The 72,089-nt window shown below is 48.7% G+C and overlaps 1 protein-coding gene across 1 annotated transcript; it reads left to right on the top strand.

Annotated features, from left to right (window-relative positions):
- Positions 1-50,832: 50,832 nt before the first annotated feature.
- On the top strand, positions 50,833-51,795 carry LOC123120782 (ribulose bisphosphate carboxylase small subunit, chloroplastic 3-like). Its single transcript, XM_044540769.1, has 2 exons — positions 50,833-51,074; positions 51,168-51,795. Exons 1-2 carry the CDS (start codon positions 50,928-50,930, stop codon positions 51,546-51,548), a joined length of 528 nt encoding a protein of 175 aa, XP_044396704.1. The 5' UTR covers positions 50,833-50,927; the 3' UTR covers positions 51,549-51,795.
- The last annotated feature ends 20,294 nt before the right edge of the window (positions 51,796-72,089 follow it).

Here is a 72,089-nt window from a genome sequence, read left to right as displayed (position 1 = left end):
TACCTGCTACGAGCCTCAATATTCATCGGACCACATACATCTGTATGTATGATTTCCAACAAATCTGTTGCTCTCTCCATAGTTCCGGAGAACGGCGTTTTAGTCATCTTGCCCATGAGGCACGGTTCGCAAGCATCAAGTGATTCCAAAATCCCATCAGTATGGAGTTTCTTCATGCGCTTTACACCAATATGACCTAAACGGCAGTGCCACAAATAAGTTGCACTATCATTATTAACTTTGCATCTTTTGGCTTCATTATTATGAATATGTGTATCACTACGATCGAGATCCAACAAACCATTTTATTGGGTGTATGACCATAGAAGGTTTTATTCATGTAAACAGAACAACAATTATTCTCTAATTTAAATGAATAACCGTATTGCAACAAACATGATCAAATCATATTCATGCTCAACGCAAACACCAAATAACACTTATTTAGTTTCAACACTAATCCCGAAAGTATAGGGAGTGTGCGATGATGATCATATCAATCTTGGAACTACTTCCAACACACATCGTCACCTCGCCTTTTACTAGTCTCTGTTTATTCTGCAACTCCCGTTTCGAGTTACTACTCTTAGCAACTGAACCAGTATCAAATGCCGAGGGGTTGCTATAAACACTAGTAAAGTACACATCAATAACATGTATATCCAATATACCTTTGTTCACTTTGCCATCCTTCTTATCCACCAAATACTTGGGTAGTTCCGCTTCCAGTGACCAGTCCCTTTGCAGTAGAAGCACTTAGTCTCAGGCTTAGGACCAGACTTAGGCTTCTTCACTTGAGCAGCAACTTGCTTGCCGTTCTTCTTGAAGTTCCCCTTCTTCCCTTTGCCCTTTTCTTGAAACTAGTGGTCTCGTCAACCATCAACACTTGATGTTTTTCTTGATTTCTACCTTCGTCGATTTCAGCATCACGAAGAGCTTGGGAATTACTTTCGTCATCCCTTGCATACTATAGTTCATCACGAAGTTCTACTAACTTGGTGATGGCGACTAGAGAATTCTGTCAATCACTATTTATCTAGAAGATTAACTCCACTTTCAAGCGATTGTACCCAGACATCACTATTTTATCTGGAAGATTAACTCCCACTTGATTCAAGCGATTGTAGTACCCAGACAATCTGAGCACATGCTCACTGCTTGAGCTATTCTCCTCCATCTTTTAGCTATAGAACTTGTTGGAGACTTCATATCTCTCAACTCGGGTATTTGCTTGAAATATTAACTTCAACTCCTGGAACATCTCATATGGTCCATGACGTTCAAAACGTCTTTGAAGTCCCGATTCTAAGTCATTAAACATGGTGCACTAAACTATCAAGTAGTCATCATATTGAGCTAGCCAAACGTTCATAACGTCTGCATCTGCTCCTGCAATAGGTCTGTCACCTAGCGGTGCATCAAGGACATAATTCTTCTGTGCAGCAATGAGGATAATCCTCAGATCACGGATCCAATCCGCATCTTTGCTACTAACATCTTTCAACATAATTTTTCTCTAGGAACATATCAAAATAAACACAGGGAAGCAACAACGCGAGCTATTGATCTACAACATAATTTGCAAAATACTATCAGGACTAAGTTCATGATAAATTTAAGTTCAATTAATCATATTACTTAAGAACTCCCACTTAGATAGACATCCCTCTAATCCTCTAAGTGATCACGTGATCCATATCAACTAAACCATGTCCGATCATCACGTGAGATGGAGTAGTTTCAATGGTGAACATCACTATGTTGATCATATCTACTATATGATTCACGCTCGACCTTTCGGTCTCAGTGTTCCGAGGCCATATCTGCATATGCTAGGCTCGTCAAGTTTAACCTGAGTATTCTGCGTGTGCAAACTGGCTTGCACCCGTTGTAGATGGACGTAGAGCTTATCACACCCGATCATCACATGGTGTCTGGGCACGACGAACTTTGGCAACGGTGCATACTCAGGGAGAACACTTTTATCTTGAAATTTAGTGAGAGATCATCTTATAATGCTACCGTCAATCAAAGCAAGATAAGATGCATAAAAGATAAACATCACATGCAATCAATATAAGTGATATGATATGGCCATCATCATCTTGTGCTTGTGATCTCCATCTCCGAAGCACCGTCATGATCCCCATCGTCACCGGCGCGACACCTTGATCTCCATCGTAGTATTGTTGTCGTCTCGCCAACTATTGCTTCTACGGCTATCGCTACCGCTTAGTGATAAAATAAAGCAATTACATGGTGATTGCATTGCATACAATAAAGCGACAACCATATGGCTCCTGCCAGTTGCCGATAACTCGGTTACAAAACATGATCATCTCATACAATAAAATTTAGCATCATGTCTTGACCATATCACATCACAACATGCCCTGTAAAAACAAGTTAGACGTCCTCTACTTTGTTGTTGCAAGTTTTACTTGGCTGCTACTAGGCTTAGCAAGAACCGTTCTTACTTACGCATCAAAACCACAACGATAGTTTGTCAAGTTGGTGCTGTTTTAACCTTCGCAAGGACCGAGCGTAGCCACACTCGGTTCAACTAAAGTTGGAGAAACTGACACCCGCCAGCCACCTCTGTGCAAAGCACGTCGGAAGAACCAGTCTCGCGTAAGCGTACGCGTAATGTCAGTCCGGGCCGCTTCATCCAACAATGCCGCCGAACCAACGTATGACATGCTGGTAAGCAGTATGACTTATATCACCCACAACTCACTTGTGTTCTACTCGTGCATATGACATCTATGCATAAAACCAGGCTCGGATGCCACTGTTGGGGAACGTCGTAATTTCAAAAAAATTCCTACGCACATGCAAGATCATGGTGATGCATAGCAACGAGAGGGGAGAGTGTTGTCCACGTACCCTCGTAGACCGAAAGCGGAAGCGTTAACACAACGCGGTTGATGTAGTCGTACGTCTTCACGATCCGACCGATCAAGTACCGAACGCACGACACCTCCGAGTTCAGCACACGTTCAGCTCGATGACGTCCCTCGAACTCCGATCCAGCCGAGTGTTGAGGGAGAGTTTCGTCAGCACGACGGCGTGGTGACGATGATGATGTTCTACCGACGTAGGGCTTCGCCTAAGCACCGCTACGATATTATTGAGGTGTAATATGGTGGAGGGGGGCACCGCACACGGCTAAGAGATCAATGATCAATTGTTGTGTCTTTGGGGTGCCCCCTGCCCCCGTATATAAAGGATCAAAGGGGGGAGGTGCGGCCAGCCTTAGGGCGCGCCAGGAGGAGTCCTACTCCCACCGGGAGTAGGACTCCCCCCTTTTCCTAGTTGGATTAGGACTTGGGAGGGGGAAAGAGGAGAGGCAGAAGAAGGAAAGGGGGGCGCCGCCCCCTTCTCCTTGTCCAATTCGGACCAGACCATGGGGAGGGGTGCGGCCACCTTTTGAGGCCTTTCTCTCCTTTCCCGTATGGCCCATTAAGGCCCAATACGAATTCCCGTAACTCTCCGGTACTCCGAAAAATACCCGAATCACTCGGAACCTTTCCGAAGTCCGAATATAGTCGTCCAATATATCGATCTTTACGTCTCGACCATTTCGAGACTCCTCGTCATATCCTCGATCTCATCCGGGACTCCGAACTCCTTTGGTACATCAAAACTCAATAAAACTGTCATCGTAACGTTAAGCGTGCGGACCCTACGTGTTCGAGAACTATGTAGACATGACCGAAACACGTCTCCGGTCAATAACCAATAGCGGGACCTGGATGCCCATATTAGCTCCCACATATTCTACGAAGATCTTTATCGGTCAGACCGCATAACAACATACGTTGTTCCTTTTGTCACCGGTATGTTACTTGCCCGAGATTTGATCGTTGGTATCTCGATACCTAGTTCAATCTTGTTACCGGCAAGTCTCTTTACTCGTTCCGTAATACATCATCTCACAACAAACTCATTAGTTGCAATGCTTGCAAGGCTTAAGTGATGTGCATTACCGAGAGGGCCCGGAGATACCTCTCCAACAATCGGAGTGACAAATCCTAATCTCGAAATACGCCAACCCAACAAGTACCTTCGGAGACACCTGTAGAGCACCTTTATAATCACCCAGTTACGTTGTGTCATTTGGTAGCACACAAAGTGTTCCTCCGGTAAACGGGAGTTGCATAATCTCATAGTCATAGGAACATGTATAAGTCATGAAGAAAGCAATAGCAACATACTAAACGATCAAGTGCTAAGCTAACGGAATGGGTCAAGTCAATCACATCATTCTCCTAATGATGTGATCCCGTTAATCAAATGACAACTCATGTCTATGGCTAGGAAACATAACCATCTTTGAGCAACGAGCTAGTCAAGTAGAGGCATACTAATGACACTCTGTTTGTCTATGTATTCACACATGTATCAAGTTTGTGGTTAATACAATTCTAGCATGAATAATAAACATTTATCATGATATAAGGAAATAAATAATAACTTTATTATTGCCTCTAGGGCATATTTCCTTCACCGGGAACTGTTCATCCACAGCCAACCAACTGGCTCGACGCACCATGTCTCGACTCGTTCTACGTACCACGCGCACGGTAGCAACGGTCACTGTTCATCGAGAGGCAACCCACCACCGGCTGGCTACGTCTCGCATGGGGGCTCGATCAGCTTCAGTAAGCAGCAGCAGTGATCGATTGCTCGGGTTCAATTAGTAGCAGTAGCGAAGGAATCGCTCAGGTTCAGTCAGCAGCGAATGAATCGCTCGGGTTCAGTAATGTGCGATTGCTCAGGTTTAGTTAGCCAACGCCTCGCACATACGCGCGTACACGAGGAAAACACAAAAACCTCCATGCATCGCTCGGCCCCGACCACCCACCGTACCCGGGAACTCCCCGATATTTTCCTCGCCCTCGCTTCTACCATGATTTTTTCCGTCAAGGACGGCCCAAAGAATGTCATGCAACTGCGTCTCGGCCCGCCCAGGACAAAGAGCCCATTTTCTGTCATGATTTTTTGTCATAGAAGTAGGATCCCACCACATCTATAATGATACCGGGTTTTGTCATAATTATCGTCATAGAAGTGTTATAAGCATGACAGATTTTTTTTCGTTTGGCTCAAAATGTCATGGATGTGCCTTTTTTTTGTAGTGACACGATCTTCTCGGTTCGGTAGTTCAACTCCCCTCTGAATGTCACCGGCAGTGTGATCTTCCCCTTAGGACGGCTCCTGCCGGGATTGATCCCTCGGAACGTACCGGTAACCTTGAGTTCTTCATCTGCTATCTGGAGCTTGATGATGACCTTTGGAGAAATCAGATTCAACCCGACCCCGCCCTGTCGTCAACCAACATCTTTGTGACCTTGAGTTTGCGGATTGTTGGTGAGACCAACAACGGCAAGCACCCAACCGCGGTGGTGTGGTCAGGGTGATCCTCTTCGTCAAAGATGATGGGCGTGCGGGACCACTTGAGCGGCCTTCGAGAATCTGCCACTAGATCCGTGGCATTGACTTCACGTGCCCACTGTTTAAGTTGGCGGTGAGAGGAGTGCAGAGATGCACCCCCGTCAATGCACAAGGCATCAGTGGCTAATGCCTGCTAGAACTACGTCGGTATTTCCCCAAAGAGGAAGGGATGATGCAGCACAGCAACTGTAGGTATTTCCCTCAGTGATGAGACCAAGGTTATCGAACCAGTAGGAGAACCAAGCAACACTACGTAAACAGCACCTGCACACAAATAACAAATACTCGCAACCCGACGTGTTCAAGGGGTTGTCAATCCCTTTCGGGTAGCAGTGCCTAGAGATAGGCAAACGGACGTGAGAGAGTTGTAAATATTGATAGATCGAACGCCAAATAAAATAAAGTGCAGCAAGGTATTTTTGTATTTTTGGTTTAATAGATCTGAAAATAAAAGCAAAGGGAAATCGATCGCAAAGGCAAATAATATGAGAAAGAAACCCGGGGGCCGTAGGTTTCACTAGTGGCTTCTATCGAGAAAAATAGCAAATGGTGGGTGAACAAATTACTGTTGGGAAATTGATAGAACTTCAAATAATCATGACGATATCCAGGCAATGATCATTATATAGGCATCACGTCCAAGATTGGTAGACCGACTCCTGCTTGCATCTACTACTATTACTCCACACATCGATCGCTATCCAGCATGCATCTAGTGTATTAAGTTCATGGAGAAACGGAGTAATGCAATAAGAACGATGACATGATGTAGACAAGATCTATTTATGTAGAAATAGACCCCATCCTTTTGTCCTTAGTAGCAACGATACATACGTCGGTTCCCCTTCTGTCACTGGGATCGAGCACCGTAAGATCGAACCCACTACAAAGCAGCTCTTTCCATTGCAACATAAATAGATCAAGTTGGCCAAACAAAACCCAAATATCAGAGAAGAAATACGAGGCTATAAGCAATCATGCATATAAGAGATCAAAGAAGACTCAAATAACTTTCATCGATAAAAACATAGATCTGATCATAAACTCAAAGTTCATCGGATCCCAACAAACACACTGCAAGAAAGAGTTACATCATATGGATCCCCAAGAGGCCATTGTATTGAGAATCAAACGAGAGAAAGGAAGCCATCTAGCTACTAACTACGGACCCGTAGGTCTACAAAGAACCACTCACGCATCATCGGAGAGGCACCAATGGACATGATGCACCCCTCCGTGATGGTGTCTAGATTGGATCTGGTGGTTCTGGACTCTGCGGTGGCTGGAATTGATTTTCGTCGACTCCCCTAGGGTTTCTGAACTATTGGGGTATCTATAGAGCAAAGAGTCGGTTCAGGGGGCACCTGAGGTGGGCACAACCCACCAGAGCGCGCCTGGGCCTCCTGGCGTGCCCTGGTGGGTTGTGCTCCCCTCGGAGCACCCCCGAGGCGCTTCTCCGGCCCACTGGATGTCTTCTAGTCCAAAAAAATCCACAAAAAGTTTTGCTGCGTTTGGACTCCATTTGATATTGATTTCCTGCGATGTAAAAAACAAGCAAAAAACTGCAACTGGCACTTGGCACTATGTCAATAGGTTAGTACCAAAAAATGACATAAAATGACTATAAAATGATTATAAAACATCCAAGAATGATAATATAACAGCATGGAATAATCAAAAATTATAGATACGTTGGAGACGTATCAGTGGCTTTCTGGAACTCTTGCTCGCTGGTTTCCTCTTCATCTCCTTCATCACTCTCATCATCGCAGTCCTTCTTCACACGGCCTCTGGCGGGTTTCCCTTGATACTGAGGAGCCTTGCCGGGGCGGTTTGCTCTGCCGCCTCGGCCCTTCCCACCAGAACCATCTTGATCTTTCTCCTTATCACGCTTCTCGTACTCACCCCTCTGCTTCTTGACGAGCTGCTCAACTGGATGACACCCCTCAAGATCGTGGTCCTTGGTCCGATGGATCTGCAGTACGGCCCATCACCCTTCCCAGCCTTGTCGGCAGCCGCGGCTTCCTGTCAATCAGTGCACACGGCAGCTTCCTTGCCGGGGGCTCGGTCTTGGCCATCTTGCCAGTACTAAGTGCACTCGATCCTTCAATGGTCATCACTGCTTTGTCCTTGCGCTTCTTGCTGCGCTTCTTGTTCTTCTTCTTCTGATTGGTGGCCTCGTCGTCATCCTCTGAGTCGACATCGACGCCATCTTCTTCACCGGGGAGTCGCCTCCCCTCTTCAACCCGAGCACACTTATCCACCAAAGTGTATAGCTCATTCACTGTCTTGGGCAGCCGCACGTTCATCTTAGAATGTATCATGCGGTTGCACATGTTGGATTGGAATGCAGCTATCACAGCTGCCGGGTGGATGTCTGGAATGTTCCTGTGTACTCGACTGAACCTTTGCATGTACTTCCGCAGAGTATCTCCTTCCGTCTGTGGGAGGAGCTAGAAGTCGCTGGGCCGCCCTGGTTCTTGATGGCCGCCAGTAAAGGTGCCAACAAACTCGTGGCACAATTCAGCCCAGGTCGAAATGGAGTTCTCCGGTAGGTGCATCAGCCAAGACCTCACGTTTGGCTTGAGTGCAAAAGGGAAGTAGTTGGCGAATACCTTCTCGTCTCTTCCCCCGGCAGCTTGAACAGCGATGGTGTAGATGCTCAAGAAGTCTGCCGGGTTTAGTCTTCAATCGTACTTCTCTGGTATTTCTGGCTTGAACGTGCAAGACGATGGCCAACGACTTGTCGCAACTGGCGAGTGAAGGAGGGGCACCCAACCTCAAAAGGTAGGTACCCACCTTCACCGGTCGTGGGCTCATCGACGTTAGGGCCATTGCACCTATCAGACTGGCGGTGGGTGTCGCGGCGTCGCTCGATGGTGACATGTGCGTCTTCCCTTTGCCTGTCTTCCAGGACCTGCCCTTGGCTTTGACGTGCTCGAGGGTCGGATGAAGCCATCCAAACATCATCAGGTTCTTGGTCGCGTGGTTCTGGTTGTGGCCCCTGCGCTAGCTACCGCGGAGGTGATTGCACCGTGGGGGTGGCCCCTCTGGCACGACCAGCGGCTTGGGCCGTCGTTGCTTGTGGAGGCCGTGACAGACCTGCTCGCTGTCATGCGCCTCGGCGAAACCAATCAGGCTCTGAATGGTGGCTCTCCACTCATCCAATTGATCGGCTGCCGGCGGAAATCTCAACAGCAGTTGGGCCCGTGCCATGGCCTCTGAAGCGGTGCTTGGCATGGATGATGATGTAGACCGTAGCGTCACCTGACTCCTGATGGTGCCGGTAATGGCTGCGCCGTGTTCTCGTTGTCGTGAGCCAGTCGCCAGGGTGGCATGGTGACGAGGTGGAAGCACTTGGGGATCGGCGGCTTTGTTTGGCGAATCGGTTGGGTCAACTCGTCCCGGGGGGTGGCACATGCCTTGCGGCCGCGCCCGCAGCTGGAGCGGCCGGAGAGTTGCGGTTCGCCCCAGAGCGAGTGCCGCCGCTGCGGTGGTGCCCTTCGGCGGGGCGGAGAGGTGCAGATGGAATGATCTTTCCACTCGTACCTCGTGGAACGTGGCCACTGGGATGCTGTTGGCGTTGTCCTTCTCCGTAGCCTCCTGCTCTCGTTTGGGCCTCAGGGGAGGTGGTGACGACGCCGCCCGTGCCTGCCACGTCCCCCGCAGCGTCCACATCACCGTGCGTCCCCGTAGACCCCATGGTGTCGGCGGCCGCGTGTGACGGGGCCTTCGAGGTGGACGGGTGAGCTATGGCACCGGGCTTCTTCTTGGGCGCCATGGATGATGAAGCCGTCGATGAAGAAGATGATGATGAAGATGGTGCGCTGCGTACCATTCTCGGGTTCGCGCAAGCGCTTCCCCCTACCTGGCGCGCCAAGGATGTTGTGGGAAACCACTGCCACCTATGGGGCCATCGTCCCCTTTGTTGTTCGGCAGGGGGAAGGGCACATTGCATAGAGAGAGGAGGGCGTAGCGCAGCTTGGAAGAGATCACACGGGCAGTTTTACCCAAGTTCGGGCCGCCGCGAGGCGTAAAACCCTACTCTTGCTTTGGTGGATTGATGAGAGGACCGTGGTGGAAACACAAAGCTCTAGCCCCGCAGGGTCGCCTCAGGGCGAGAGCAGCTACGCGCACATGAGTGTACAAGGGTCTGAATCCTTTCTAAGGTTGCCATGGCCCACCTTTTGTAGATCAAGGGGTCACCACAATGGCAAATCAGTCATTGTGTACTGATTAGATAGCAAACAGTGCTATCATACCTAACTCTGCAGACAGGGCAGAGTGCATTAAATGCACCGCTGTCGGATGTGGGGTTCCGGCAAACCCTTAAGGTTCGAACACTGGGGTGCGCGCGAAGTCTTTCTCTCCTACCGATCTCCGCCCTAGCTCGCTAAGATCTCGCGGATGAACTCAACGAACTCGCAACATAGAAAGACACGAGATTTATACTGGTTCGGTCCACCGTTGTGGTGTAATACCCTACTCCAGTGTGGTGGTGGTGGATTGCCTCTGGGGCTGATGATGAACAGTACAAAGAGAAGAACAGCCTCCTGAGGTTGAGGTGTTCTTGTGCCTGGCTAACTTGTGTGGGTGAGAGCTGGTGAATTGCTCGATGCCCCTACTGTGATGGCTAGCTCTACTTATATAGGCCCTGGTCCTCTTCCCAAATATCGACCGGGAAGGGAGCCAACAACGGCGGGCAAATTTAAAGGGGGACAGCTAGTACAAGCTATCCTGACAAAAGTGGTCTTCGCCTGCGAAAAGCTCTGGTGGTGACGATGCCTTGGGCTCCACGATGACCTCCGCCTTGACGTCCTCCCGGTCTTAGTCTCATTGCACCAATATAGCAACCTTTGCCTGATGCCTCGGTACTCCTCGCCTGCGCTGCCCTCCTTAGCACCAAAGAGGAAATAAGGACACTACACGCGCTGGCGCCCGCCTGGTGCCGTTCGTCATGGCTCACATCACGAGAGCCTCGTGAGGTTTGCCCCGCCTTGATATCTCCGCTCCTCGTGAGCCTGCCTGTCTAGGCCACTCCAGAGGAGGTCTTGTGTCGTCTGCCTCGCGAGGCATGGGCCCTCGCGAGGGTCTTGGATGCCTTGTTGACGAAGGTGGGCCGTACGGCCTGGTGGCTTAGCCACGCCGTGGGCCGCAGGCAGGCAAGTCTGGGGACCCCCGTTCCTAGAACACCGACAGTAGCCCCCGGGCCCAAGGTGCGCTCGGGCTTGGCTTCACGGTGAAGCCAAGGGTCAAGTTCGGAGCACTACGGGCCCCCAAAAGCCTGCAGCCTTGGTTGACGCGTGGCGGTTGATTGGACGTGGGCGTCTCCGCTTCCCCACGCTGCCTCGGCAACTGCTCGACTTGACAAGTCCCTGCGACATGCAAGGAAAACCATCATTACCTGTGATTGTGGGAGACGCCGGTTGGCCTTCTCTTGCTATAAATGGGGAGGGGGGCGGAGCCCCCGTCGCTCATCTCTTCCCCGCTTGCTTGCTTCTTCCTCCTTGCTCCACTGCTTGCAGCGCCACCGATGGCGCCACGAAGGAAGTTCTCTGCGGCCGAGAAGGGAAAGGCTCCTCACGAGGGACCCGGCTCCCCGGCCCCCAAGCGCGGCCGCGGCCGCCCGCGCAAGCATGCCGCGACCCCCGCCGTGGCCCATTGTCGAGGCGGCGCCACGGCACGCGGAGTGGGTCATCCCAGCCATGGCGGTCCAGTTGATGAGGGGAGGCATGCTATGGTGGCGCGGCCTCCTCGTCCACGCTTCCACACGGCGGAGGTGTCGCCGGAGTTTGTCGTCTGGTCGGAGAACCCGGCCGGCAACTGGCTCCAACTTCCGCGCTTCTTCGCCGGTGAACTGCCGGCCTCTGGTCCAGGCGGATGGCTGCTGCAGCAAGACCTCTTGGGTTGCAGTTGAGACTTCCGCCGCAGGCAACATAGCCCTGGTACGACGATGGATCGACCCTCTATGTGAGGGTGTTTGGGGAAGATGGTCGCCGCGCCGGGTGCTGCCCCGAGGCGAACGACGGTGAGGAGGTACTCAGCCTTGGGGACGGTCGCGACGAGGACGAGGGCGAGCCCGCCCTCGGCGGCGACCGTGTCTCGTCCAGCTACGGCGGCTCTTCCTCCGGTGACAGCTCCAGCAGTGGCGGTTATGACCAGCCGCCGCGGTGCCGCGCCCATTTTGAAGGAGGAAGGATCCGGCTAGGCTCGCGCTAGGGGACTGTCTTCGCGGATCGCTGCAACGCTACTTTTGTTTTACTCTTTTCCTGCATCAAGAATGAAACCAGTATGGGCCTAGGGGGGCATGTATCGAACTATGGTTCCTCGGTTATAACAGTATGCGTGTTGTTCTCGTGTTGTGTCGTTATTTTGCGCAAAGATAACTTAACCTGGTATACTCAGGACGCCCTCTTCCTCGCGAGGCGTTTATTTCCTTGCATCCATCTTGCCTCAATGGCCTACATCCGCTCAGGAACTGCGAAAAACTCATTAGGAAGTGCGTTAAAAAATTGCCGTTCATACTGGCCCTGACCTGGCGCTTTGTATCACGGTACCCGAGGGGCACGGACTAGGAGAGGTGCGCCAGCTTTTGGGCTCGAACGAGGGTGGCTCGTGAGGGCACCTGCCTAGCCCCCTCGTGAGGCATGCGAGAGAGAGAGAACACGAGCAAATTCGAGCCAGAAAAAATGCAGTGAGAGGCGAGGGAATCAAATCAGCAAGGAACGCCAAAGGCAAACTTTGATTAAGGAAAAGCGAGCCAACTACGGAAAGCAAATGAAAAGCCGCGTCCGGCACCTAATCTAGTCTTCAAGTCTTCTCACCAGCGCGGAGCTAAGTGCTGTCCACTAGGCGTGGGAGGGAGCCCCAGGGCCTAAGGCCGGCAATCCTGAGACTCCGCGGCGTGTACAGCCCCACTCATTATTACGTGAGAGTGTCACGGGCGGCGATTCTTCACAGGCACCGGGCCTTCTTCACAAGCTCTGGGCCTTTCTTCTCAGGCTCTGGGCCTTGCTTCTCAGGCTCTGGGCCTTGCTTCATGGATAGAACTTCCGGAGGTGCTGGATGTTCCAGGCGTTCTGGATGGGTATCCCGTCCTGCATTTCCAGGCGCGCTGCACCCGGCCTAGAGACATGGACGACCCTGAACAGGCCCTCCCACATGGGTGAAAGCTTGTGCGGCCCTTCTCTGGAGAGGACCCGCCTCAGGACGAGGTCACCCGTCTCGAGCGTCCTGTAGCGGATGTTGCGGCAGTGGCAACGCCGCAACGCTTGCTGGTACCTTGCCGCTCTTAATGCAGCTTCGCGACAACGTTCCTCCCCCAGCACAAGATCCATCCCCTGCATGGCGTCCTGCTGCGTTTCGTCGAACGCCAGGACCCGCGTGGAGCGATGCTTGACCTCGTAAGGGAGGACTGCATCGGCTCCGTAAACGAGGAAGAATGGAGTCTCGCCCATTGGCTTGGTAGCAGTGGTACGGATGGACCACAACACGGGCTGGAGCTCGTCGTGCCAGCCCCTGCCGCAGGCCTCCAGCTTCTTCTTGAAGGTCCTGGTCTTGAGGCCCCTCAGGACCTCTGCGTTGGCGTGCTCAGCCTGACCATTGCTCCTGGGGTGGGCCATAGAAGTGTAGCAGATCTGCGTTCCAAGGTTAGCACAGTAGGTTTTGAAGAGGTTACTAATAAACTGCGAGCCGTTATCTGTGATGATGCGGTTGGGGACCCGAAGCGGCTCACGAGGCCCTTGATGAACATGACGGCAGAGCCGGCCGAGATGGTACGGACGGCTTCCACTTCCGCCCACTTGGTGAACTTGTCGATGGCGACGTAGAGATAGCGATAGCCCCCTAGCACCCGTGGGAACGGGCCTAAGATGTCCAGCCCCCAGACTGCGAACGGCCACGTGAGATGGATGGTTTGGAGACCCTGGGCAGGCTGATGGATTTGCTTGGCACGGAATTGGCAAGCTTCGCAGGACTTCACCAGCTCGGCTGTGTCGTTGAGCGCTGTAGGCCAGTAGAATCCACTGCGGAACACCTTGCCGACGAGGGTCCGTGACGACGAGTGATGCCCGCAGTCCCCGCCATGTATGTCAATCAGCAGCTCCCTTCCTTGATCACTGGAGATGCAGCGCAGTGTGACGTTGTTCGGCCGTTTCCTGTACAACTCGCCGTCTTGAATGCAGTATGCCGTGGCTTGCCGGGCCATGCGCTCTGCATCCTCTTCCTTCTCCGGCAGCGTCCCGTGCATCAGGTACTCTTTGAATTCCTTGGTCCAGCACTCCTCCTGGGGCTCGAGCGCCAAGAGCAGCCGGGCTCCTGAGGTCGGGCCACAGGCTGGGGCTCCTGTGGCCGGGGGCTGTGGGAGCTCCTCCCGAGGCTGAGTCGTGCTTGAAAGAGGTGGCGTAGCTGATGGCTTGAAGAGCCGCTCTTCGAAGACGCCGGGCTCTTGCGGTTGCCGCTTGGATGCTCTCCTGGCGATGTCATCGGCTTCCTTGTTGGTTCCCCGGGGCATGTGCTGCAGCTCCAGGCCCGAGAACTGCTTTTCCATCTTGCGCACCTCTGCAAGGTAGGCCTCCATGTGCTCGTCCTTCGGCTCGTACACCTTGTTGGAGAAGTTGACGAGGAGCTACGAGTCGCCTTTGACGGTGAGGCGCTTCACCCCTAGAGCCGCCGCAGCCTTCAGGCCAGCTATGTGGCCTTCGTATTCTGCGATATTGTTGGAGACCTTCTTGCCGTGCTGGAAGCAGATTTGCACGACGTAGTAGAGCTTGTCCTGAGTGGGCGAGATGAGCACTGCTCCAGCCCCCGCGCCCTGGTGGGCGAAGGCGCCATCGAAATACACGACCCAGCCGTCTGGTGCCTCGCTTCCTGGGGAGGTGGACCGGTCTTCTCCTTCCTCAAGAGCCGGGGAATCTACCCATTTTGCCACAAAATCGGCGAGCGCGGCTCCCTTGATGACCCTGGTAGTGCTGAACTCCAACTAGAATGCTTGCAACTTGATGTTCCATTCAGCGACCCTTCCGGCTGAGTTAGGGCTCCTGAGTACCCTCTCCAATGGGTAGGCTGAGACGACCTTGATGGGGTGGCCCTGGAAGTAGTGCCGCAGCTTGCGCGAGGCCACCAAGAGTGCGAGAGGAGCTTTTGCGGCATGGGGTAGCACGCCCTCGCGTCCCACAGTACGGTGCTGACGAAGTACACCGGGTGCTCGACGAGGGCTGGCACACTGTCGAGGCTCGGGTCCTGCGGAGATTGTGGCATATCCTGAGGTGGTGGGTTTCCTGAGACCTGACCGTCCTCAGGAGCTTCTGTGATGTTGCCCTGCTGAGCTTGGTCTTCCGCCACTAATGGCTTTGCTGCGCCTTCCTGACCCTGCGCTGCATCAGCTTTGGCTTGACGCGGCACACCCTTGTCTTGGCGCTCTTCCCGAACCGCCACCAGCGTCGCGCTGGCGGAGTACGGCGTGGCGGCAAGGTAGAGTACCAGAGGCTCGAGAGGTCGCTGTGCCGCCGTCACCGGGGGGCTGGTGAGGTATTTCTTGAGGTCTTGGAAGGCACGGTCGGCCTCCGGGGTCCACTCGAACGGGCCCTTCTTCTTCATGAGCTTAAAGAAGGGTAAGGCGTGTTCGCCTAGCTTGGAGATGAAACGCCCTAACGCGGTCACCCGCCATGCTAGCTTCTGCATCTCCTTGAGGGTCTATGGCGGGCTCATGTCTTCGATGGCCTTGATCTTCTCCGGGTTCGCCTCAATACCTCTGTGGGATACGAGGAACCCTAGTAGCTTGCCGAAGGGGATGCCAAACACGCACTTCTCCTGGTTAAGCCTCAAGTTCACTTGGCGCAAGCTCTCGAAGGTCTCCTCCAAGTCTTGAATCAATGTCCTCGCCTCGCGATATTTGACCACTATGTCATCAACGTAGGCCTCTATGTTCCTGTCGAGCTGCCGCCCCAAGGCAATGTGCATCAGCCGCTGAAAGGTTGCGCCCGCGTTGCGTAGCCCGAAGGGCACACATGGTGTCAGGAAGGCTGTCTTCTCCACATCCTCCACCGCCATCTTGATTTGGTGGTATCCAGAGAACGCATCCAGGAAACATAGCAAGTCGCACTCGGCGGTGGAGTCGACGATTTGATTGATGCGTGGAAGGGGGAATGGATCTTGGGGGCAAGCTTTGTTAAAGTTGGTGAAGTCGACGCACATCCGTTCCTTCCTGCCTTTCTTCGGTACTACGACGGGGTTCGCCAGCCATTCAGGGTATCGAACTTCTCGGATGGTACCCGCCGCCTCCAGCTTGCGTGTCTCTTGGATGATGAAGGCCTGCTTCTCAGTGGACTGCCGTCTCGCTCGCTGCTTCATGGGGCGTACGTTGGGGTACACCCTTAGATGATGCTGGATCACCTCTCTCGGGACCCCTACCACCTGATTGGGCTCCCACGCGAATATCTTCTTGTTCGCGGGCAAAAACCTCACCAAAGCTTCTTCTTGTCTCGGGTCAAGGCCGGTTCCTATGGAAGACTCGTCCTCGTTGACCGGCACCTGCTTGGTCTCCGCCTTGTCTTGGGTGAACAACTGCTTCTTCTTGGTGGGCGCGGTCTCCTTGGCCTCGGGCGTACCGGCGCCGGCTGGCTGTGCTGCGGCCACGGTCTTGAAGGCGAGCCTAAGCGCCGTCACGACCTCCTTAGTGTCCCCCTTGATGGTGAGGACCCCCTTGCTCCCTGGCATCTTCATGAGGTTGTAGCCCGGGTGAGTCGCCGCCATGAACTGAGCGAGAGCCGGGTACCCGAGGATGGCATTGTACGGGAGACCGATGCGGGCGATGTCGAAGTACACCAGCTCAGTGCGGTAGTTGTCGCGTGTGCCGAAGGTGACAGGGAGGCGGATCTGCCCTAGAGAGTGGGCAGCTCCACCACCCACTCCCGAAAAAGGCTTGCTGAGGTTGAGCCGCTCGAGCGGCACGTGGAGAAGGCTGAAGGCTTCTACGGAGAGCAAGTTGAGGCCGGCACCGCCGTCGATGATGGTGGGTGTGCAGAGCATTGGGAGCATGCCGGAGCCGGCGGTGGAGCCGGGGTGGTCTTCCGAGCCGAAGGTTAGGTCGGCCGTCGGTCCAGCCCAACCCGGCGGAGCCCCCGGGCGCTTGGAGGCTGCCCCAATCTGACGGAAGAAAGGTTTGACGTGGCGATCTGAAGACGGTGCTTCAGAGCCACCCAGCAGTGCCGCGACAGCATGGTGCGCCAGCACCGCATAGCGCGCGGTGAAGAGGTTGCGGAGTTCCCCCCAGGATGCCACCATGGATCCCGGGAGGTTGAGCAACCAGGCGCGTGGCTCGCCGGCGAGGGCCATGGGGAACCAGTTGGCCATGATCTTGTCGTCACCTCCGGCCTCGAGAACGGCCTCCTCGTACGCCTGCAGGAACGGTGCCGGGTCTGCCGCGCCGTCGTAACGCGGCGGGATCTCCGGCTCGAACTTGGTTGGCCACTGTACTCGCCGCAGGGCGGGGGCCAGGGCTCGGTACCCAGACTCCCTGCTGCTGGTGTCAGGCGCAGAGGTGGGTGGCGGGGCACCTGCCATGGGAGCGAAGCGCGGTGGCACGGGGCGCAGGTTGGTGGAGAGGAGCTCCGGCGCACCCCTACCTGGCGCGCCAAATGTCGGATGTGGGGTTCCGGCAAACCCTTAAGGTTCGAACACTGGGGTGCGCGCGAAGTCTTTCTTTCCTACCGATCTACGCCCTAGCTCGCTAAGATCATGCGGATGAACTCAACGAACTCGCAACATAGAAAGACACGAGATTTATACTGGTTCGGGCCACCGTTGTGGTGTAATACCCTACTCCAGTGTGGTGGTGGTGGATTGCCTCTGGGGCTGATGATGAATAGTACAAAGAGAAGAACAGCCTCCTGAGGTTGAGGTGTTCTTGTGCCTGGCTAACTTGTGTGGGTGAGAGCTGGTGAATTGCTCGATGCCCCTACTGTGATGGCTAGCTCTACTTATATAGGCCCTGGTCCTCTTCCCAAATATCGATCGGGAAGGGAGCCAACAACGGCGGGCAAATTTAAAGGTGGACAACTACTACAAGCTATCCTGACAAAAGTGGTCTTCGCCTGCGAAAAGCTCTGGTGGTGACGCTGCCTTGGGCTCCACAATGACCTCCGCCTTGCCGTCCTCCTGGTCATGGTCTCGTTCCACCAATATAGCAACCTTTGCCTGATGCCTCGGTACCCCTCGCCCGCGCTGGCCTCCTTAGCACCAAAGAGGAAATAAGGACGCTGCGCGCGCTGGCGCCCGCCTGGTGCCGTTCGTCATGGCTCACATCACGAGAGCCTTGTGAGGTTTGGCCCGCCTTGATATCTCCGCTCCTCGTGAGCCTGCCTGGCTAGGCCACTCCAGAGGACGTCTTGTGTCGTCCGCCTCGCGAGGCTTGGGACCTCGCGAGGGTCTTGGATGCCTTGTTGACGATGGTGGGCCGTACGGCCTACTGGCTTAGCCACGCCGTGGGCCGCAGGCAGGCAAGTCTGGGGACCCCCGTTCCAGAACACCGACAGCCGCTTAGTGTCACATCGTGGCATGCCCGGCAAGGCTTGGCCACCTTCTCGTAAGTCTGCTTGACACGTCTCTGGACGGGTGTCATTTGGAGGTGATTTCCTTCGAAAGTGGCTGCCATGTGTCAAACAACAACAACTTAGTCTCTTGGGGGCTTGACACCACACCAATCGATGACTTGCATCGCTGTGAGTTGGAGCGGTGGAGCCTTGGTGGGGTAGTCCGCCCTTGGCATCCCCGGCAAGCTTGCCGGGGCAGTCTTGAGGTTTGCCTTCGGGGCAACATCGACCTCGCCAAGCTCGCCTTCCCGGCAAGGGAGGTTTTCCCTTAGTGGTGACTTGCTTCTTTGGCTTGACTTGGGCTTGTCTTGGATGTTGTAACCTTGCTCTTGTGCCTGTGTACAGTCCGGGCAACACACCTGGGGTTTGTTGCACTGACAATATGTGTATTTTATTCCACTCATATTTTTGAGAAATACACAATTTATGGAGGAACACATATTATATTGGACCTCTAAGTTTTTTGGCATTTTGGCAATCGATGCCAATGGGGGAGAAATTTAGAGAGTTTGGCTTCATGCTTTGGTTTTGTTCTTAAGAATTTGCATCTCATTCTCATGCATTATTGGTTGTTGCTTGGCATGGTTGTGCTTAAATTCCTTATATAAACTCTCTCGAAAGTGATTGCCATCAATTACCAAAATGGGGGAGATTGAAAGAGCATGGTGCCCCCATGTTTCGTTTTGGTAATTGATGACAATCCCTATTGACTAATTGTTGCCTTGAGTTACATTTGAAGGGTTGGTCCATAGGATTTGCTTGAAGATCATTCGTTGTTTTCAAGACTATAAGTAGAAGATTATGTGTTGACCAAGGTGGTATTCAAGGATTTATCGAAATATTGGTCATGTGAGGGTTGAGCTTATTGCAAGCATATCTTGAAGAAGAAGATTGTGTGAGCATTCATGTTTACCTTCAAGACATCATCTTTATGAAGAGGGAAGATAACACACAAAGCGTCAAAGATGTAACAAATGGGATAAAGTGATCCGGCGGTATGGTAAGCATTGTCCGTTACGCTTTGTGTACTAACCCATGATCATGTGAGTTCTTCTTGTGGGGTTAGGCATGTTTCCATGGGCGTGCATCAGAAGGAAGATATTGTATGTCCCATGGATGATGACATCAAGTGGTGATCATAATCGAGGTTGCTTGTGCAAGTTCAAGTGCAGCATCACGAAGAGATCACATGCTTCAAGCTTGCCGTCCAGTGTGGTGACAATAGACCTTTGAAGATATGCTGAAGAGAGGCTCACCCATAGTTGAGTATGGGGGAGAAATCAACTAGTCTTCATCGAGCCAGCGCAATCAAGAAAGGTGGTCCAACTTGAGGAGGTTAAGATCGTGTTCATATAGCTCAAGTGCATTACGCGCAAGGCAAAGGTTTGTCCTTGATAGGTTTTCTACTTTACCAGTCTCACGGTGTTAGTTGGGAGACCGGGTTATAGGAGCCGTACTCTCAAGGGGGGCTCTCGAGTGAGTAACTTGATCGTATCGTTCATAGAGAGCTCAAACCATTGCATCCTTGGCATCATATTTCTTGGTTCTTATTTGAATCTTCTCTTTATGAGGTTTTAGAGTTTGTGTTCATCTTGTCAAACTCAAGCTCATCAAAAATGGAGTTCGCATGCTTCATCTTTGAGTTTTCGGTGTTGGAGAGTTTGCCGGTTCATGCTTGGGGATGGTCCTCTTCCTTATCCAATTGGAATTTCTTCACCATTGCTAGTTCATATTTCGACCAGTCGTTGTTGGATAGTACTTTTCGTTATCTATCCAACAAGCTTGAGTTTGCTGATTTCGGAGTCCGCTTGCAGTAGTTATAGCGGTTTCAATATTGGAGCATCCTTTTGTTTTTTCAGCTTTAAGCGGTAGTAGAGCAGTAGTACCGCTCCCCCGAGCGGTAGTACCGCTTGCGCGGTACTTCCGCTTCCTTCTACCGCAACCACTTTCGCTTATTTTTATGCTTCTATTGCCCAATCTGCTTGAGCGGTAGTACTTCTCTAAGCGGTAGTACTGCTTCGGCAAAACTATCGTTCGTGTTTTTCTGTCTCGTTGGGCTGTTTTGACCATGCTAAGCGGTAGTACCGCTCCCCCAAGCAGTAGTACCGCTTGTGCACGACCAGTGGGCATAACGGTGGGATTTGGGGGGACCTTTTTAAGGGGGTATTCTTCCCCAATGGTTCCAATCTTTTTGAGCTCGTGTTTTGTCCCCATTGTTGACCTTCTTTGAGCTTGCTATCTCTCAATCCCTCCAATGATTCTTGTTAGTTCTTGAGGGAAAATAGAGAGGAGATCTTGATGTACATTTCCACCAATCACTTTCTCCTTTATGTGAGGGGAACCCCTTGGATCTAGATTTTGAAGTTCTTTGTGTTCTCTTCTTTGTTCTTCCACTCATATTCCTCCCTAGCATTAGTTGCTTTGGTGGGATTTGAGAGAGAAGGACTTGAGCACTCCATGTGCCCTTGACATTGTATTTGGTGAATAGGTTTGAGTTCTCCGCGGTGATAAGTAGAAGTGAAAAGTTGAGAAGCTTATTACTCTGGGTGATTGGGCACCCTAGAGCTTGTTCCTCTTGGGTGCTTTGGTGCACTAGACGGTTGGTCTTGTCGGAGCTCAATCATTGTGGTGTAAAGCTCCGGGTAAGAGTCGTGCACTACTGCAGGATGCTGCTAACGTGACACTACGATCAGAGACCCTTCGAGAAACTGTGTGCGATGCCATAATCGCAAACGGTGGTGTATGAAAACCGTCAGAAATGTATAAAACGTTTGCGATGGAGGACACATCAAACACGGTTCAGATTTTAGTTGCGTGTGCAATGTAGGGCACACGGTTAACCCGTTCGAACTGTTTGTGATGAGGCAGAACAACAGAAACGGGCAGCCATATCAATATGTGTGCGATATACGGCATACAGTTCGCTCCGATGAACCGTTTTCTATTAGGGAGTGCAACATAAACGGTTAGCCAGATCAAGGTGTGTGTGATATAGGGCATATGGTTCACTCGGACAAACTGTTTTCGATTAGCGAACGCAACAGAAACGGTTCGATTTAACAAGATGTGTGTGATACGTGGCAAACAGCCGACTCGGATGAACTGTTTGCGATGAGAATTTACAACACAGACGGTTAATACAGTTGGTTCGTGTGCGATTCTGTGTGTACAAAAAACTTTAAAAAATGCAAACTACTTCCTCTGTTCTTAAATATAAGTCTTTTTTAGAGATTTCACTATGGACTACATACGGATCAAAATGAGTGAATCCACACTCTAAAGCATGTCTATATGCATTCGTATGTAGTTTGTAGTGGAATCTCTAAAAAGACTTATATTTAGGAATAGAGGGAGTAGTTGCTTGCGGTTGGTAGGAGTATCGCGCACGATGTGTCTGTGAGTACTCGTGTGCGATGATTAGTAAGTTACACATGCATTTCCTTATGTTAACACTTGTGTGATAAATAACACATGGCACCAGATGCGGTGTTCATGTTGTGTGTGTGCTCCACTTAGTCTTCCCGCGCTCGAGCGAATGCTTCCCGCGCTCCACATGGGTGAATTGTAAAATCCACGCCTATTCCCTCACCGGTTTCCCGCCACCAGGTAACGGCTTGCTGCATATAACCCAGGCGGCAACGCACCGCCACGACATTCTGTGAAGATCTAGTCCTCACCCATCTACCATTAGTTATTCCAAGTATGCCAGGCAACGACCAAAGCTTCAACGTCGACGCCTACCTGCGTTACATCTTCGGCGAGGAGAACGAGCCGGAGCAGGTCGGGGAGCAAGAGCTTCATTGGCCGGTGCAGGCACCATGGCCCATCGGCAGCGATATCGGCGTCACAGTCCTTGGGAGCACAATCGACATATTGCAGAGGAGGTGTGATGAGCAGTTTGCCATCCACCGTGCAAAAGATCCAGAGCTGCTCGGCGGCATGATCGACGACCCACCCGAAGAACCGCCGTCACCAGTGCTCATCGAGAGCCTGATACCCCGCAAGGAATGGGCAGAGGACCTCTGCGGTTCAGTCAAGACAAAGGCAGCATGTGGCTTCATCATTGCCTGCGGCGGCCGTGTCAACGTCGATCCCGATGATGTGGTGGCCAGGCTCGAGCGCATCCTTGGCGGAGTTGACGTCCCCGATGAAGTAGAACATCGCCAACATGATATCTTGAGGATGCAGGTGATCGACGGAATTTGCTACCAAGCGAGAGACATGGAAATGGAGCGGTCCCGCGGAGTTGTCATGCGCGTGATTGCACGCTATCAAGCTCTTCTGGAAGAGGCCCAGCAGCCCCAAGAGCCTCCCAACGCCAGCAGATCCGTAGGCGGAGGCGGGTCGGGACACTCGGAGTGAACGGCCGCAAGGGTGCTATGCTGATCATGGAATCCAAGAAGACCATCGCCGGAAGGCCGCCAACTCAGCCTTTTAGCTTATATTTTATTCTAATTGTGTGCATATGTAGGTTTTGAGTGTTCTGGGCCTTGCCGCATTTGGCATTTGAAATTATCCTGAATATGTAAGACAATTATTAAGAATTATTAACCGTTGCCATTGTAAGTTTGCCTCAACGGCGAGCAGAGCACGCGCAGGGACGCCAGAGCGGAGCGCGCCGCGGCCGCCTCAACGGCGAGCAACCACATGGTCAACCTTCTGCCATCAATAAATTTTGACCTTGTTTCTCGTCACATTGCTGATTACAACGCAATAAGTAATTGCAAATCTGTTCACACCTATCAAACTAATATGTGTTCACACTTAGCACTGGGCTATAAAAACTACCCACTCAAAAATTACTTCACAGTTCCTCTCCTCATCACCCACAAAACTGGTTTTTTCTGTCAAGTTGTTCTGCCATGACCGGTAGGAGGAGTTTAGGGTGGACATATAACTAGGCAGCAAAGACCAAGGCCGCGGAAGCACTAGAGAGGTCCCGCCACGAAGCCGCAGCCGCAGCAGAGATGTCCCGGCGCGCCACGGAGCCCTCGAACGAGCTCTCATGGGCACGCGAGGGCTCTCACAAGCGCATTCGCGGCGTCGGCCATCGCGACGAGCCGGCGTTCCCGAAGTCCTTCGCCGGCGACGATGACATTCTCGTTGGCGTCACTACGCAACAGGAGCTAGTCGACGGCTTGATGGAGCAGATCAAGATCAGCAATGCCTCGGTTGGCAAGGCGACCGTCCTCGTCGAGCAACTCATGGATGACAATGCGAAGCTCCTCAACTTGGTCGCCGAGAAGGAGGAGGAGGCCGCCGGCTGGAAGATGTTGCATGAGCAGAGCAGTGCCTCAGAGATGATGCCGAAAGCGGTCGTCGAGGAACTGATGGGTGGCTTGAGGAAGCTCGGATCGAGTGCGAGCAGGAGATGGAGGAATCCGTGGCTGCTTTCAAGCAAAGTCGTGAGGAATTGAAGGAGCTGGAGGATTTTGCCGCCCGACGATCCATCGACGAGTAGAGACAGTAGCGACCCAGATCGTTGTCTGCAATTTCCTTCTTCTCTTGCCCCCGTGTCTTCCGGTCTTTGCCGCATGTGGCATTTTAAATTATCTGGAATATGTAAGACAATTATTATCTACGCCATTGTAAATTTGTCGTCGTATTATACGTTGCCATTTTATTTGTGGTTGTATTATCCGTTTCCCTATGTGGCAATTTAAATTAGGGCGGAATACGAGTTGAAAACACGAACAAAGCAAATGCTGCCATGGCATCACAAGCAAACACCCTCCGTCCAGGTGCTTTAATTAACCCATTAATGGAGAAGTTGTGAGCGAGGCGGGCGGCGGCTGGTGCATGGAGGTCAAAGAGCTTGCTTCCTGGTGAGCATGGGCGGCCTTGCTGCTCGCACGTGTCCCGTCGAGCCTGCGAGGTGGACAGGATGCACGCGTCCCGTCGAGCCTGCGCGGCGGACTGCTCGCACGTGTCCCGTCGAACCTGCACGGCGGACTTCTCACGCTCGTCCCGTCTAATCAAACAGCTGCACGCACGCCATCGAGTATGGTTAAATTTTGACACGGTAAATATAATACAACTGTTTGCGATATTAATGTGTCAGCTTTTTGTTTCAAAAAGGACTTCGTTGGCTACTAATGTGTTCGCCTCTTCTCAAACTGGACGATTTGTTTACCATGGCATATATGGGATTGCCATGTCATGAAACCATGCCAATATTCATGTTTTTGGGGTGACTTTTTTATTTACTGGGATTTAAAAAACGAGATTCTCATTGTTTCAGGATGACGACAAGTTTGTAATTCATTCTCATTCCTTAAACGAGACCTAAACATGCACCCAATGACACATGTATGATTTCCCACCCATTTTGCTTCACTGGAGCATGTGGTTGTAGTTCAAATTTGAATTATGGACTACATTAAATGCATAGAAAACTTAGTAATTAGTAATATATATACAATGGCCAAACGAACCCTGAACAGTTTCAAATTTCAGCCCGACACTCCTGTTATTCTATGTTGCTTGTAGAAAACAAAGTTCAAGGCGAGAAGAGGCATCGATTATCGTTTCGCCCACAAGAGGGGCATGTTTCCCTACCGGAACCACGAGGGTTGCGACAGGATCCGGTTTGTAAAAGGCTTATAATATAGCTTTGCCTAAATTGGACAATTATATATACCATGTAGTGACCCCATGCCAAGTTTCCTGATTTCCTGGTGAGTTTTGGATTTACAGACATTTAAAATCCGAGATTCGCTATGTTTGTGGCCAGGCAGGACGGCGAGACAGTTGAATTCATTCCCATTCGTTCCATGGGACCTAAACATGCACCCCAAGGAAACATGTGCGTTTTTTCTAGCCATTTTGGTGCACTGGAGCATGTATTTGTAGTTCGGATTTGAATGATGGACATTAAATGCCTAGAAAACTCAATTAATGAATAAAATAGGTCAAACGAACCCTGAATAATTTCAAAGTTCAGCGCGAATCTCCAGTTGTTCCATGTCGCGTGTAGAAGAAAATACGAGGCCAGAAGAGGGAGTGATTATCATTTGGCCCACAAGGGGACACGTTTCCCTATCGAAACCACGAGGGTTCTTGCGATAGGCTCCGGTTTGTAAGAGGTTTGTAATAAAGCTTGGCCCAAATTGGCAATGTTTTTACCACGGCATATATGTGCCATGACGTGACACCATGCCACCTTTGATGACTTTCTGGTGAGTTTAGGATTTATGGGGACTTAAAAACCGAGATTCTAAATGTTTGAGGACGAGCCAGGACACCGGTACGGTTGTAATTCGTTCCCATTCCTGGCATGAGACCTAAACATGCACCCAAGGACACATGTATAATTTTTCTAGCCATTTTGGTGAACTGGAGCATGTATTTGTAGTTCAGATTTGAATTATGGACATTAAATGCCTAGGAAACTCAATTAGTGTATAAAAAGGCCAAACGAACCCTGAATAAGTTTAAATTTCAGCACGGATATCCTGTCGTTCCATGTTGCCCGTGGAAGAAAATACAAGGCGAAAAGAGGCAGTGATTACGTTTCGCCCACAAGGGGAACACGTTTCCCTATCAGAACCATGAGGCTTCTTTGAGAGAAGCTCCAGTTTTTGTAAGAGGTTTGTAATAAAGCTTGGCCCAAATTGGACAATGTTTTTACCACGACATATATGTGCCATGACGTGACACCATGCCACCTTTGATGACTTTCTGGTGAGTTTAGGATTTATGGGGACTTAAAAACCGAGATTCGAAATGTTTGAGTACGAGCCATGACACCGGTACGGTTGTAATTCGTTCCCATTCCTGGCATGGGACCTAAACATGCACCCAAGGACACATGTATAATTTTTCTAGCCATTTTGGTGAACTGGAGCATGTATTTGTAGTTCAGATTTGAATTATGGACATTAAATGCCTAGGAAACTCAATTAGTGTATAAAAAGGCCAAACGAACCCTGAATAAGTTTAAATTTCAGCATGGATATCATGTCGTTCCATGTCGCCCGTAGAAGAAAATACAAGGTGAAAAGAGGCAGTGATTACGTTTCGCCCACAAGGGGGAGACGTTTCCCTATCGGAACCACGAGGCTTCTTTGAGAGAAGCTCCGGTTTGTAAGAGGCTTGTAGTAAAACTTGTGCCACAATGGACGAAAAAATTCCTCAACATATAAGTGCAATGTCGTGACACCATGGCAGGTTTCATGATTTTGAGCTTAGTTTTGGATTTACGGGGATTTAAAAACCAAGATTCTTCTCACGAAATGTTTTCAAATACCACACGGTTCACTCACGAAAGCCGATATTTGATGAAAACTTCGTGAAAACCATATTTTAAAGTTTCATAAAAATCTGAAAAATGTGGGATGTAAAGAAGGTGATGTTTTATTGCGACACAAAATTTCAAGTTGAAAAACATTACGAGATGTGAGCTATGAAAAAGACAAATTCCGCCCTGAATAGTGACATTACTATTTGGCACTATTCAACACTGATTCTGTCTTTTTCATAGCTCACATCTCTTAATGTGTTTCAACTTGAAATTTTGTGTGCCAATAAAACATCATCCTCTTAACATACCGCCTTTTTTGAACTTTTTTTTAAACTTCAAAACATCTTTTTATCGTGGTTTTCACCGGTTTCCACCGAATGTTGGTTTTCGTATGATATCCCCCCCCCGTGCTGCACGCGCGATCTGAGTCCTGCCTTCTGACTGGCCAGAACCCAAACCCCATGGATCGTACATGTGCACCGTTGGATGCTCCCAGATTGAACGGCAACCCTGAGCCCTTTCGACAGCACATGTAGTACATGGGTAAGCACTGTGCGCATGCGTCGTGTAGCTCATGCTTCCTTCTCTACTTGGTTTTCATTCAAAACAGGCTACCGTTTCTCGCCACTCCTCTCATCGGTTTCCCGCCTCTTCTCCCAGATATGCATGATGTAGATGTTCGTTTAATAGTTCATCTCATCCAAAATCAATTAGTTTTATAAAAAAACTATTTTAAGATTCATGGAATTGTGCATTGTAAAGGTAAAAACAAAAGGTGGCAATTCATTTAGAAAAAAAAAGTTTGGGCAATTAAGATATGGAAGATTCTAGAGAACAAAGGAGAAGTGCTTGTGTTTTGAGGTTTGTGCATTATGCTTAAGTTCAACCATGGAGTCTTCTAGATTGTACATGAGGCAGAATCTGGTGGAATGTAGATGATATCCAACGGCCGGTAGTGCTCGAATTTGCCATCTTTGTACCATCGGATTGGTTTGATCCAACGAGCAACTTTCATAGTTATTCGCACACTATATAGGTGTATAGATGTATAGATATATATAGATGTGTCCGATGCTAGACAAAATAAAGTTTGAGCGCATGCATGGGACAACCCCCCCCCCCCCCCCGCGCTGATGCCTCGAAGTTGGGAAACTGACATCATAGGTATTGAAACAGGCTTGGAGTCGGGTACGGTGTTCGATTTGTAATGTACTTGCGTGGCCCATCGAAGTTGTGCATTTGGGATTTAAACACATCATACACAATCGTACCCATACATATTTTCGGGCCGCATGCAGTGTATACGGGGTCTTCTGATCGACCACGTCTCCCTTGTGCGGTTTTTTGTGACAACACGGATATCTGTGGGCTCCCCGAGTGTATATATATCATCCCTTTGACCGATAATGAGGGGTATGTGTTGGCCATGAACGGATTCCTCCTAGTTCATGTTAGGGCCGGTCACCGTCAAATGTCGGTCAACCAAAGCTCGAGCTCATGCGTTGTCAGGATTCCCTCCCAGATGCTCGGATTGCTGGGTTCGACCTACATCAAACCCTGCGTACGTATCTCGTCCTTAACTACCTTGCCTTCATGGTTGTTGTCTGTATCGAGAGGTAGGCACCACATCTAAATTGTACATTATTCTATATTGAAAACACACATCACCCCTTCCCAACGTACATCATTTTGGGCCGCATGCAAGAGGTGCTGGTTTTGTGGTCCCTCTCGTGCGATGTTTATGATGGTTCAATCTATTGGCCCAAGCGGTTTATCGACAACAACAACTGTCATTTGACCAAATGAAAGATTCATTGGTCCGTCTTATGGTAGGTCATGGCGACATGCATGTATGACCAAAGTATCGATCATTACGTGCATCCGCCCCGCTGACACGAAGTGGGAGGTGTTGGGCCAAGCATCCTAGCTAGGTATGACATTATGTCATTATATATATATCCTAGCTAGGTGGTTGTTAGGGTGCTTTCGGGTTTGCGAGGCAGGTGCCACCAAAGTTATGCATTGTGTATTTAAAGTTTTAAACATCCCCAATATCCGTACATATATTTGGCCACTTCCAGGTGGTTCTTGACTTCTGGCCCCTCTCATCGATCTTCAATGACGTGCCCAACCGTGGGCCCGCGGGGTCAAAGTTGTGCATTGGAATTTTGAACAACACATACCACCCTTTTCACTCATATATATTAGGGCCACATGCTGGGGTGGCTGTCTTTTGACCCTCCCTAATGATATTTTTTGCTGCAAAGACTCTGATGACCCTCAACGGACACGGGGTATAATATCTTTACCGTGTGCGATACAAGTGCGATGTGAATCACCACGACCGCACAAGCGCGAGCAAATTAAGGTGGAGGTACTGGCTCAACCGTGTGCGATGCAAGTGCGCTGAAATCACCACGACCGCGCAAGCGCAAGCAAAGGGTGGAGGTACTGGCTCAACCGTGTGCGATGCAAGTGCGTTGTAAAACCACCACCTGCGTGGAAGCTAAAGGCGGGTAAGTTTATTTGGAAATTAGGACGAACCGTGTGCGATAGACCAGCTAGCTAGAAATATAAAAAACAAACTACCCGCCTTGAGCGTTGCAAAAATCGGCGGATCCGCGCCACTTTTCCTTATTATCATACACGCATACTATTATTGGACCTGCGCGATCTTGGGCACTCCCGCCCCGCATCAGTTCCTTTACCCAAATTTTAGTAGCTGTCGTACTTCAACCGTCGCCCACACTCCTCCAACACCGACCTTATAGTAAAATTGCAGTAGCTGAGGCATTTGAACCGTCGCCCTCCCTCGTCCACCACCATCTCCACCCACCATTACTAAAATTTTCAGTAGCTGCGACGTATCCTCAAACACCACCCCCTCCCGTCCATAGTCCCCCACCCGCCCCCCGCCCCCCTTCGAACCCTAGCTCGTGGCCGCCGCCGGCGCCACCGCCAACCCTGCCGGTCTGCCCGTTCCTCCTAGCTTAGATAATAAAGTTTAGGTTATCTAGCGATTTCCATATCGTCGCCCCACTCCCCCGAGTTTTTATATGAGGCCTGCGGTGTACCTCCCCGCCATATCCACATCCCCTGCTCCAGAATGTCGCAGCCTAAGCTCTACCACGTATCCCGGGGAGCCCGACGAGTGTTCGGCCAAGAACAGGTTTATCATGGCCTCTCCGGCGGACGTTGGCGAGGTGGCCGCCGTTCGCCCCGACCTGTCGATCCCGGAGCAACACGTTGTCACGGAAGCCGGCGAAGACGTTGACTACGTTGCCATGCCGAAGTCTTCATGTCTGCGGGCTAGCGTATTATTGTATCTCGCGAAACCTGGCTATGACATCAAGCTCGTCCACACCGACGGCTTCACGCGGGCCATGTCACAGGTTAAGTGGTCCATCCCCAACCCCTCTGGTTCAACCGCCGTCAATCTCTTTGACGGCCCTGCCGCTTATCTCCTCCGCTAAGTGGTCAAGGATTTGTGAGCTTTATACGCCATCGAGCCCATTTTGTCACTTCTGAAGGACACGTTCTACGGCAGCGGCTTGGGATCCTTAATTGCCAAGTCAGATCCCATCGACCACGACCACGCCACGAGGAGGGCACCCACGAAGGTTTTTCCAAGGTGAAACAACCCATCTGTGACATCAGAGAGCGCACCATGGGTCTGAGCTCTTCCAACTGGAAGGATCCCGTCCATGAAATGTGAGGCAACATTCTATCAGAAATCTTACCTTGTCTAGCTTGCCAACCAGTACCCTTAGTTGTAGTAGCATTTTCCGTGCGGTGCTTTAACTGTGCCGTGTTTAATTATTTCAGTTATGCAAAAATGTATTGTTCAATAGGTCTATGTGATGTTTAAGTATGAATTGTCCACTTTAGTTTCACGAATGGCTATATTTGGTTGTTTATAGTGAGTAGATGCCTTGTTTATCTGTATTTGGTTGTTAGGTTGGTTGGAGTGAGCATTTTTTCAGTTATCGAGCAGATGCCTTGTTTATCTGTATTTGGTTCTTAGTTTGGTTGCAGTGAGTATTTGTCCAGTTATCAAGCAGATGCCTTGTTTATCTGTATTTGGTTGTTAGGTTGCTTTTTTTAGCATTTGTCCAGTTATCAAGCAGATGCCTTGTTTATCTGTATTTGGTTGTTAGGTTGCTTTTTTAGCATTTCTCCAGTTATCAAGCAGATGCCTTGTTTATCTTTATCTGCTTGTTAGGTTGGTTGCAGTGAGCATTTGTCCAGTTTTCAAGCATATGCCATGTTTATCTGTATTTGCTTGTTAGGTTGGTTGCAGTGAGACTCTGTCCAGTTTTCAATGGCTATATTTGGTTGTTATACTGGTCATTTATGCCTTGTTTATTTCAGTCATTCACAATGTGTGGTTCATTATGTGCAAGTCGGAACTGTGCCGCTCGACTACATCAATACCAGTTTGAACGGCTATATTTGGTTCCAGTTATTCCTGGTGTAGTTAACACATGCCCTTTATTTCAGTTTTACACATTTATCCAGTGTGATGTTTAAGCATTACCTACGTTCTATTCATTTTCAACAATACCAGTTTGAATTGCAATATTTGATGGTTGTTAAGCCTGCTGTCGGTAACATTGCCTTCCATTTTATATCTGCTTTAACAGCATGCTGAAACCAACACATTCAAGCTATCATTTGGAGATGATGTTGTTTACCTTTGCTATATTTGTTTGATGTTAAGATTGCTGTACTTATCATGCCTTTCCACTACTTATGCAGGACAACAACGGGAGTGGCCACCATTTTCCGCCGAGGTTAGCTTCATCCCTCGGCTTGTACTCCCCCGTCGTTCCATAATGTAGTGCATATAGATCCAGGCCTGGACACTAGTTAGCTTCTAATATTGACTTGTTGCTTGTAGGTACATATGCCCTTGGCAGAGATCCACGCATCGACCCTTTCTGCGTATGGGGCAATGAGATATTGATGAACAAGCATCAAGTGAGGAAACTGATAAGGATTATTAGCAAAAAGATACGAATGGTGGCAAGCAAATTATTTGTTTATGCTCTATCCAAAACAACAGTGAGTTGTAGGATGGTAACTACAAACTCTGCAACCTTCTCTTTTTACTGCCCATAATGAGTTGTTAGACAACAATGTCTAAATCTTTTTCGTTCCCAGTGGTTCCCCAAGCAGTTCACTCAAGATTTCCTCGCAAAGTACATGATTGGTGGAAACACAATGAAGGTTAAAGTATTTCATCCAGACTACAATGCGCATCGAGAAGTCCTAATGAAGACAGTGAAGGATGGACGGGCGGCCATCACAAGGGGTTGGCCTAGAGTCGTGCGCGCCTTACGCATGGAGGAGGGCACAATATGGGCATTCCGCTTCACCTTCTCCAGCAACCAGAATGTCTTTCGCCACTCTCTTTGCAGTCTTTATACAACTGTGGTTCATCATTCTTTACTTGGTGCTTCTGTAGTTCTTCAGTATATGTACCTGTGCATTGAATTATGCATTCGTGGTTGAACCTATATTTGTAATAAACATGGTTGGATATGAAATAAGTGATTGCCTACTTTCAAATTCAAAACTCATGACTTTTAAATTAGGGATTAATTATGGATTAAATAGGGATTACACTGCACACGGTTTGCGAAAGCGAAACGTCTGCGATATACGTGGAGATCAGAAATGTTTCTAGGATCCACTACGTGTGCGATCAATCTCCACTGCACACACGACTTTCTCTTGAAAATTGTTTGCGTTAGGCCACCTTGCGCAAATGTTTATCACATAAAAAGTGTGTGTGATGGACAGCCTTTGCCACAGTTTCTTCTACGCACCGTGTGTGATGCATTCAATAACGCAAACGATAAAATTATCAATATCGTGTGCAATGGCAACGCTATCACAAACGATTTAACGGGAAAAATTGTGTGTGATGTACCTGTGAACGGAAACGTTTTCCTTGGAGCGACTGTGTGGGATGTACATACGAATGAAACGTTTAGCGGGGACTGACTATGTGGGATGTACTTGCGACCGGAAACAATTTCGCCGTATAATTGTATTTTTTTAGCTCTACTGTACGTATTTCCGTATTTGAGTGCTTGCCGGTCGCACATGACCTCATTTTGCCGAACGTGTGTGCCAGGAGGGCATATCCCCGACGGTTTCTGGGTCGTGTGGGAAGGACCCCCCTATCGCCCACACTCACTTGGCGACGGTTCCAAATGCCTTCACGGAAAGGGGTTAAAACCGTTTGTTTAGGACCGACGTGCACCAGTGGTGGTCTCCAATTAAGTTGTGGAGATTGCCCTGAGCAATTTGTATGGGTACCGTTGACCTCCCCCAAGGGTTGCCAATTGTATGGTTCAGTGACCGCCCTCAAGGGTCGCTTGGTGGAATCACGACATCTTGCACTGTTCGAGGGCGTGAGGAGACTACGGTGGCCCTAGTGGAATTTTGGGGAGCATTGTGCTTCCACACGGCTCCAAATGGAGATTAGCATCTGCAATGGTGTAAACTTCGGGATACATGTCATCTCCGCGTGCCTCGGTTATCTCTTACCAGAGGCCTTTACTTATGCACTTTACTTTGTGATAGCCATAGTATGACATGTTATATATCTTGCTATCACTTAGTTGTTTATCTTACTTAGCTTAAGTTGTTGGTGCACATAGGTGAGCCTAGTCAATTTAGGTTTTGTGCTTGACAAATTAAACACTAGTCTTATTCCGCATTCGTCCAAGCCTAAACCGTTATTATTTTAAAGCGTCTATTCACCCCCCTCTAGGCGACATCCATGATCTTTCAACCTCCATCACCTTCCCCCATCTATAATCGACGGTCCACTCTCCCGCAACCCGTTGTACCCCCTACTTGAACATTGTGCTTTATGCTATATATTATCCAATGATTTATTGCACCTCTATAATGTTTGAGTAGTTTCCTTTTGTCCTATGGTTGATTTGTGATCATGATTGGTTTGAGTTGCATGCTTTATGTTGGTGCTGTCCTATGGTGCCCACCATGTCACGCAAGTGTGTGGGGTTACCTCTGTAGGGTGTTGCAATATGTCAATGATTTTCTTATAGCGGGTTGCAAGAGTGAAAAAAACTTAAACCTGAGGTCGTGAGTTGTTGCATATGGGATCAAAGGGGGCTTTTTTACTTAATGCTACGGTTGGGTTTTACCTTAATGAAGCTTTGGTATTTGCGGATGCTTGCTAGAGTTCCAATCATAAGAACATATGGTCCAAGAACAGAAAGTATGTTAGCTTAGGCCTCTCCCGCACATAAAACTGCAACAATGATTATCGGTCTAGTTATCAATTCCCTAGGGAAAATTTCACACATCCTACCACCACTTTCCACACTCGCTATATTAACTTTATTGTTCTTTCATTAGAACATCACTAACTCTTTATTATCTCAGAAAGCTATCTTTTTATTGACGTAAACTAGTCTATTTCTTGTTCTAGGTAAAGTGAACATTAGTGTGCGTAGAGTTATATCGGTGGTCAATAGAACTTGAGAGAATATTAATTCTACCTTTAGCTCCTCGCTGGGTTCGACACCCTTATTTATTGAAAAGGCTACAAATGATCCCCGATACTTGTGGGATATCAGGGGCCTCTTCCCCTCTCTCCCGGTGGCGCCGGAGTGCCGCCTGGGGGACAATCATTGCAGTGATCGCCTCTATCAACTTCGTCATTGTCATCAACATCTCCATCACCTTCCCCCTCTCTATGCAGCGACTCTCACACAACCCGTTGTAATCTCTACTTGAACATGGTGTTTGGTGCTATATATTATTATCCCATGATTTGTTGCATCTCTATTATGTCTGAGTAGTTTATTTTTGTCCTATGGGTTAATTGTGATATGCTATGGTTAATTGGAGTTGTATGTTATTATGGTGCTGTCCTATGGTGCCCATCATTTGCGCACACGTGTGGGATTAACATTGTAGGGTGTTGCAATATGTGATTGATTAGCTTATGATGGGTTGCAGGAGTGATACAAACCTAAACCCTAGTTTGTGAGTTGTTGCATATGGGATTAAGAGGGACCTTATATCTTAATGTTATTGTTGGGTTTTTACCTTAATGAATCTTTTGTATTTGTAGATGCTTGCTAGAGTTCCAATCATAAGTATTTGTAGTCAATGGATTTTGCTACATGTTAGCGCAGGCCTCTCCTGCATAAAAAAACTGTAATAGATGATTATCACATTAGTTTCATACCCAATTGCCTAGGGACAATTCTTTACACTATTGCTATTTTACAAAATAACAAACTAACATTTATGTATAAGTTCTTTATTATCGCAAAGCTATATTTTCATACCCGCCAAGTAGATTTATTTTTTGTTTCTTGGTACAGCAAACATTCAGTGTGAGTAGAGTTGTATCAGTGGTTGATAGAACTTGAGAGAATACTAATCCTACCTTTAGCTCCATGTTGGGTTAGGCACTCTTACTTACCAAAAAGGCTACAATAGATCCCCTACACTTGTGGGTTATCATAGATCGTCCGAGGAGCGTCGTCCTTGGAAGATTTTGAGCGGCGCCTCCTGGGGTGGGAGCTCAACTTGCCCCAACTTTTGGGTGTCCGAGCCGCCCCTGTTGTGAGATGCGTTAGCATGACTTTTCGTGCGACATCCCGCTTTGACGGGAGAGCATTTTCCCTTATCGGCTATCCGGCCATTACGACGGGGAGGCTGCTCTCGTCCACCAGGGTGCAGGTCTTTGGCCCGCGTGCGTTTAGAAACCACACTGTGGTCTGCCACGGCGTCCAAGTCCTTTATTAGGCTCCTCCATGCTTGGTTGGTACCTTCTTGGTCGCCATCTACTTTTCCTTATTATCCAGATCTCCCTCAAACTGGAGGACCTGTTGCTAGCATTCTTCGACCACCTGAGCCTGTGCGAGAAACTCTTCATTACCCCCGATGACCTTCTTGGACAACCTGATTAGCAACTGTCGACCTCTGTCACGGCGCGGGATGCCAAGTGATTTGTTGCGAATATCCTCATGATAGGGACCGAACTCACTGTTGGGATCCCCTCGTGCTGGGACACGTCAGGTGGAGGACTCTTGGGGCCATTGTCATTTGTTTCCTTTGGCTTCTCCATTGTCATCATTGATATCGTCATCGCCACCGCCATTATTACTAGCGTTCGGCGTGTCCACCATGTAAATCTCGTAGGTAGATATCTCCTTCCACTTGCCCAAGGGCACCTTCGCTGGTGGTCGACTGTCCGCAGACTCACCAATCTCCTCTTCCATGTGCTTGACCTCATCGGTGTTTCCTTTGAGGACGTCGGTATGATCTTCAACGTTGGCGACGAGATGGGTGGTGGGTGGGTGAACAAAATTGACTTCCTATGATAACTCCATGATCCAATTTGACATTGAGATCAGAGATCTTACATCTACTACTCCTTGATCCGGCGAGATGCCAAGCCCGAGAAGATTAGCTCTACTCAGAGATCCGCAGTGTACTCCATGTCACCGAATCTTACGATCTAGTCTAGATCAAAGGCCTCGACCTGGCTGAGATGGCCTGTCGAGTTGGCGACAAGGGTGATGCCACTGGAGACGAACATTTGGCCCGACACAAAGATTGCGCCGGAACCAATCAGAGCGTTGATCCCTACTCCCATCACATCGCGATGCCGTTCACCTAGAAGGACCTGCATGGGCCACCACTCCCGAAGCTAAATCCGGCTAATCCTTCGGTAGGGTATCCTAGCTAGGCTACTTGGCGACATGGTAAGATAGGCAAGGGATCTTACCGAGGTTTGGGCTCTCTAGGGGAGATAATAACCTATTTCATGCTTGTGTTTTATTGTGTTGGAGTGTATCGAGAGTGCAAAGTACTAAGAGATTGTAAGTTTTCTATTTATGAGCCTGGCCCCTCGGTTTATATAGCATACTAGGGGGCTAGGGCACATGGATCCTAGTAGGATACGTACGAGGAGGTGGAATCCCTTGTGTACACCAAGTCGTCTAGAACTTCATATGATATGCCATGGGCCGCCCAAAGTGGCCCAGGATAGAACTGACAAGGGGTTCTCAGCCTGGCCCACCAGGCTGGGTGACGTCATGGTGAGAGGCTCCTTAGATAGGACACCAACACTTTGCATGGACCGAAACACGTATCGGGTCCTATGCAGCTCCAAAATTGTATGGCTGATAATCCTACTAAACATAACTAGCCCAAAAATGAGTCGTTCATGGGCCGGTATGGACCACATGCCTTAAATGGGCCCCAAAGCATCACGAACCATTACCAGGCCAAAATATATGGTGGGGCTAAAACCACAAAGGGCCATTAACAGGCCGAAATAACTTGAGACCATAATTGCCCCAAGCATACCATGGCCCATTAACAAGCCAAAAGACAACTCGGGTAGTAAATGAGCCAAAAGATACCATGACCCTTAATTGGCTGAAAGGTAGATCAGATCGGAATTATACCTAGGAAACCACGGGTCATTAACAGGCTGAAAGGCACATCAAACCAAAATGGGCCCATGTGTACCATGGGCCGTTAGTAGGCCAAAAGGTACACCTGACTACAAATGGGCCCAAGTCCACCATGGTAGGCCGAATGACATACCGGGCGGCAAATGTACCCAATTCCACAACGGGCTGCTAACAAGCTAAAAGACACACCGGGCGACAAATTGGCTGGATTCCACCATGGGCCACTAACAGGCTGAAACAAACATCAGGCCACAAATGGGTCCTAGTGTAAAGACACACCGAGCTGTAATTGGACCCCATGGGTTGTTAATGGGCCAAAACTATCAAAGGACCTTGACGAAAACACTTCCATGACGCGTAATTTTTCATCATAAAAGTGGACACATCCATGATAAAAAGGTGATTAGTGTCATGGAACTCATCCATGACAACACATGTATGACTATCTTGATTCTGTCATTAAACTGTCACAGATGCACATGGGTGATAGAAAACGTGACCTACTGCGACAAATACGTATCATCATGGATGTGTCTTTTTTGTAGTGAAGTTATCTAAGAGTCCCTCTTAACCACAAAATAATGTTTGTCCCTAGGATTAGCTTGATATCTTACAAACATGCATACGCTCAACATAATATCTAGTCTAGATGCCCAAAGATAAATCAAAAACTCAATCATAGAATGATATGCCTTTGGATCGAAGGTTTACCATTGATGTCTTAATCAAGATGCCACGTAGTGGGCATAGGTGCCTGACATGGTTTGGCATTTGTCATATCAAACTTCGTGAGAATATCTTCAATATACTTTGTTTGTGTGAGAATGATCACTTCTGGATATTGCTTGATTTGAAAGCCAAGAAAGAACTTCAATTGTCCCATCAATGACATCTTAAACTTTTTGGCCATGGTTTTCACCCTTGGGTCTCTTAGTGAAAAGAGTGGGATCGATTACCCCCATCACAAATTCTTCCCCGGCTAGAAACTCCTTAAGGTGAGCATACCAAACACATGGATCTTGCTTGAGAATGTACAATGCCTTGTGGAGTTTATAGACGCGGTCCTTGTGGTGATGAACCCGAGTGGTTGTGCAACATATACTTCCTCTTATACATGACCATTAAGAAATGCACTTTTCACATCCATTTAGTATAAAGTAAAGACATTGAATGCGGTATATGAAAACAAGATGCAAATGGATTCAAGATGGGCAACGGGGAAAAAAAGTTCACCAAAGTCCAAACCTTCAACTTGGGAGAAAACTTGTGCCACTTACCTTGCCCAAAGGAATCAGGTGGAGGCAATTGCTTGGACAGTCAGTGTCGAAGGAGACCAAGATAGGGTAGCGGTTGCAAATCTAGCACCGCATGTCCTGTCTCATGGGCTGGGGATAGTTTTGGGGGTTATGTGAGAATTATGGTTTGGGAGGTTTCTTCGGGGGGGGGGGGTAGTGGGGGTAGGCCATGCATGTAATGCGGTATTTTTCTTCTATTTTTCCAAGTAGGAGTGCATGTAACTTGAAATAAGCTGATGTGCTCTAACAAGCCTAAAACAAGCTTGCTGCAAGTACAAAAAGTCTGAGCCAAAGGCTAACCAAGCACCAACTTAATTAAAAAATTGAGGCCATGTACATTGTACGAACATTTATTGCATGACACATGGTATCTCTACTATTAAAGGGGAATAGGTCGTTCCCTTCCTCGCTTCTAGTTTTTTTTCATCCTTCAAGTCCAACTCTCCCACCAATTTTTTTCAACTTTAGTTGCCCGGCATCACATCTCCTTCCTTCAATAATATGAAAATTAATCCTTTTTCATTTGGCAAATTGGAAACGTAGTAACCCCACTAGTTATTGTCCAATTTTAGTTGCCAAACACCACATCTCTCATCAATTCACATCCCCTCCTACTGATTTATTTCCAAACTTATTTGCCCGACATCACATATCCTTTCATCAGTAATATGGAAACTAACTCTTGTTTTGTTTTGGCACATGGAAAACGTAGTACTTCCACTTATTTAGTTTCAATTTTATTTATCCAAAGTGGAAGGGGTACTGTGAGCGGATGAGCCATTGACATAGGTGGTAAGATTGGATTGGCAAGACGGAGATAGTGGGTGGAAGGTATATAGAAGACACAAAATCAATAAAATGTGTATGCCCCCGTTGCAACGGACGGACAATTAGCTAGTCATCACACAATTTTCCAACATCATCATCATCGTCATTGTTGTTGTTGTTGTGATGAATTTGTGATGCTAGACTTAATTATTCCTTTGAGTTTGTACACTGAAAGATAATTCTCGTGATGACCAAGTCTCAATAGCAAAAACTCCTGTTCATTGGCAGGATCGACCCCAGCCCCCGCGTTGTTCTCCCCCGGGGCGACTCGGGCAGCAGTGAATCCATGCCCACTCAAGGACTCATCCCCTGTGCTCCCCCTCCCCTCGCCACCGGCACATGGTCTTCACCGGGCAAATCTCACGCGGATCCGGCGGCGGCAAGGCTCTGGTGTCCCTGGGTGGCTGCCGTCGAGTTGGGGGCTTTTGCGGCGGCTGGCGGCACTACGCTCCTCCGTGCAGGTCGTAGGTGCTTCGGGCGGCGGGAGGACGGTGGTGGTTGAGCGCGTGCTGAAGTGCATGGAGGTGCCGATCCCCCCAGATCTGATCTGGATCTAGGTGGGTTGGTGCTCGGCCCATGGCTGCGATCGGGCGGTGACGAGCTGGGTCAGGGCAGCGTGGGGGCCTGTCGTCATGATAATAAAGGTGGCGGTCCTCGTGCTCCTCTCGCATCACGACAACATCCTGCATGATCGGTTCTCCTTGATCTGGTCATCGACATGTTCCGGAACTGCTGTCGAAGATGTTGCCCAAGATATCTGGATCGGACACAATTCGGTCGTGCACACCCATTTCAGCCTACGAGGTTCCATGAGGGCATGATACGAAGCTCTGTTGTTCGTTGACACCATGGGACATGTTGGCTTCTCGATTTCTATGGTGTAAACAACTGTGGAGAAGGTCATGGTGGCTGAGATCAAAGGATCAGTTAGACGGATGGCGCCTTCGAGGCGATGGAGTCAGCCAGGTGTTTGATAACTCTCAGGAGCAGCAGTGTCAAGTGGGGGTGGTAGCACCGGAGGAATTCATTTTTGGTGGTGCTCCTCGGGTGCTGAGCCGAGACTTTCAGGGTGAAAAACTAAGGTCTGGCCTTCATTGGTTGTGCCTGGCAATTGCCTTGCGGAGGAATTGTTCTAAGAGCTCGGACTTCTTTTTACAGAAAAGGCATGAGCCCGACTTTATAGACAAAGCCACCAGGCAGAGTTTCAAACCAACCAACCGAACCACAAACAGCAAACACGACCACGAACACCCAAGGACAGTAGCCAGAAACTAGAGTAAGAGATATAGTGCACCCAGGCCACCAGCACAGCACGCATGCCGGATAAAAGATAGATCAACATAGAAAGCCAATAACTAGTCAAAATGAACATGAAGTCATCTACGCAGCATGCTCCTGCTTGGATAAAGAAGACACCGAAGCCCGAATTTTAGAGACCATAAGGTCGAGAGCGTCCCGGTCGTCCAGCTTAGTCAATGATCTCCACTGCTGCAGGAACATACAGCATTTAAATAATCAATCAGCAGGTTTAGCGGGAAAAACATGCTCGATAGTAAACTTGCTTCTGGTAGCCCACAAGGTCCAGCATAACGCCCCAACTCCTTGTCGGTATGGAACGACACCTATGGGATCACAAGAATCCCTACTACGGTTGCCGGGGCGCAAGGTTGCGAGGAGAGCAGGGCTAGTAGACAGCACAAGGATCGTTACCCAGGTTTGGGCCGCGTGGATGCGTAAAACCCTAGTCCTGCTTTGGTGGGTGTATTTCTGAGAGTTCTTGAGCTCTCGAACTAGTTGTGGTCAGTGCGTGGTTCGAAAGAGCCGAATCCCTCTCCAGTATGCCATGGGCCTCCTTTTATAGTTGAAAGGGGCTGCCACAGTGACACACAGGAGGTGGAAAGGCGTACAGTGCTCTGAGCTTATCGCTCGTATTACAGGACAAGACACATTTAATGCGTAGCTTAGGTGTCCCCTTGCTTTATTGGGGATGGGGGCGAGGCCCGTCCCGTCCGTCGCCGCTCCTCCTCGCCTTGACACGCGCCCTGGCCAGTGAGGTGCATGGTGCCATGTAGGCAGGCAGGCAGCTGAGGTGGCGCAGTGGCGGAGCCTTCACGAAGATCTGCATGCCGCCACGCAGGCACTCGATGAGTTGGCCTGGGAGCTGCATGTTGCCACGCAGGTGCCCGCCCAGCTGGTTGGGCTGGCAGCTGCATGTGAACGGTAGTGGAAGCTTGGTTGGTGCGGGCCTGGCGGTGGCCCCGCTGGCATCCTTGGCGAGGGCCTCGCCGGGTAGCCCGACAAGGGTCTTGCCGTGGCGCGTTGTCGTCCCCGGCAAGTATCTTGCCGGGGGTCTGGTGGCCTTCCTCGGCAAGGATCTTGCCGAGGATCGTCGTCTTCTAATCCTCGTCTGATCTTGAACATGTCTTCACAAAGATCTGCATGCCACCACAGAGGTGCCTTCCCGAGCCCTGGCCCCATGTCGATGATGGCGTTGGGGACCGTGGGCTCAAGGGTGGCTTGCTCTGTTGGTGTGGGGCGAGCTGTCCCGGCAAGGACCTTGTCGGGGCTGCTGATGCTGCCCGGCAAGGGTCTTGCCGGGGGAACCTGCTTCGTCCCTCTGCTCTTTGTGGTCTTGGCCTTGGCGTTGCTTTGATTGTCTTGGGCTTCGGTCTTACCTTTGCTCACCTCCCATGTTCTGCTTGGTGTGTCCGTGGGCGCGGCTCCGACTGCCCGTGCACAGGTAAAGGGGTACAAAAGCGTGCCCCTCTTTTTGTACACCGACACTCCTACCGAGAAAACTCTCTTAGTGACATCAACCAATGTATTAGCAAGGGCCCGAAGCTCAGAGAAAGAAGATGGGTCCGAAGACACCTGGAGCCACGACCTGACACAACTCCAAACCAACTTGGCCAAAACACAATGAAAAAATATATGATTCGTGTCCTCGAGGGAGCCACAGAGAGCGCAAAATTCCGAGCCCGGGCCATTCCGCTTACGAATTGGTCAGCCGCGGGAAGGCGGTCTTAGAAAGCTTGCCAGAGGAAGATCTTCACTTTAGAGGGGATACGAGCCTGCCACATTGGGTTAAATCTGTTAGTGGGGGAGCCACCAATAAGCTTGGAATATAAAGATTTGACTGAAAAGTGACCAAAAGCAGCATGCGACCAGACCACCGTGTTCGCAGTCTGCGAGAGCATGGGGAAGAAGGCAGCAAGCCGTTGCCAATCTTCCAACTCTGCAGGGGACAACGATCGCCGGAAGGCTAAGTCCCAATTATTAGCTGAGAGCTCCACGATGGAGATGTTCGGGTTAGGGCAATAGGAAAAAAGCGTAGGGAAGATCACATAGAGAGGTGAATCTCCACACCACCAGTCGAGCCAAAAGCGAATGGAAGATCCGTTCCCCACTATAAACTTCACATGAGCCTGAAAAAAAGGGTGAACCTTGACAAGATCTTTCCAAAACTGCAAACCTCTACGAGGAGAGGCGTACATAGGGCTAGAGGAAGGGAAGTACTTCGCTTTAAGAATAGAGAACCACAAAGTATTAGCACCCGTGGTCATAATTTTCCACCACCACTTAATTAAGAGGCATTTATTCATAATACCCGTGTTGATGATGCCCAACCCACCGAGGTTTTTGGGTCTACACATTAGTGTCCACCTCACCAGTCTATACTTGCGTCTATTATCTACCGCATTCCAAAAGAAGGCACACTGATGCTTATCAAAACCGGCATGCGTGCCAGCAGATAGTAAGTATAAGCCCATAATAAACATAGGTAAGGAAGATGGAGATGCATTAATCAGTGCCACTTTCCCAGCACTGGTATTATATCTGCCCCTCCAAGGGAGCACCCTATTACCAACCTTAGCGACAGCAGGGGCAAACTCTTTGGCATATAACATGTCTGGGGAAATTGGGAGGCCCAAGTATTTGAAGGGGAAGGATCCCAGGTTACAATTGAGAAGGCGCGCCACCCTTAAGGCCTACGTGTCATCAACACCAGTGACCATGACCTCACTCTTGGAGAAATTAGTTTTGAGGCCCGACAAGGCTTCGAAATAGAGTAGGATGAAATTAAGGTGAGCTATGCAAGAATTGTTTAATTCTACCATAATGATAGTATCATCCGCATACTGAAGGTGCGTGACCCCTTCCGGAATAAGGTGGGAGATAACTGGAGAGATGTGGCCGTGAGAAGCAGCCCTGGAGAGGATACGAGATAGCACGTCCGCAACAGAATTAAACAAGATGGGAGATGCGGGATCACCTTGCCGAAGGTCCCTGCCATTGGCGAAGAAGTTACTGACCTGACCATTAACAGAAACCGTAGTGTGCCCCCCCGAGACCAGCTGCATGATCCTGTGAACATAAGCCCCATCGAAACCTTTGGCCAGAAGGACCTTCCTCAGGAATGGCCAGCTGACCGAGTCATACGCCTTTTCAAAGTCTAGTTTTAAAATTACCGCCTTAGACTTACGAACTTTAAGGTCATGAACGATCTCATGCAAGCAAAGAATCTGTCTAGAATGAAATGGCCTTTGATAAACGCGGATTGGTAAGGGCTAATAGTTCTGTGGGCTACAGGAGATAAACGGGTGGCAAATCCCTTCGTCAGGAACTTAGCAAAATTATTAATGAGAGCGATCGGCCTAAACTGGGAAATCATCTCAGCTCCTTTTACTTTAGGTATAAGGGTGATGACAGCGTACTTGAGGCGAGAGATGTCAACTGTCCCCAGACACAAGCCTTGAATAATCTTACACACCAGCAAACAAAGTTGGGGCCAAAATTTCTTGAAGAAGGGGATGGAATAACCATCAGATCCAGAAGCCGCGTTGGGGTTAGCAGAGTAAATGACATCCCAGATCTCCACATCAGACAGAGGTAACATTAAGGAATTATTATCAGCGGTCGAAATCATGAACGGGGAGTCCCATAGGGAGGGGGAGTTGGAAAGCCCAGACTCCTACTTAGCACCCAAAGGAGATGAGAAGAACTCCACTACATGAGATATAATAAGAGATTGGTCTGAGTTCCTGACTCCATTGATGAGAAGGTTGTCAATAGAACATCTTCTCCTTCTACCATTGGCGATGGCTGATACGTCTCCAACGTATCTATAATTTTTTATTGTTCCAAGCTATATTATATTCTGTTTTGGATGTTTAATGGGCTTTATTATACACTTTTATATTATTTTTGGGACTAACCTATTAACCGGAGGCTCAACCCAAATTGCTGTTTTTTTGCCTATTTCAGTGTTTCGAAGGAAAAGGATATCAAACGGAGTCCAAACGGAATGAAACCTTCGGGAACGTGATTTTCGGAACAAACTTGATCCAGAGGACTTGGAGTCTACGTAAAGCAATCAACGAGGAGAGAATGAGGCTGGGGGGCGCGCCCACCTCCCCCAGGCGCGCCCTCCACCCTCGTGGGGCCCTCGTTGCTCCATCGACGCACTTCTTCCTCCTATATATACCCATATACCCTGGAAACATCCGATACATAGCCAAAACCCTATTTCCACCGCCGCAACCTTCTGTACCCGTGAGATCCCATCTTGGGGCCTTTTCCGGCGCTCCGCCGGAGGGGGCATTGATCACGGAGGGCATCTACATCAACACCATAGCCTCTCCGATGATGTGTGAGTAGTTTACCTCAGACCTTCGGGTCCATAGTTATTAGCTAGATGGCTTCTTCTCTCTCTTTGGATCTCAATACAAAGATCTCCTCGATCTTCTTGGAGATCTATTCGATGTAATCTTCTTTTGCGGTGTGTTTGTCGAGATCCGATGAATTGTGGGTTTATGATCAAGTTTAGCTATGAACAATATTTGAATCTCCTCTGAATTCTTTTATGTATGATTGGTTATCTTTGCAAGTCTCTTCGAATTATCAGTTTGGTTTGGCCTACTAGATTGATCTTTCTTGCAATGGGAGAAGTGCTTAGTTTTGGGTTCAATCTTGCGGTGTCCTTTCCTAGTGATAGCAGGGGCAGCAAGGCACGTATTGTATTGTTGCCATCAAGGATAAAAAGATGGGGTTTATATCATATTGCATGAGTTTATCCCTCTACATCATGTCATCTTGCTTAAAGCATTACTCTGTTCTTATGAACTTAATACTCTAGATGCATGCTGGATAGCGGTCGATGTGTGGAGTAATAGTAGTACATGAAGAATCGTTTCGGTCTACTTGTCGCGGACGTGATGCCTATATACATGATCATACCTAGATATTCTCATAATTATGCTCAATTCTATCAATTGCTCGACAGTAATTCGTTTACCCACCGTAATACTTATGCTCTTGAGAGAAGCCACTAGTGAAACTTATGGCCCCGGGTCTATTTTCCATCATATTAATCTCCCGTCAACAAGCTATTTCTATTGTCATTTATTTTACTTTGCATCTTTATTTCTCTTTATCATAAAAATACCAAAAATATTATCTTATCATATCTATCATATCTCACTCTCGTAAGTGACCGTGAAGGGATTGACAACCCCTTTATCGCGTTGGTTGCGAGGTTCTTATTTGTTTGTGTAGGTGCGTGGGACTCGAGCGTGGTCTCCTACTGGATTGATACCATGGTTCTCAAAAACTGAGGGAAATACTTACGCTACTTTACTGCATCATCCTTTCCTCTTCAAGGGAAAACCAACACAGTGCTCAAGAGGTAGCAATGGCAAAGAAATAGGCAGTGGGGGAGTCACCTTTAAGAGTCCAGTTCAGGGTACCACGCTGACGCCAATAGATCTCCTCCTACTGGTGCAGCTGCATCAGGGCAGCTTCAAGGTCGTAGCGAACTGACCGCTCCCCCTCCGAGAGGCCAGTTCCATCACCCATGAGGTCCAGACCAGCAATCTGGGCCTCCAAGGATGTTTTCTCCCGGCGGGCCTCCGCTGCTCTGTTACGAGACCACCCCCTGAGAAACTTGCGGATCACATAAGCACATTTATGCCAATCGTCCATGGGGCCAAAAGATCAGTGAAAAGGTGAGAGCAGCCCTGATATCTTGTTGGCCAGCATGTCTGTGAACCCATCAACTAAAAGTCGGGAAGTATCGAATTGGAAGCGAGAAGATAGCGCGGAATGATCAAGGCCAGCATCTAGAATCAAGGGGGTGTGGTCTGAACCAACAATCGCTTTAGCTTTCAAGGAGGCACGGGGAAATAAAGAGTCCCAATTCGAACAGATAAAAACCCTATCCAAGATCCACCGGACCGGGCTGGTCTGATGGTTAGTCCAAGTAAAACGTGCTCCCACCCGAGGGAGCTCACGCAAAGCACAGTCACGGATGAAACTATTAAACGCATTAGCAAGGGGCCAAGAAAAGTTACTATTGTTCTTATAAGAGGGAGTGCGCAAACAGTTGAAGTCCCCACCCACCACAATAGGCAAATTACACGCCTCGATCTTAGTAGAGATTTCGTCGAGAAAGATAGAAGTTAAGGAATGGTCCGCTTGACCGTAAATGACCATGATTTCCCATAAGGTATTAAGCCGTTGATGGAGGACGACAGTGCTAGCCCAAAAGATACCATGATCAAAAGCAACAAAATCAAACACGTCTCGTTTGGTGCCAATAAGGATACCTCCAGAGTGACGTCAAGCCGGCAAACAGTTCCAATCAAATCTATCCATGTCCGCAACCGCGGAGAGTTCATTGGGAGAAAAAGATTCTTTGAAAGTTTCAACCAACCCTAAAATGTCGATGTTCTCACCTCGTACCACATCCCTAATTTGGTCTCGGCGCCCCCTAGCACCAAAACCTCTTATATTCCAAAAGAGAGCTTTCATTTGAAAGAGAGATTTTTAATGCGAAGACTAGACCTGCACGGGGCAACGCGGGATTTAGAACGTTTTGAAGGACCCCGTTTGGAAGGGTGGGGGCGAGACTGGCCACAACCAGCATCAATCACCACCTCCCCGACTGGCTCAACAACGGCCACCTTAGCCACAACAGCCTCTTTGGCCTTGGCAATAGCCGCTTGGGCCATCTCGTTGGTCCAAATGGTGGACAGAATAGACGAAGGCGAACCAAAACCAGGCTCAAGGGACACTCCCACGTCAGATAGAATATGTAACAGATGCTCATTAGAGAGAGAAGGCAAAACTAGCCGGACCGGGGAGGAGGGAGGAGGAGAGCTGGGAACTGTACCTGAGGGAGGTAGATCCTTTGCCGCCACACGGCGCTCCGCCCGCAACGCCACCGGCTCCCCAGAATCCCGAACCCGACGGCCTTTGCAAGCCGTGGAGGCGGGCGAACGAAACAGGGGGAACGCGCCGCAGGAGACGCCGACACGAGCCTGGAACCAGAAGCCGAGCCCATGTCCTTGTCCAGACGCCGACACAGGACCGCCATGGATTTCCTGGAGCCCAACGATGCCCTGCTCTTGGGCGAGAACTTCCTGACGGTAGATTTCTTCTTCTTGCTAGCAGGCACCTCAGCATGATGGGGAGGAGACAAAGGAAGATATTCAATCCTAGATAAGGTAGGCAAAAGGGGGCGAGCCGGCATGTTGGAACAAACCCCAGAGATGGGAGTGCCCGCGGCCGCAGTTTTCCCCTGGTCTACACCACCCAAGCCCTCCGCCCCCTGCACATGCACCACCTGCGCCTCCTTCCGAGCAGGGCCCACTGGCGCATTCGACTTGAACAACTCCCGGACCTCAGGTTCCATGCCATCCCATTCGGATTGAGTGAAGTGAGCATCAGTGCCGCCACTAGGATTCTGACCACCCGCAGAGCCATCACCATGTTTATTGGATCTCGTAGAGCCAGGTGGAGGAGGAGGTGGAGGGGTCTGGAAAGCCTCAGCCCCTTCGACCCGCACCCGCAGACGAACGCCATCGGAGGAGGGGAACATGTCAACTATGAAGACACACCGGATCAACACACCAGACTTTAATGCGAACATGACCTAGTTTCTCCAGGGACTCAGAGTCCACCTCGATCGGCTTGCCAAGAAGAACACCGAAAGCCATCAAGAACGGGACCGAGCGAAGACCAGCAGGCACATCATCAACCAGAACCCAGACCTGAGACAGCGGTCCTACCGCTTTGACACCACAAGCCGCAGCCTTGACAGAGACGACCAATTGATTGCAGGGCAGGGTAAAGCTAGTGCAAGAAGAAATCATCCTTAAGTAATCTTTGGAGGGGAACACCACCGCAAACTCAGACTTGGACAGCTGATTCACTTGCCAATCCCAACCTCCCTCATCCCAGATCGGAAGGCCTTCCAGTAAGGTATGATGGGAGATCTTTTGGCCCTGGACAGTGATGATGGCCGCATTGGAGAGGGATGGGGCCGCCGCAACCAAAGGCACCTCACTGTCAAGGGCAAAGAAGGAGCAACCAGGGAGCCATGTCCCGTAGTGCACAAAAGCAGGGGGTTTGATCTGATTCTGGCAATCAACGGTAAGATGACCTTCAGATCTACATATCAGGCAGAAGGGGGGATTAAAGCATCTTGATTGGAAATGGCCTGGTTGGTGGCATGCAAAGCATGTGAGGGAGGAGGATGAGTTAGGTGCAGAGGCACCATGGCAAGGCGGGGGAGCTGGAGGGGGAGGGATGCCATCCCCGAGCCCAGTGGAAGAGGATCCAGGGTCAGAGGCAGGGGAGCGACGTGTCTTGAACTGCTTGGGAGGGGGGCTAGAGAAGTTACGCGGAGGAGGACGGGAACCGAAACCAACACTAGAGGAGCGGGGAGGCTGCCGGGGAGGGGCCATCGGGCCCTGAGGGGGAGATGGGCGTGGGCCAGACGAAGACGAGCCAGCAACCCCATCGGACGCCGCTACCTCCCAGGGATCTGCCACCGGCGAGACCCCACCACCAGATCCGGACACAGGGGGTCCAGATCCGGCCAGAGAACGCGCCCCGCTCATTGCGCTGGAGCCATTCCGGGCCTGCCGCCCAGGCGTCGCGGTCACGAGCCACCTGCTCGCGAGCCGCTTGGTCGGCCTCCAACTTGGAGCGGAGGGATGCCTCGTACTCCAGATCGACACCTTCAGCCGGCGAATCCTCGCGCCGACGCTTGCTGCCGGACAGCGCCTCGCTCGAGGAGCCCCTCGACTTGTCCATGGCGAGGGCCTCCGCGAACAAGAGGAGAAGTGGAGGGGGAGGAGTAGATCTGAGGAAGCGACGAATGGGGGCGCCGTGCTTGCGAAGGTCACCAGCAGAGGTCGGAAACCCTAAAAATGGGGGGAGGGATCCTTTCCTCACCCATAAATAGCCCGAGCGAGCAGAGCCCATGGGGGCCGAACAGGCCACATGGGCCGGAGGAGGGGGGTAAGTGGCTACAATCATCGGGCCAGGGCCCATGGAAGGGAGGGGGAAGTCAGACATCGATGCAAGGGAGGGGGCCACGGGCGGCCCGCCCAGAATCGGCCCAAGGAACACAAGGTCCAACGGTCCCCGGGGCCCACTAGCCTCCGAGGACAGAACCAGATCTAGGGTACGGCCTAGCGCCACCCGCCCAACCCCCGCCGGACGTGTCGCCGGCGGCGACGACGACCTGGTCAGAGAGGGAGAAGGAGACGAGACCCCCTGCCAACCAGACGAGCTTGAGGTAGAGACGCCCGCCCCACCAGCGCACGACAGCGCACCAAGGATCCCACGAGCCGGAGACGGGAGGGGATCTTACCAGATCTGTGCCACCGCCGAGACACTCGACACCAGCTAGACTCGTCCATTGTCGAAGCAACCGCCCGGCCTCTGCCCCTAGGGGCAAACTTCCTGGAGCGAGGCACCGTCTTCGCCGCCACCGTCGACCCCGGCAAGCCAGAGACGGGAGCTGAGTCAGAATCGGAGGAGGAGTCCACGTTGCCATCGAGCGCCCAAAAACGAGATCCAGAGGACACCGGAGAGGCCGCCAAACTCCGCACCGGCACCGGAAGGAGGCCAACCACGGGCGCCGCACCAGGGACGGGGGGAGGGGAGGAGGGAGGGGGAGCAAGCCGGAGAGGAGCCATTGGGATTCGAGGTCGCAAGGGAGGTAGAGAGAGGGGAGAGGGGAAGGAGGGGGAGAGGAGAGGAGCCATCGAGAGCTCGGACTTCTCCAGGGTGAAAACTTAAGATTTTGGATCGGGCAACGACGGTGCTTGTGCATTGTTTTCTTCTTGGAGGCGTTGCTTTTGAAGACCTTTTATGTTTTTTGTGTGCTGTATCTGGTGGTGGTTTTTGTGCGCTGATGAGAGAAGTTGATCACTGTGGTGGAACCTTTATTTTTTTCCTTGTTTTTTTTTTCTTTTGGTATGTGCATTCTGGATGTCTTTAAGACATCTTATAGGTGCGGAGGCTGGGTGTAATAGGTATCTTTACGATATTAATATATTTCTTTTTAAAAAACAAAGACAATGATCTCGCAAAAAAAAGACAATGAAAGATAATTCTACGTGGGAGCATCAAGTAGTAAAGCATCTTATTTTTGAATAAAAAAGGGAGATCACAAACGGTGACCAAATTCGACCGGTTATCACAGTGACACAACCATCTCACGAACTATCTGCGCTGAGACTCGAGACCGTCATGACTTCATAGGCGGCATACTGACCGTGTGAGATGAAGGAAGCCGTGTTTGCCGTGTACTATTACTCTGGTAGTGTACCTAATGCGGATGCCCTTTCACAATATAATTACCTCTAGTTTCCCTCAAAGAAAAATTACCTCTAGTTAGCAGGAGTAGCAATGTTTGTCTCGCCATATATACGGTACAGCAAACCTAGAGAATAATGCAAATTGGCTTGAGTGCAAGTAGCCAGGAAGGAGTAGGACCAGCAGCTAGCAGGGCACAGGGCCGTTCATTCTATGGTGCAGAGGATAAGGCGCGCAGACATGTGGTTGTTTATCCCGACCTTATCAGGACATAATCGCCGCCGCGGAACATCAGCCACCCCTTCCACATCTTGGTGTTGCTCAGGAGGGGCCCAAAGGTTATATAAGCCTTGCTGACCCAACACAGCAGTCCTCAAGCCAGAGTGCCTCCTCCTAGCAAGCTATATACCTACATAGTACAGCCATGGCCCCCACCGTGATGGCCTCGTCGGCCACCTCCGTCGCTCCTTTCCAGGGGCTCAAGTCCACCGCCGGCCTCCCCGTCAGCCGCCGCTCCAACGGCGCTAGCCTCGGCAGCGTCAGCAACGGTGGAAGGATCAGGTGCATGCAGGTAAACAACATCGTCTCTGTCTTTCTACTCATTTTCTAGCTCACGGAAGTCAATAACAATCAAATGTATCAAAAATGTCAATCTGATGTGCAGGTGTGGCCCATCGAGGGCATCAAGAAGTTCGAGACCCTGTCCTACTTGCCACCGCTCAGCACGGAGGCCCTCCTTAAGCAGGTCGACTACCTGATCCGCTCCAAGTGGGTGCCTTGCCTCGAGTTCAGCAAGGTTGGGTTCATCTTCCGTGAGCACAACGCATCCCCTGGGTACTACGATGGCCGGTACTGGACAATGTGGAAGCTGCCTATGTTCGGATGCACCGACGCCACGCAGGTGATCAACGAGGTGGAGGAGGTCAAGAAGGAGTACCCTGACGCCTATGTCCGCATCATCGGATTCGACAACATGCGTCAGGTGCAGTGCGTCAGCTTCATCGCCTTCAAGCCACCGGGCTGCGAGGAGTCCGGCAAGGCCTAAACAGCTCACTCACGACAGGCCATATATAAAGTGCCATTGCAGTTTTGTCAACTCTGACATTGCTTTGGGTTTTCCTTCTCCATTTATCTTTCTTATTTGTTCCTAAGAATATGTGTATGTCCATGTTCATGTACGAACATGGCTCGAGAAAGCATGCTCGTATGTGAATGCTATCGGTGGCTATGTATATGCACGGACGCATAATATTATACAATATGTCGACTATATACGTTTTAATGGTAACCAATGGAAAATATCTCCACCACCGTGTTTATTACTCCCTCCGTAAACTAATATAAGAGCGTTTAGATCATTAATGTTTAGTGATCTAAATGCTCTTATATTAGTTTACAGAGGAAATACTTTTTTATTAGTAGTGGACGGTTGGACATTGTCTTAGTTTGTATCCCTAAAATGTATGGTTGTAAACATGGCTCCGCAGAATGTTGGCCAACAATATGATATTAGTTGTATTTATAAGTGCGATAGGACTAACTCTCAGGCCACGGTATAATTAAAGGGAAAATGAGGAAGTTGTATTGAATTTCGTGCAAAGATGAAATTATTACAATGAGCTCTAATAATTTTTAGAGTATGAAGCCAATGAAATTAGAGAAAAACAAGATCTATCAAAGGAAACCAGTTATTCCATTTATTCGGTAAAGTGTCTATAATAGAAGTGTTGTATGAATGGTTTGTATACTCTTGTTGTGTCTAGTAAGGCATTGGTTGTGGTTTTCTTCCTTTTAAGCCAGAAGCCAAACCAAACACCAAAACCGCTAAATGTGCTTTAATATTAACAAGCCACCTCGAAAACTAGTGAAGTAGTAAAATTAGTCTAAGAGGTCCTTTTGTTGCTTTTGAGGCCAGGTATTAGAGTTTATTCCCCAAGTTGATAGTTATTTACCCACCAATTCCATGGGTATGGAAAAAAGAGAACCCTCCCAATATCTCACATGCCCACTTATCGTGCCCCTATCCCATCTCTTTAATAATTAAGGTTATGGCGGTGCTACCTTGTTCGTGGCCATCGGTATGCTTCCCTCGTCACCGCCTGAGCACTCGCTCGCCATCAGTGTCAGACGCCGCCTTCATCACACCATCCTTTGTCGTCACCCTTTCGACCTCTTTCCCAATGTTTCCCTATCATGTTATCATCCTCTAGACACTCGTAAGGGCTAAGGACATGAGCGTTACTTTGGGGATCCTACTGACATGGGAGATATGATCCTAGTAATTGTGTGATCACCTGGTCGTGTTGTATCCCTCGAAGATAGCTACCAAATTACCGGCCCCGGTATGCCTTTATAAGGGCTGACAAGGGCCTCGTCGGTGGGACAAGGTCATGAAGTAGCACATATCCGTACCTATGTGGTTGCTAGTTCAGATGGTGAGTGTCATATTGAACTGCATATCTGCAACAAAGCCAACAACTTCACATGGTTTCTCGTCGCCGTGTATGTGCAGCCCAAGATGAGTTCAAGGCTGGCTTTCTTCGTGAGTTGGTTAATCTGGCAAAAGATAATCCCTATCCTATTCTACTAGGTGGTGATTTTAATTTGCTAAGATTCCCAAACGAGAAAAGTCGTGGTAGGTTTGATAATCATTGGCCTTTCCTGTTCAACGTTGTTATTGACAGCCTTGATTTGCGAGAAGTTTCCATGATTGGATGACAGTTCACTTGGGCGAATAACCTTCAAGAACCGACATACGAGAAATTAGATCGCGTGTTAATGGATACCAAATGGGAATCTAAATTCCCTATGGTTTCCGTGTGTACGTTACCTCATGTTGAAGCTCTATTAGACCATGCCCCCATCCTTGGTTGGCTACTCCGCGATGGCTTCATGATATGGTCAAGGAGGTGTGAGAGAAACCTGTTACCGGGCTTACTCCAATACACAAATGGAATAATAAAATACATGCAATATGTAAATTCCTTGGTGGTTGGGCTATTCATACTGCGAGTATCCTCAAAAAAGGAAAGCGTCGTCTCACGTCCATTATCAATGACTTAGAAGCTTTGCCAGAAGTTCGACCGCTATCTGAACATGAGATTGAGATTAAGAGTCAATCGAATGCATGGATAGCTCGACTTCTGAGAGAAGAGGAGCTCCAATGGTACCAGCATTCAGACTCTCGATTTATTCTCAAAGGGGATTCGAATACCAGATACTTCCATGGTATAGCCAATGGCAGACACTGGAAGAAACTTATTCATTCCCTTATACAAAAAGACGGTATGATTGAAGGCCATGAGCAACTCAAATTTTACATTACTAAGTATTATAAAATTATGTTTGGAGCTCCAGAAGAGGGTAACCAGTGGTGGAGCTAGCATTTAACAGCAGGGTGGTCCGCCAAAAAAAACTAACAACAAATATGACACGTGAATGTTCTAACTAATTACCAATATCACATAAAAATAGATCAAAAAATTTCTTATAAAGAAACTAAAATTCTCAATTAAGTCTCAGGTTTGCATAAACCTACATAATACATACTACATACCTTTGATAATCCCCAAGTGCAAGGAATCATCGTAGCAATTTCCAAAGGTGGAAGTGATAAGTATGGAGTGTCGAACCCACAAGGAGCTAAAGGTAAGATCAATATTCAATCAAGCCCTATCTGCCACTAATACGACTCTACGTACATCGAACGTTTGCTTCCAACTAGAAACGAGAAATAAAACTACGTTGTGGGTATGAAGAAGATAACTTTGCATAGTATCGGAGAGCTAAAATATAAAAGTAGGTGTTGTTATCATAAAGTTAGAATATTACTAAGTATTATAAATAGCGAGTGTGGAATAATGGTGGATCGGTGTGCGAAATTGTCCTAGGCAATTGTTAACAAGACCGGTAGTCGTCATTGCAATTTCATATGAGGGAGAGGCATAAGCTAACATACTTTCTCTACTTGGATCATATCACTTATGATTGGAACTCTAGCAAGCATCCGCAACTACTAAAGATCATTAAGGTAAAACCTAACAATAGCATTAAAGCATCAAGTCCTCTTTATTCCCATACGCAACAACCCCCTTACTCGGGTTTGTGTTTCAGTCACTCACCAACCTACTATAAGCGAATCATGAACGTATTGCAACACCCTACAACGGGAATCCCTCATGCTTGCGCGACATGGAGGGCACCATAGGGCAGCACCAAAATAAAACATACAACTTGTACCAATCTAGATCATCAATCAACCCAAAAGACAAAGGATATCTACTCAAAACATCATAGGATGGCAACACATGTAACACCCACGATGCGGCTATATCTCCCACGTGTCGAGGCACGACTTAGAGGCATAACCGCATTGTGGTTTTGTCGCAAGAAGGGTCATCTTCACACAATCCCATGTAATGAACAAGATTGGGATAAAGAATTGGCTTACAATCGCCACTTCACAAAAATACATGAATAAAATCATACATCATTCAAGATACACACATAGGTCCGACTATGGAACCAAAATAAAACAAGACAACCCAACTGCTAGATCCCCGATCGTCCCAACTGGGCTCCACTACTGATCAACATGAAAAGAAACAACACAACAAACAAAATCTTCATCGAGCTCCCACTTGAGCTCCGTTGCGTCACCTGCACTGGTATCCCTGGCACCTGCAACTATTTTGGAAGTATCTGTGAGTCACGAGGACTCAGCAATCTCACACCCGCGAGATCAAGACTATTTAAGCTTATAGGAAAGATGAGGTAATGAGGTGGAGCTGCAGCAAGCACTAAGCATATATGGTGGCTAACATACGCAAAGGAGAGCGAGAAGAGAAGCAACGGACCAGTCGTGAACTAGCAATGATCAAGAAGTGATCCTCAACTTCTAGTTACGTCAGACATAACTAAAAAACCGTGTTCCCTTCCCGGACTCCGCCGAAAAGAGACCATCACGGCTACACACGCGGTTGATGCATTTTAATTAAGTCGAGTGTCAAGTTCTCTACAACCGGACATTAACAAATTCCCATCTGCCACATAACCGCGGGCACGGCTTCCGAAAGATAATACCCTGCAGGGGTGTCCCAACTTAGCCCATTATAAGCTCTCACGGTCAATGAAGGATATTCCTTCTCCCAGGAAGACCCGATCAGTCTCGGAATCCCGGTTTACAAGACATTTCGACAATGGTAAAACAAGACCAGCAAAGCCGCCCGATGTGTCGACAAATCCCGATAGGAGCTGCACATATCTCGTTCTCAGGGCAACACCGGATGAGACATCCTACGAGTAAAACCAGACCTCGAGTTTCCACGAGGGGGCCCCGCAGTCTACTCAGTTCGGACCAACACTCGAAGGAGCACTGGCCCGGGGGGTAAAATAAGATGACCCTTGAGTCTGCAGAACCCAAGGGAAAAGGGGATAGGTGGTAGCAAATGGTAAAACCAAGGTTGGGCCTTGCTGGAGGAGTTTTATTCAAAGCGAACTGTCAAGGGGGTCCCATAAATCACCCAACCGCGTAAGGAACGCAAAATCAAGGAACATAACACCGGTATGACAGAAACTAGGGCGGCAAGAGTGGAACAAAACACCAGGCATAAGGCCGAGCCTTCCACCCTTTACCAAGTATATAGATGCATTAATTAAATAAGAGATATTGTGATATCCCAACATATCCATGTTCCAACATGGAACAAACTTAATTTTCACCTGCAACTAGCAACGCTATAAGAGGGGCTGAGCAAAGCGGTAACATAGCCAAACAACGTTTTGCTAGGAAGGGTGAAAAGGTTAGGGGCTGACATGGCAGTATGGGAGGCATGATATAGCAAGTGGTAGGTAGCGCAGCATGGCAATAGAACGAGCAACTAGCAAAGCAAAGATAGAAGTGATTTTGAGGGGTGGTCATCTTGCCTGAGATCCCGCTAGGAAGAAGAACGAGTCCATGAAGAAGACAAACAGACGGAGTCGAACGAATCCTCACAACTCCGGAAAGAAACCGAAGCTAACGAGAGAAGCAACCCGGAAAGAAACAAACCACATAGTAAAAAACGACCACATAAACATGGCATGATGCACAATCAAGTATGATGCATGTCCGGTTTAATGAGGCATGGCATGGCCAAATGCACATACGAAACTACAAGTTAAGTGGAGCTCAATATGCAACGAGTTGCATATTGACGAAACACCACATTCGAGTTATTTAGTTCGCTCTTGTTTTAAGTACACAACAATATTAAATGTTGTTAACCACGGCTAGGGGTGAAGCATAATTAAACAACCTATCTAGGCAAGTTTAAATGAGGCCGGAAATAACAAACGACAATTCCGATAAATCCTCATGTCATTTAGCAATTTAATACAAACACAATTTTAAACATCTAAATGTTGTTATCATGATGCGGATGACAATGCAAGTTTTAATCAATTTTTATGAAAATATTGACATGAACATGTTATGAAGCATTTGTCACCGTGGTGGAAGAAAGGGGTACCACGGCAACGAGTCCGAAAATGATGCCACGGCAACATATCGGTTCCGATAGCTCACGGAGATACCGGTGCACAAGGAGTGGGCGTGAGCTTGTCATGCAAGGATGGTGGGGTGCTCCCGGATTCCGGGTACCCACGGTACGGTGGCATGGAAACAAGGAACGCGCAAGCGACAACTGGGACACGGTTCGAACATGAGCAACTCATACATCACAATCATTCGTTCACGGGCGTCGTCTCGGCGGTTATACCTTCGAAGCGTGCATTTTCGGAGTGGATCGGGTTCGACGGTAGTGGAAGTAGTTGTTCACGGGTCGCCGAGGGAAGTAGTGGTACACGGCGACGGTAGTGGTACACGTTTTCGTAAATTTTCGCGGTCGTCGGTAGAGGTACTTGACGTCCACGGGGTCGACGCTAGAGTTACCCACGTTGTCAGGGTACTTGTTGTTCCGGGCTTGGCGTCCGTAGATGTACACGGCAATCGTAGTGGTACTTGGCGGTTCCGTGTAGTCGAACTTGACGATCCAAGGGGGGTACTTGGCGCATCACCGGATAGTTGTACATGGGTCAAACAGAGGCATTGACACATCTGAAGGGGCATCGAGGGACTTGTCAAGGCCCTGCCTCGGGAGGTCACAGGAGGTAGCTCGAGCTGCTGGTCGTCGGGGCATGGCCGAGCAGCTGCTGGAAGAAGTGACCGACGTTGGTCTTGGCATGAAGCAAGGGAGGCGGAGCTCCTGCTAGGGCGATGGCGGCGAGCAGGCAACGGAACTTGGCGTCGACGTACAGGCGCAGCCGAGAGGAGCAACGACTGGAACGTGCAGCAGTGGGCGAGGGACTCCGGGACGCGCGCAGGTCGAGGAACTCGGCCGGTGGCGTGGCTTGGAGCAGATCAGGCGCGAGGAAGGTCGGAGGCGCCCGAAGCAAACGACGGAGGGGCGCGAAGGGCGGCGCTCGATGCTAAGGAGGTGGAGCAGAGGAAGGGGCGGAGCGGACGAGGCTGGCGAGCGGCGTGGAGCTTGACGACGAGGACTCGAAGCATGGCTCCGACAGCGCCGGGAACAGCGAAGACGGGCGGATCCAGTCGGCCGGTGCCCGAAGCGAACGGAGCTCGGGGCGGAGGAGCTTGGGCGCGGGACGGCGGCCTGGTGGCGTTGGCGCTCCTGCGGGCATTCATGGCGGCGGCGGAGAGGCACGACGGGCGGCGGTCGTAGCCAGAGGCGGGGAGGCCGGCTCGAGGAGGATGGAGGCGAGGGGATCGGGCGCAGGGAGTCCCTGACTCGGTGCGTGCGTGCGTGTGTGGCGGCGAGCAGAGGGAACGAGAGGGAGAGGGGAGATGTTCGCTAGGGTTAAGGGGGCGCGAGCTGGTAGGCCTTGGAGGGGCAAATGGCCGCGGGGAAGGATGGGCCGGCCTGGGAGGCTGGCTGGGCTCTCTCCCCTTCTTCCTTCTTTTCTTTATAAAAAAACAGAGAACTGAAGAAAAGAAAGAGAGGTTAGGTTAAGAAGTTGGACACGCGGATAATTTCCCGGACATCACAAAAATATGCTCGTTCCAAGAAAAACGGAGTGGGTAAGATTGCACGGTTTAAATTCAAATGGTTTGAACAAGGAGTAGGATTACAAAGTGTCCAAAATGTTGAACATTTAGGAAGGGCCTCGATAAGAGGGAAAAGAATTGTTGGCAAAGCTTGGAGGTGAAACTTGAAGTGGAAATAGGCATGGGAATTAATTTGCAAGTGTGTTCCGGTTAATTCCAAACTAATGGAATATTTATAATAGCTCCATAAATATTAGGAGGATATGTTATACAGAGAAATCACCATGTGAATTCCCTCGATTTAAATGGATCGAAGATCCATGCAATTTATTTAGTTGAGTTTTGATGCAAAGATTAATGACATGATGGCATGATGACATGATGCAATGCAAAAATAAAAGAGCATGCACCAAAAGAAACACACGGTGATCACGAGAATATGGAAGTCTTATGAACCGTCGGTCTCGAGGCGTTACAACACTCCACCACTACAAGAGGACCTCGTCCCGAGATCTAGGATGGCACCGGAGAGAAATGGGAGAGGAAGAGGTAAAACAAATTGCTTCTTTGACAAACGAGTGAAACCAAAGAACCTTGAGAGGTCGCAAAGCTTGAAGAAATGACACGACGGAGGTGAACAAAATTTACAACACTCCGTTCAGCAAGAGGAACAAGGACCATTACAAGAACCTTGTAGGTTGAAAAACAAACAAAAATGGTTAAGATGGACAAGAAGTACAAACAAGCACTCCGGTTGAAACGAGATGTATAAGGAACGATAAAGATCAATTACAATAACGCTCCGGTTGGAAAATGGAAGAGGTACAATATGGACTTGGCAAAGTGAAAGCACTTGGATGAGACTCCGGTTAGAAGAGGAATGATAGACACAACACTCCGGTTAAAACAAGATAAAGAAGGAATGAGAATGATATAATTTGGACAGCACTCCGACTGTAAATGGAAGGAATTGAACATGATCTTGACAAGATGAGAGGATAATCGATGAAATTAACAACACATTGCCTCCGGAACTAAAGAAAGAATGACACAAGGGGTAAGAAAGATTTCAGACAGCACTCCGGTTGAGGAAGGAGACGAAACTTGATAAGATGAGAGAACTCGAATGAAAACATGACACTCCGGTAAAACGGATAAGAAAGGAAAAATTGCATGATCTTGAGAAAACAAGATGATTGGTCGAAGAGAGCAACGTCACAAAACCTCCGGAAGAAATAATAGAAGATAGTTGGAATGAATAGAACGAAGAATGAAACCAACATCTCCTACCATAAATGAATTTAAAGAGCATCCTTACGAAGTAGGATTGAACGGAGTTGTTGGAAAACCAACAACGAAAAGAATAAGCTTTTAGTGGGCTTATGGAAACATCTCAAACTTGAGGTGAAATTTTGCCACTAACGAAAAACCACAGATTGGATTTATATCAACAAGGAGACGAGAAACTTATTTCACCAGGAGGACAAATGAAGAACTTGGGTCATTTATAAGCACCATAAATAGCAACAATCCTTAGGGAAAGCTTTAGGTGAAATATAACCCAAGATAACTCCAATGAAGAGATTGATGGATTTAAAATACCTCGTTCTTGACAACATGTGAATCATGAAGCATGAAGGGAAATTGTCAAGAATGACATAACACCACCTCAAAAGATAAGGTAGAAATAATTGCACTTCGGAATGCAAGAATGCTTGAGCTCCAACAAGAATCTTGAAGAACACTTCGAGAATGATTTAAATCCTTGATGAACCACCATGTATATTCTCCATGAAGAACTCCGGTAATAAAAGGATGATAAAATAAAGAGGAGTTGAAAACACAAGGTGAAACCTTGCAGTGATAAGATGAAGCTTTGAAATGATATAACCGAGAAAATTTGGAACTCCGGAAAGAAAGATGAACAAATGAAATCAAGAATTTTGATGAACCTCCGGAATAAGGAATTGAATTTACTTGATGAAACAAGAATAAGAATTACATTATGCTCATCATCCTTCACCAATTAATTGATGACAAGCAATGGATTTGTCATACTACTTATCCTCGTAGAAAGGATTAAGAGAGATATAACACAAACTTGGGAAGGTCTTCATCGAACCATCGGTAGAATAGAAACAATGAATAAATTGATATGATAACGAAGGAAGAGAAATCTTGAACGAACCACCGTAAGAATTGAAAATGAAAGTAGCAAAGGCACAATTCACCGAGAAGATTTAGAAAAATGAATAAAGATACTTGGCGGAATATAAATATATGAGAACGAAGAGATCACGAACTGATTAGAGGATATTTGAATGATGCACCAGTAAGATTTGGAGAACGAGAGCTTCATCAATTTAGAATAATTGGAGAACGAAGAAATCTTCTGAAATGATGGCCTTTGGATGATCATAAATGAAAACAACTCTAAAATGCTACGGATGGGTATGAAAAGAATTGCGCGATTGGAAACAATTATGAGAGGATGGCATAAGCTAGAACTATGAATCTTCAAGAGAACGGACCAAGATTTAGGAGAAATTCTTCTTCGGTCTTCAAATGTTGAGAATGACGATGAGAAACACCATCAAGAATTATTGAGGCACTCCGGAATGAAAATTGGAAAGGTTGAACCAACGACAAAAAGAATTTAAAAGATCTTGGAGAAAGACATGACTGATGATAATTCATTCTTACGTCAAACTTCGAAAAGAATTTAGGAATAGCTCCGAAAAGAATTAGAAGAGTCAGGTAAGATCCTGGAAAAAGACCTGTGGGTTAGGGCCCACTCAAAAGATACACCGTTGGAATGATTTAAAAGAGAGATCGCACTAGTTGAATTAAATGGCTTGAATGAGATAGCATCCTCAAAAGAACTTGAGTGAATTGATAATGGAAACTTGAATCTTCTGAGATATCTTCATCACTCCGGAACAATTGAATAGCGAGAAGTGGAAGATTAAGAGGTGCACCGGTACGAGAAAAACATTTGAAACAAGGAAAAGATATGATCGACAAAGCTTGAATTTAATCCACCGGAGAAGAATACAAGAATGATGAATGATGAACTTGAAGTTTCGTGAGCATCTTCATGGAAAATCACCGGATAAGAACATTGAAAGAAAAGAATGAAGAGACTTCGCATCAATAAAAGGATACATGATTGAGAAATCTGAGTCCTTAAAGAAAAAGGGTGGGAGGGCGGGAAAAACAAAGGCAACTTGGATCGGATGAAATGAACACCGTTGAGAAAAAGCTTAGAATTGATCTTACGGATGTTGAAAATGATCGGATCCACTAAAAGAGAAACACGCCGGTTGGAAAAGAATTAAATGACGACCTCGCTGATCAAGAAGGATTAGTATTCACATAGCAATATGAGAACACCGTTTAGGAAAGGTATGGATTCAACATTTGACTTCGAAGCAAATCGAATACCACAAATAAAACAAAACAAAGGATTGGCTTGCAAAATAAGCCGGAACAAACATATGATAGAGATTTCGTCCGAAGTTTTCGTGGTGGGGCCCACACGGGCTCGATCGTACAGCACCATCATGTACAAGGCAGTGCACATGACATACGAAGCGTCCCCGAGTCGGCATAGCCAAGGACTCTTTAAGACACTACGAGACCACTGTAAAACCAACCGTGGAAAGGCGGACCACTAGACGTCGAATCCCAATCTCATATCATGCATCTGTCGGAAAGATATCCTAAGAGCTACTTGAATTCCCACTTATAAACTCCCGAAACTTTCTGGTTATGCAATTTGGTGTTGGGGATACAGGGGACACAAAATATATCACCCAAACTAACAATCCCTAGATCCAGTTGTATCCATCCGTCAACACATAACCAAGAAAACTTCGGAAATCGTTTACCTCAACCTTCGAAAAGCATCCGTTATACGAGTTATGGCAATACTCCTGAACTCCCGCCCTAGTACTGGGTGGCGTCGAGGTGATCTCACCAACAACTGCATAAAAGAGATTTTTATGTCGGCGAAACTCAGGTATTCCAGAACTGCAACGATAAAATTGTGACGACAACACCTCGGAGCTCAACTCCCCGGGACACTGCCACAACCCCTAAATGTCAGGAGGCACCAAGAACAATGTTCTCGTCACAAAACCATCGGAACGATTCCAAGATACCCGCGTGATCCTAAATTTTTTTAATTGAAATTTGAGGAGAGAAAAGTCAAAACTTCTACGTCAGGAGGCCTCACCAGTGCAACGAAGGGACTGAGAAGTAAAAAGAATCCTACTCTCCGATATATATATAATCCTAAGACTCAAATTTTTTTTTATTCTAGACTCAACAACACCAGCGATTCGATCAAGCAGGGGGCTCCTAAGTCGGGGATGGCTCTGATTACCAACTTGTAACACCCACGATGCGGCTATATCTCCCACGTGTCGAGGCACGACTTAGAGGCATAACCGCATTGTGGTTTTGTCGCAAGAAGGGTCATCTTCACACAATCCCATGTAATGAACAAGAATGGGATAAAGAATTGGCTTACAATCGCCACTTCACAAAAATACATGAATAAAATCATACATCATTCAAGATACACACATAGGTCCGACTACGGAACCAAAATTGTCGTGGAATTAACACGTCAGATGTCCTATGTGTAAGGACTTAGTCGTGAGGCCAACGCATCTATGTAGCAGCTTGAGAGGGGTTGATTGGGATGAGAGACGCAGGGCGGATCAACGCACAAGACGAGGGTTTAGACAGCTTCGGGCCCCGGGAAACATCATCCGGTAACAACCCTACATGCTGTTTGTGGCTAGGTCTCATTATGCTTATGAGAGAGTCGCCGGTAAGCCGGCTCTTTGTGTCTAGCCCTAGAGACTGTTTCTTGTTGCTCGTCCCTCTTTGGGGAGCCCTGCCCCTCCTTATATAAGTTAGAGGGGCGGGTTACATGTGGAGTCCTAGTAGGACTAGGACTAGTCTATCTTCTCTTGCAAGTTAATTACAAGTCCGGGTCTTGCTTTCTCGTAAAGGAAATATTCGTCATCCCTTTCTTCTTAAGCCGGCCCATCATCACATGAACCGGCCTTCTGGGCCTTGGGCCTAGTCTTCTATCTGACCCGTCGTCGGGGCCATCCGTGAGTCGTCCGGCTCGTGATTCATCTGAAAGTGAGCCGCCAGACCCGTGCGTCGCCAGTCCTCTGGCGGGTCACGGTGAAGCGCCAAGTCCGGCCGGGTCATACTTCCGGACGGGTCATACCGCGGGGTATATCCCCAACATTAGCCCCCAGTTTAATTTGGATTTATCCATTTTAAACTAATCTGCAATATAAACACAAGAACAAATTTGACAGGTTGTGTTCTGGGTTAAATATTCTTTGTAAGGCGGCACATGATCATCCTTATTTCCTTGTCATCTTCCTTCTTGATATGTATCCATAATCTCATAGCAAATCTCTTTAGCAGATATGTTCAAATTTTGCCAATGCAAAAAATCCAGATACTTCCTTTGAAAAATCCGGGTCAACAGGCCAGCTTCAGAGTCAATTTACTGACATTGGTCTCTTGTTGAGAAATATTGTAAGAGATAATCCACTTGAGTCAGCTTTCAATGCTCTGACTTGACAAAAATATTGGTCTTCAAATATTCAACTTATATTCAGTCGGCTTAAAGATATAAAACTTGCCGGTTTATGAGTACCAAAATTGCCGGGTTATAAATAGATGATGCCAAGTCATAATTGTCACCGACGCCGGTTTATGATTTTTGCGGACACCAGGTCAATCTGATTTACTCAAAACTGAGAATTTGAAGATATTTCTCCCTTATATCCATATTACCTGTAGCCCCCAAGGGCCGGGTTGTCATGCTTGCAGCATCCTGGGACTTGTAATTGCCTTATGCTCATATAAACTTCAACCAGCGTAGCCCCCAAGGCCCGGGTCAGTAAGATATTACCGAGCTGGGACTTTGTATATGATTCATTGATAATAACAGTATATGATGTAATCTCCACCATGGGGCTTGAACCCACGTCCACAAGGTTAAGAGCTTTGTACTCTACCAACTGAATAGTGGATCTTTTTCAATATAATGGATTAAGGCTTGTGTACCTTGAATTTTCGACAGGAGCAATTGGTAGCCCCTACGGGCCGGCTCATTTAGAATGTGATGAGTCGGGTCTTCAATAAGTTGAGCAAAAAATGACTTTGCATTAGCCCCCAAGTGCCATGGTGCATGCTGGCAGTGACATGGGACTTGCATATTTGATGTAATATCAATTTGAATAATGTAGCCCCCAAGTGCCAGGTCGTAAGCCTGCAGCGACTCGGGACTATTCCTTCCATTGTAGAATAAATCATATCCATTGATAAAATAATAGCCATTGCGCCAAAGCGACTTTGAATACCTCATCTGTTGATAAGTAAATCAGGAGTTTAAATACCCGGCGGCTCTTGGCCGATGGCGATTTAATATGCCTCCATTGTAAGCCGGAATTTTTAGAACCCGGTGGCTTATATCCTTGGAGAAAATCCAGAACGGATAATCATTTTGAAGCATCAATTTTAATGATGAGCTTGAACTTAAGCATTTGTATAAGTCACAGTTCTGCTCCTGCACAGAGTTTTAAACAACATACGCCCTGGCGACTTAATATCAAAAGCCAGGGCGGGTAACCACCCAAATGTAGTCTTATCCTGCACACAAGTATATCGCAAGATCCTTGGCGGTTTACCGCAAGGCGGGTCATAATGTCTCCCATATAACCACTATGATATTGAATTTGTACTGCCGGTTTACATGACCTGTGTAATAAGGGCGATAACCCAATCCTCAGAACCCAATGCTTCCACATAGATGATGATTGTCATAAGCTGGCGATTTACCATTGAAAATCAAGCCGGGTTAAATAACAACCACTCATATACACTTTAGATATGAAAAAGAGCTTCAAATAAAATCCAAATTTTGTTTTCAAAAAGAGACTTCAAAATTTTTGAGGCTTCTGATTCGAATACGATCAGAAAAACCGTCCCAAAGGGGTTAAGCTAAGATTCGAATACGATCATATAGCCCCCAGTGGCTTTGGCGTTGCCGATCAAGAGGGTACCGACAGCTATGTTCTCTTTGGTTCGAATACGACCTATGTTTGAACAGGAAGCCCCCAAATGACCTTAAGAGTTGTTTAACGACACTGATTCGAATACGATCCACGTCGGTTCCCAAAGGGGGTTGAGCTATGGTTCAAATATGACCAAGAAACTCCCCCAATGAGCTCGGCAGTGTGCCGATCAAAAGGGTATCGACAGCTATGTTCTCTTTGGTTCGAATACGACCTATGTTTGAACAGGAAGCCCCCTAGTGATCATGAGAATATTTAACGACTCTGATTCGAATACGATCAGGGTCACACCAAAAGGGTTAAGCTAAATTCAAATACGATCAGCTCCCAATGGTCATTAAAGCAGGGTCCCTATATATGAGTTGTGCTTTGTAACAGACTCTCTTTGGTCCCTTTAATTTTTCCTGAGAACTCGAACTTTGCGAGAGATAACCTCTTTTGAACCGGAAATTTGTAAACCGGATATTAAAAGCTTCAACGCTTTATAAGATATAAATTTACCTTGAGCCGGACGTTTGAACCGGATTTGAGAGCTTCAAAACTTTGCGGGAGAAAGATATCTCTTGAACCGGATTTTAAACCAGAATCTTTATTTGAACCGGTAATTTTCTGACGGCCTTTAAAGCTTCATCAATATGGTAGCAGCCTCCGGAACCGGGTTATCATTCCCTCCAATGACCCGGGGTTCCCGAGTCATGTCACTGTAGCCCCCGAGTCTCAAGATGACTCGAGGAGTTGGCTTGAGATTCTCCATATTTAACCGTGATATAAACCGACATAACTTGTATATCATTGGTGTTGATAGCACGATGTGTATCCACAGAAGGTTGAGGTGACTGCGGCGGGTTATAAATGATCCCGTATGAGCCGTGCCAGCAACTCGGCCAATGGTTTGTTTCAACTGGCTATTTGAAGTTAACCAAACTGTAGTGGCGGCGACTTGTGCGCCTGCCCATTGGGCCACCCAGTGCAGACGACGGTTGATAGTATATGACAATTTGCCTCCATTTTGTTGAAAGAAAACCGGGCTACCCAAACTGTGACTTGCTCATACTCAATAAACAACTCATGCAGACAGGTGCGGCCCGGTGTGTTGATGTAAACCAGGCTGCGAGAGACAGACGGTAAAGACGACCGCAGCATCAGTAGCGGCTCGGACAGATGAGTCGGCCGCAGCATCGTAAACCGATGAGAACGGGCGAGTTAACCACATCATGTTGATGGCGGCTTGCAGATATATTCACCGAGCTTGATGGTGTGGTCAGATGCTACCGCATTATAATGGTAGTGCAAACTAGACATCCATAATACAGCCATAGCTTTTGCGATGAACAATTGCTCCTGCATAAATAATATCGCAAGCCGGAGTAATTTGTTCTTTTAAAGAATAAAAAATGTATCAATAAAAATTGATCGGACAGATTTCACCCTGATATGTTAGGCCAGAAATTATCCACCGCAGAGTTGATGATCACCACGGGCGAGTCGGCCGCGGGAGCAGACGAATGAACCGGCCGCGGCGTTGTAAGGCGGTGCGGACGGGAGAGCCGGCCGCGGCATTGTAAGCCCGACTGGGTGAGTCGGCCGCGGTGTTGGAAACCAACCCGCACGGGTGCGGATTATCGAGTCGGCCGCGGTAGTCGGTGCAGGTGCGAGAGTTGGCCACGACATTTAATCCGGCGTAGGCGCGAGAATTGGCCACAACATTTAAACCGGTGCGAGCCTCCTGTCCATGGCACGACGCCATTTTTATAGTGGGCTTTGTCCTGCATAAAATATATTGAAAGACAGAGTAATTGTTCTCAAACAATTTAATATGTGTTAATAAAATATATAGAGAAGATAGCACCTGGATTTTTCCGGACGACAGATAATCCGGATGTAACTCTGTAGACAAACTGGTGATGGAGTAAACATTTGATGATCAACAGTTGCATGCAATTGCTGTATCATCTTCAACAGGGTATAACTTGCCCATAAAGTTTGGGACGCGCATGTTCCTCCTCTACAACAGCATGCCACGTACGTACATAGAACTCCTTTTTTTGCATGATCTCAATCTTGGTAACTTGTCTGCACAAGGTCACAACAGACCAAAAAACCTATCTCGCTCGACGGAGGCAGCAGAGGCGAGCATGGCAGCTTGACTGTTGTACTGAAGTTGGCATACTGTAAGGCAGTAAACTGTACGTGGGTATCTGCCGGGTGATCTAGCGTGTTGATGTATACTGAAACGCAGGGATGACGGGCAGAACATGCCTCTGTCTACAGGCCTTTAGCGTATGGACACAACCCGGTCCTCCGGGCCGGCGAGTTGGCAGCTAAAATTGACCCAAGGACAACGGCAGACTGCCATAATTCACAAACGATCTTGCAGTTTGTCCATTAAACCAAAACATAGGGAACCGGACCATATAGCAGTGTGTAGTGTAGCTCTATTTTTTTTGATGATGCAAAACACTAGCGATCGTGAACCCGAGGAATCAAATGTCTGGCTTGTAATCTGCTCCTTTTTTCTTTCTTTAGTTTAATCCTTGTAGTATCGGACAGCAGTGCCGCGCGGGCAGACTCCAGCGCGGTCTCTGACGTGCTTTAATGTAGACCAAAAGGACCGACGGCGGTTCAGATAGAGGATGCATGGAGGGCGGCGATTTGAGGCAGGCGGCTCAGCAGAGGCGAGACCCAGCAGCGGAAGCGCGCTGGTGAGGTGCAGCCGTGGTGGAAGCGGCTTGTTGTCGAGGCGAGCGAAGGCGGCTCGCGGCCGCAGCGGCAGGCGACTCGAGGCGACAGAGTCGCGGGGCCGACTTAGTCCCGCCGGCGAGGGGTCCCGGGCGGCTCAGAAGCAGTACGACAGCGCAGAAGATGGCCTGGGCGGCGGCGGCTCAGGGCGCGGTTGGAGGCGGGTTGCCCAGAGAAGCGACGTGCCAGGCAGCAAGGCGGAGTCGGCCCACGGGCGCTGCGAGCCCGGAGGTGATTGGAGACCGGAGCGGCTCAGCAGAGGCGGGCGCCTCAAGGCATTGATGTGGGCGGGGACGACGGTCGAGTCCGGGTCATGGCCGGCTTCGAAGTAGTGGCTCGGCGACGCTGCGTATGGCAACTCAAGCAGAGCTGCAGAGGTGCGCGGCAACTCGAGGCCTTGGGTCACAGCAGCGAAGAGCGGACGGCACCGCGGTGGCTCAGCAAGGGTTGCTCGAGGCGGCTGAAGACGGCGGGTTGGAACCTCCAAGGCGCCTCAGCTAGCCGCAGCCAGAACAGAGACGACCGTCGGCGGCGACTGACAGAGGCGCAGAGTCCGAGTCCAATCCCCCCGTCCGTGTCCTTGTTTGGGTCGTTGGATATAGTGGCTCCAGGCCAAGCGAAGCGAGGTCGTGGCGCTCCAGGTCAGTGGTAGAGGTATTGACCATGGCTCGGCGGGTCAAAATTGTGCCACGCTTGAGGTGATTGCGACAGAGCCGTGACTGGGGTCAGCAAGAGGCGCTGGCGTTAGACAAGGGTGAGTTAGACTCGGCGTGATGCCGCTTCAGACTCGGTCAACAGAACAATCTCCTTCCCTGTAGCTAGCAATCAATTCCTTATCAATCTTCCCAAATGGTGTCCGATCCATAGTCTGATTATAACTTGATTGGGACTCGATGGCGGCTCATCGCGTCTGCTGATCTGCACTTCTGATCTGGTAAACCAGCACCGAACAAACGGAGCTCCAACCACATGATTACAGATCAAGATTTACCCAGCCGACGAAAACAGGTTGTAGTGAAAAACGATGGTGTTGGCAACTCTTGATCTGACCGTTTATTTGGACCAGCGAAGGCTGGTTTTTCTTGAACTTAATTTCGTGCTGCTAGCTCCAAAATTGACAAGCGAACTTTAACCATCAACTAGATCGCGAACTTATTGATCCCTAAACGTTTCCCTCCAAGAACTCATCATCACCGTGCGCGGGCCCCACGGCGGGCGCCAACTGTCGTGGAATTAACACGTCAGATGTCCTAGGTGTAAGGACTTAGTCGTGAGGCCAACGCATCTATGTAGCAGCTTGAGAGGGGTTGATTGGGATGAGAGACGCAGGGCGGATCAACGCACAAGACGAGGGTTTAGACAGCTTCGGGCCCCGGGAAACATCATCCGGTAACAACCCTACATGCTGTTTGTGGCTAGGTCTCATTATGCTTATGAGAGAGTCGCCGGTAAGCCGGCTCTTTGTGTCTAGCCCTAGAGACTGTTTCTTGTTGCTCGTCCCTCTTTGGGGAGCCCTGCCCCTCCTTATATAAGTTAGAGGGGCGGGTTACATGTGGAGTCCTAGTAGGACTAGGACTAGTCTATCTTCTCTTGCAAGTTAATTACAAGTCCGGGTCTTGCTTTCTCGTAAAGGAAATATTCGTCATCCCTTTCTTCTTAAGCCGGCCCATCATCACATGAACCGGCCTTCTGGGCCTTGGGCCTAGTCTTCTATCTGACCCGTCGTCGGGGCCATCCGTGAGTCGTCCGGCTCGTGATTCATCTGAAAGTGAGCCGCCAGACCCGTGCGTCGCCAGTCCTCCGGCGGGTCACGGTGAAGCGCCAAGTCCGGCCGGGTCATACCGCAGGGTATATCCCCGACAAAAATAAAAGAAGACAACCCAACTGCTAGATCCCCGATCGTCCCAACTGGGCTCCACTACTGATCAACATGAAAAGAAACAACACAACGAACAAGATCTTCATCGAGCTCCCACTTGATCTCAGTTGCGTCACCTGCACTGGTATCCCTGGCACCTGCAACTGTTTTGGAAGTATCTGTGAGTCACGAGGACTCAGCAATCTCACACCCGCGAGATCAAGACTATTTAAGCTTATAGGAAAGATGAGGTAATGAGGTGGAGCTGCAGCAAGCACTAAGCATATATGGTGGCTAACATACGCAAAGGAGAGCGAGAAGAGAAGCAACGGAACGGTCGTGAACTAGCAATGATCAAGAAGTGATCCTCAACTTCTACTTACGTCAGACATAACTCAAAAACCGTGTTCCCTTCCCGGACTCCGCCGAAAAGAGACCATCACGGCTACACACGCGGTTGATGCATTTTAATTAAGTCGAGTGTCAAGTTCTCTACAACCGGACATTAACAAATTCCCATCTGCCACATAACCGCGGGACGGCTTCCGAAAGATAATACCCTGCAGGGGTGTCCCAACTTAGCCCATTATAAGCTCTCACGGTCAACGAAGGATATTCCTTCTCCCAGGAAGACCTGATCAGTCTCGGAATCCCGGTTTACAAGACATTTCGACAATGGTAAAACAAGACCAGCAAAGCCGCCCGATGTGCCGACAAATCCCGATAGGAGTTGCACATATCTTGTTCTCAGGGCAACACCGGATGAGACAACCTACGAGTAAAACCAGACCTCGAGTTTCCACGAGGGGGCCCCGCAGTCTACTCAGTTCGGACCAACACTCGAAGGAGCATTGGCCCGGGGGGGTTAAAATAAGATGACCCTTGAGTCTGCAGAACCCAAGGGAAAAGGGGATAGGTGATAGAAAATGGTAAAACCAAGGTTGGGCCTTGCTGGAGGAGTTTTATTCAAAGCGAACTGTCAAGGGGGTCCCATAAATCACCCAACCGCGTAAGGAACGCAAAATCAAGGAACATAACACCGGTATGACGGAAACTAGGGCGGCAAGAGTGGAACAAAACACCAGGCATAAGGCCGAGCCTTCCACCCTTTACCAAGTATATAGATGCATTAGTTAAATAAGAGATATTGTGATATCCCAACATATCCATGTTCCAACATGGAACAAACTTAATCTTCACCTGCAACTAGCAACGCTATAAGAGGGGCTGAGCAAAGCGGTAACATAGCCAAACAACGGTTTGCTAGGAAGGGTGAAAAGGTTAGGGGCTGACATGGCACTATGGGAGGCATGATATAGCAAGTGGTAGGTAGCGCAGCGTGGCAATAGAACGAGCAACTAGCAAAGCAAAGATAGAAGTGATTTCGAGGGGTGGTCATCTTGCCTGAGATCCCGCTAGGAAGAAGAACGAGTCCATGAAGAAGACAAACAGATGGAGTCGAACGAATCCTCACAACTCCGGAAAGAAACCGAAGCTAACGAGAGAAGCAACCCGGAAAGAAACAAACCACATAGTAGACAACCACCACATAAACATGGCATGATGCACAATCAAGTATGATGCATGTCCGGTTTAATGAGGCATGGCATGGCCAAATGCACATACGAAACTACAAGTTAAGTGGAGCTCAATATGCAACGAGTTGCATATTGACGAAACACCACATTCGAGTTATTTAGTTCGCTCTTGTTTAAGTACACAACAATATTAAATGTTGTTAACCACGGCAAGGGGTGAGGCATAATTAAACAACCTATCTAGGCAAGTTTAAATGAGGCCGGAAATAACAAATGACAATTCCGATAAATC

Source organism: Triticum aestivum, chromosome 5D (assembly GCF_018294505.1).
Source record: "Triticum aestivum cultivar Chinese Spring chromosome 5D, IWGSC CS RefSeq v2.1, whole genome shotgun sequence".
Taxonomy (NCBI): Eukaryota; Viridiplantae; Streptophyta; class Magnoliopsida; order Poales; family Poaceae; genus Triticum; species Triticum aestivum.
The sequence above is the reverse complement of the archived record's forward strand: the minus strand, read 5'-3'. Positions and strand labels throughout refer to the sequence as shown.

Excerpts from the sequence above, each read along its gene's own strand:
- LOC123120782 (XM_044540769.1), top strand. The coding sequence starts at position 50,928 with ATGGCCCCCACCGTGATGGCCTCGTCGGCCACCTCCGTCGCTCCTTTC. Across the intron at positions 51,075-51,167 it reads GAAGGATCAGGTGCATGCAG|GTGTGGCCCATCGAGGGCAT; the intron begins GTAAACAACATC and ends TCTGATGTGCAG.